Here is a 60270-nt window from a genome sequence, read left to right as displayed (position 1 = left end):
CCAGTCTAACCAAGAGGTATTGGGTTGCCCGGGTATCTGGGTTGAGGAGGTCAGATAGGCAGTCGTTCCTTGTAAAGCACTGGTACTCAGCTGCATGCGGTTAGACTGGAAGCCGACCCCAACATAGTTGGGAAAAGGCTCGGAGGATGATGTTAGTAATGTTCGCACGCAATGTGTTACTGTTTGCTACAGCGAGTACACCACGAGATACATGCGGTGTGAAAATTTTCGCCTTTTTTGGTATAAATAGGTAAACTACTAACATATGTATATTAACAATTTAAGTAATTATAATCTCCAAAGAGAAATAAAATATTAATTTTGAATACTTTGTTTTACAAATTGGATAGTATTTCGTAGACTGCTCAAAAATTTTCTGTGAGTAATTTGCATTAAAAAATTGTAGGAACAAAATGCATGAAACCTAGTGATTGAAATATTAACTTATGAGTATTATTTGATTTAAAAAATATTATTTACTTTAAAAAAATATTCTTAGCGGTTTCACCCGCGTCCCGTGAGAACTACTGCCCGCACCGGGATAAAATATAGCCTATGTACTCGGGAAGAGTGTAGCTTTCTAACAGTGAAAGATTTTTCAAATCGGTCCATTCGTTTCCCAATCTTTAGCGTACAAACAAAAACATTATATTACTAAAGATGACGATTTTAGACGTGTCAAAAAGCCTTTGATATAAGTAAAAATTTATGAATTTGAGCACTCTACGAAAAACTGTGCATACATAAGTTTATATAGCTATTAATATATCTATCGCCTAGTAGCATCGTACTGTTTAACTAGCTCGGGTATGGCGTTGGGCTCGATGGGCACTTTCTGCATGAGCTCCGCGAGGCTGCGCACGTACGATAGCTTGCGAAAGAATTTCGAACTGCGGGGTGCGAAAATTATTCAATTAGTAATTATTTGTATTTTTTTTTGTTATAAGCATTTAGTAATAATGTAGTTTTTTTTACAAATATAAGATAAAAGAAACAACTTAAATTAGTTGTAGTATAATATTTTCAATTTTATATGTGACAATAAATTATTTTTTTCTTTTTCTTAATGGGAATGCTTGAATTTGTCTATGGACTTTATTGAAAAATTTGCAAAAAATATGTCACAAAAAAATTCAATAGTAACTTTTCTGTAATAATCTAAATAGTGATTTTAGATAACATAACATAATATATTTTTTGTTATGGATTGCAATTTTTAAGATATTTAAATATTAAGTTTTGTAGTAAAAATCTAAGTGTTTCTTACCTTACAAACGGCTTGGTGAGTATGACGAAAGATTTCAGCCAAAACGTCGGGTGAACCAGGTACAAGTGTTTCAGACTCTTACGTAACCTGAAAAGGACACTTAGACCGTTAAATAAAAGTAAATCGTTTTATAAAAGCATGTTCGATATAATATTATTAGATATTTGATAAGTTGGGAGGAGGGTAGGACGATAAGTTGCTATATAAGCAGCCGAGTACCGGTGCCTCGACCATTCGTTCATCGTCCGCCGTGCGTGTAAGACGTATTTTGAGGTTATTTACCTATAGAGAGATTGTTATTTTGTTAAGAGTTAGTGCGTGATTCATATTTATTGTTGTAAATTGTGATTTATTTTAACAATTGGTTTAAGGAATTGTAATGTTAGTTTTTAGGTTATAAAGTTGTATTTTTTTTTATTAAATCCGCTTCTGATTGCTAAAAATATTATTATAATTTTAGTAATAAGCTACTGCATAACTCTCCATTCTCTTTAAGCTATGCTCTACCGGGTCCATATATGTCCACTTTATAAATTATACCACCTGTAAAACATATGTAATGCTATAGTTCGGCCGCTCAGAGAATGCGTTTCTGACACATCGCGATTGAACTGACGACGTAACTTTGTAATGGCGTTGCAGTACGATAAAAATATTTTTGCTGGTTGTTTATCGTTTTAACAATTGTTGAGCATTAAAACAACATTATTATATCAATAATAATCAGTGAATGTTGTAATTTTGTGCCAAATTGAGTGTCAAATAACTTGGTAAACAATATTTTTCTAAATCTATACTGCGCTATTACAAGGTTATGTCAGCGCTTTATATTTGTAGTGCTGTGCTAAAAATAACAGGCAAGTATCGTAATCTGTTCTGGTTGATGGTTCTTATACAGTTATACTTATAATATAAAATAATACGTTTTGTTTTTCTTTTTAAGAATTTGAAAATAATGGACTATAGGATAACTTTTATGAAATATAAAAATAAAACTATGATCAAACTGAACGCGCGAAAGAAAGTGGCATTTTTATATATAGGTTGAAAATGGTAACCCCAAATGGCATCATGGGCCGTCATTTTGTGACGCTAAATAGTCATTTGTTGTCGTTTCGTGCGCTAAGACTAAGTGCCCTGCCTCATTAGGACGCCAATGGCGACGTCGCCGGCTACGTATCCAAGCAGTTAGTATTGAAATGTATGGAACCTAACTCACTTGGCGACAGTTTGGTAACGTCGCCAAATTGGAGGCGTGGCCACGAGCTACAGTTCCCTATGTGGCTTCTGGCTACCGTGGCAACTTGGCGACGTGGCCACAGTAGCCACTATAATGTACACGGTAAAGCGCACCTCCCTCACACAGTCGCCAATGTGGTCGCCAGTCAGCTTGCAATTTCTTGAGCGACGACGTAAACAATTGACTGTCGAGACGCCATGGCCACTCGACTTGGCGACATTTGGATGCCAGAAGTAGCCAAACCTGTGCCGCTGGCGACGTCGCCATGGCGTCCCAGTGAGGTAGAGCTCTAAAAACCTGATTTTGGAAGATTTTGACTGGGATATCAGGATTGATTCTGTTATTAATAATACCTAATATACACGTAATATACACGTAGGCGAAGATGATGATGAAGACACCACCTCCTCAAGCGAATCGGAGTCTGATTAACATTCTGTACGCACATTCAATTCAATGTACTTACTTTATTGCATAGAAATACAGGTTGTAACTTTGTAACAAAGAATAAATAAAACGATTTTATTATATGAATATTACCTTTTTTTGGTTTCCACTTAAATAACTAAAATATAAATTTTAAATGATTCCGCCAATTTAAAACGAAAATAATCTTAAAATAATGCGGCGGTTTATTTTGGGGGAACGGTAACGAACTCAGTGTTATGTTGTGCCCATCACTAGTCCTGACTAACTGATAGGTGTCAGGAACGCATTCTCTGAACGGCCGAACTATAATAAATAATTGAGTTTTGACGTTAATATTAGTTCTTAATAGCAGAAATTGTATATTTCGTAGAGGACTACATAGTCCCTGATATGGAACTACTGCTTGCTTTGTATCTACACAGGACAGGATTAAGAATTCCTAACCAAGTTTAGCTTACAAAGGAGACTATAGTCTGTTTTTTAATCTCGTAGACTAAACTGATATTACGAGTGTTGTTAGTTTATTGCAAATTCTTAAATAGTGATGTGGCACGCACGACCGAAACTTAGCGTTAATAAAATCAAGTATCGTTTTTTTACAATAAGTCATCCTGAAATAATGGGCTTATTCTTGATGATTACGCATGGCTTTGCGTGGTCAGATGTCCCTGGCAGTTTGTAGCACGTTGTGCAGCCGTGTGTAACAGAACTACTAGGTCCCTGCTATAATCTTCATAATACACTCCAGAATCCCTCAACAAACGAATTTCACAGAGGACTACTTTGTACCCTTAACAGAACTACAACATACCTCCGATCTATAAGCTTATAACACTCGTGCAGCCAGTGGAAGCTGGGCAGACGTCTCCGACCCGCGCTGCCGTGCAGGTATACTAGTACGTAGTCATCTGTGACGAGGCGTTCCAGTGTCCAGATGACGTACCTGTGGAGCAAAAGTATTAATTAGAAAAAAAATATAAGTGTAAAATGGAATATCCATACAATAAAAAAAATGCATAAAACATACATTGTTTTGTCATTAAAAGGAACATGTTTTAGCATTTTCATCAAAATTGTACGTATGCATTTATTTTTATTTATCAAGGCTTACCAACTAAGATAATACAGACAATTTTAAAAATAAGAGAAACAACAGTCAGTGTATGCTCTTAAATTAAAGGAAGGCTCAACATTATTTTAGACTGTTCAAGTAAAAAGTATAATTAAAGAGAAAAAACATTAAAAGTAATTAAAAATAAAAGAAATTGTGTATGCATGTAATAATGCTATTTTTATTTGACTCTGTATAAATTCTGGTTCTTCTAACCTACAGACAGACGTTTGTTGCGCCACTTCTTCTTCCCAGCAACAACACATAGGAAGTGGCGTTTTGGGGGCTGTCTTTTTACCCACGACGGAACGGAGCAGGTATATGCGTTTAGGGTGAGAGATGTGCGTTTGTGTGTTTGTGTGTGCGTTTGTGCAAAGTAATGTTCCCTCATATCTTCTAAACTAATTATCTGATTTTGATGCGGTTTTCAATAACGTATTTGTGTTCAATGAGTTCATGTTCTTAGACCGGTGTCATGACTGTAACTCACTAGGGGGCGCCACAATATTAGGGCAAAACAGCAAAGTAATGTTCCCTCCTGTCTTCTAAACTAATGATCTGATTTTGATGCGGTTTTCAATAACGTATTTGTGTTCAATGAGTTCATGTTCTTAGACCGGTGTCATGACTGTAACTCACTAGGGGGCGCCACAATATTAGGGCAAAACAGCAAAGTAATGTTCCCTCCTGTCTTCTAAACTAATGATCTGATTTTGATGCGGTTTTCAATAACGTATTTGTGTTGGATGAGCTCATGTTCTTAGACCGGTGTCATGACTGTAACTCATTAGAGGGCGCCACAATATTGGAGCAAAACAGCAAAGTAATATTCCCACCTACTTTCTAAACTAATGATCTGATTTTGAGACAGTTTTCAATAACGGATTTGTGTTCCATGAGTTCATGTTCTTAAACAGGTGTCATGGCTGTAGCTCACTAGGGGGCGCCACAATTTTAGTGCAAAACAGTAATGTTCCCACCTACCTTCTAAACTAATGATCCGATTTTGATGCGGTATTCAATAACGGTTTTGTGTTCGATGAGTTCATGTTCTTAGATAGGTGTCATGGCTATAACTCATTAGGGGGCGCCACAATATTAGTGCCAAACAATGTTGCAATATAATGAAAACGTCTGATTACAATTCTGTTTTCATCAGCAATGTGTACGTGCTTAATGCATATTCCCAAATAGGCAAAATTACGCCAGTAACTCACTAGCGGGCGCTACAACATCTGTGCAAAATAATATTGCAGTAACATATTATGTAGACTATAATTCGTATATGCTCTCTAAAAAGTCTGAAATAAAATTAAGCAAAATTAAAAATTTTGAAAAACCCCCGACGGTAAAAATCTTATTGAAATATAATAAAATAACTCAAAACCCCCGACTTAACCCAATTATATAGGAATAACCGTCGGGGGCTGCCTTTTCTATATGAAAATTCAATAATTAATTGAGTGTATTTTATGTCATCGTTAAACATCTACAATTCTTCAATAATTGTATTCACGACACTAGGAATCCTTTAGCTGGTTTAATGGCAGCCCCCGACGGATATTCCTATATAATTGGGTTAAGTCGGGGGTTTTGAGTTATTTTATTATATTTCAATAAGATTTTTACCGTCGGGGGTTTTTCAAAATTTTTAATTTTGTGTAAATTTGGCCTTCGAAAAGTGCTGATTTTCAGCCTAATTTGAACAAATTACTTTTGATTTATACTTACAGGAACAGATTATCCATACAGTAAGTATAGTCTGGTCGTGCATTGTCGGGCAGATGACAGGCGCTGAACACTATGAGAGCCGCACCGCCACCGTCGTAGCCGCCGTGAGATATCACGCGCTTGTATGGCTCTATTACCTGTTAAATAAATATAGGAAAGTTATCGGTTATACCAAAAAATCATGGAGAACGGAAATCGAATAGAATAGATTTATTTATTTGCATAAAATGTAGGTAATTTTACAATTAGGTGTTGCAATTTTATTTGACCCGTGTACATTCTGCCTTAGATTATTTATTTATTCTGCCTAGTGGGGTCGTGGTGGCCTAGTGGGTAAAGGACCAACCTCTCAAGTATGAGGGCGCGGGTTCGATCCCAGGTCAGGCATGTACCAATGCAACTTTTCTAAGTTTGTATGTACTTAGACACCATTGACTGTGTTTCGGATGGCAAGTTAAACTGTAGGTCCCGGCTGTCATTGAACATCCTTGGCAGTCGTTACGGGTAGTCAGAAGTCAATAAGTCTGACAACCAGACAACCCAATACCCCTTGGTCTAACCAAGGGGTATTGGGTTGCCCGGGTACCTGGGTTGAGGAGATCAGATAGGGCAGTCGCTCCTTGTAAAGCACTGGTACTCAGCTGCATCCGGTTAGACTGAAAGCCGACCCCAACATAGTTTGGGAAAAGGCTCGGAGGATGATATATATTTACCTTCATGTCACAAGTAGCATGCCCTCCCCCCCTGGGCACGGATATCCAGGCTCTCTCGTTGCTGAACTCCTCGGCCGCCGAGTACTCCGGGATCGGGTCGCTCGCTTCCGATAGCGTGTTTGTTGATTTTGAACTACGGAAAAATATATTTTTTTCGTACAAATATTGTAAATGTGAAAGTTTGTTAAAAATTTAGGTATCAATAACATTTGTTTCTCAAAAAAAACCACTGAACAGGAATGGATTTTGATGAAACTTGGCAGTAAAAGTATCCTATTTCAAACTGTATCATACAAATCATACTGGGGTCATAATGCAAAAGTGTTCGAGTGTGTAGTGCATGTTTGTCAATTCTTCACGCACAAACGGCTAACGGATTTTGATGAAACTGCGCAGAATATAGCTTATACATCTGAATAACATATATTTTCTTTTTATTAACGTGCGGGAAATACATATCTTCCTCGGGACGAGGGTAAAACCTCGGGAAACAACTGTTGATCACATACAAACACTTTCTAACTTCTAATTTTTAACACTGTACTTACCAAGCAACACAAATGTAAACTATCTAGATATTATTTTATTTATTCCCTCATTTCAAGCAACAAGGGCGCAGAGAAATACAAATACACAAATATACACTAGCTTTCGCCCGCGGTTTCACCCGCGTCCCGTGGGAGCTACTGCCTGCACCGGGATAAAATATAGCCTATGTTACTCGCAGATAATATAGCTTTCTAATGGTGAAAGAATATTTAAAATCGATCGGGATTTTTGAGTTATCCATTACAACCAAACAAACAAACAAAGTTTTCCTCTTTATAATATTATTATAGATATAATACACAGTTATAAACAAGTACATAAAGTTACTCACATCTTGCTCCCCTCATCGTCACTGAGCACCAGGTGCTGGTTGACCGGCTGCGGCTCCAACTCCTGGGGAGAAGGCGGTTCCTCCTCCGACTCCATGGAGCACGCGCTCACGCTGTCTAAGCTGCATCTGTCTTCTTCGGGGGGCTGGAAGAAACAAAAAAAAATATCGAATACTAGCTTCTGCCAGCGGTTTCACCCGTACCCCTTGGGAACTACTTCCCGTACCGGGATAAAAAGTAGCCTATAGCCTTCCTCGATAAATGGGCTATCTAACACTGAAAGAAATTTTCAAATCGGACCAGTAGTTCCTGAGATTAGCGCGTTCAAACAAACAAACAAACAAACTCTTCTGCTTTATAATATTAGTATAGATAAATTCCACCATTTTGTTAAAAAACATGTCAGAAATTAAGAACCGCTCGATCGAAGCAAACTTCACATAAACCACCAACATTTGGTTTGGATAGGTAAAACCGTTCTTCACTACTTAGTATAAAACAAAGTCGCTTTTTCTGTCCCTATGACGCTATGTCCCTTTGTACGCTTAAATCTTTACTACGCAACAATTTTGATGCAGTTTTTTTTTAATAGATAGAGTGATTGAAGAGGAAGGTTTATACGAAGAAAGTGACGACGTGAAGTTTGTGACGTATAAGGAAGTTCAGGAGTTGGCGCTAGATAGGTGTAAATGGAAGGAGCTGCACCGACAAGAGCTGGGCTCTTGAATTGAAGAAATAATGGTCGTCAGATACTAATATAATAAAGAGGAAACTTTTTTTTTGTTTGTAAAACAAACAAAACCGAATTTTAAAAATTCTTTTACTGTTGGAAAGCTACACTATCTTAGGTCCCATTTGTAAATTCTTTGTTTTGGATATCCTATTCGTCCTAGGTCCTATGCGTCTCCGACAGCCTTTACCAGGATAAATTACTCTGGAAGAGTGCACGTTTCTAAAAATGAAAGTATTTTTCAAAAATTGTTTCCTATTTATTCTTTTTGTACTAAAGTATAGAGTATCTTCTGCAACTGGATAACAAATAGTTGGTTTTGGCTTGAAACACAGACAGACTCACATTACCATTTACAACATAAATAAATTATTTTATAGATCAGACATATGTGTCGAACCTTAAAAACCTACTTGTATAAGTACCACAATATCGCAATACAGCACATTTCTCACGGCTTACAAACAATGGGCCCCGCCGCGCGCACTAACTATGCTTGTTTTTTACACCTTTTTATAGTAAAGTACATACATATACTTTGTTATCTGGTACACGTGAAATGTTAGGTAACTTTCATTCAATATTCTAGTGCTGTTTTGGTATTTTTATTTTTGATGTTTTCTTGAGAAATGACAGAAGGATATTTTTGAAGTTAGGGTGAGAAGTCAGCACTTTTTGAACATCAAAAGACTAGAAAAAGTGGGGCAATAATATCGTTAGTACAATTTTATAACATACTAGCTAACTTAACTTACTCGGAAATAAAATAGCAAAAATATCCTTTCTTAGATACTAGACTGTGTACTTAATTTTATTCAAATTTTCAAAATTTACAGTTATTTTCAAAGGTTCAGTAGTTTTGAAAACGCCACAGACAGACTTTCGTATTTATAAACACGATGCCTTCGAATCGTGTGCAGGAGGTAGTTAATCTGGTTGTTCTTGGTGTATGCATTTTAGTATATTTTGAAGTTATACAATTATAGTATTGTGAAATTTTTAAACATTTTTCCAACGTAAGTAAGTTCTAAGAAATTACTATGCATAAGCAAGTTATGGAAAGGCTTTAAATTTGTAAATTTTTCATGAGTTAATTATGCCACTTACGCGAGTAAAACAAGGTGTAAAGAGTCTAAGATAATGCTTGTTACTAATATTTAGATGCCAGAAATCTATTCTAATATTATAAAGAGAAAAACGTATTTTTGTTCTTTCGTTCGTGCCTTAAACGCTCCGAAACTACATAACCAATTTCAAAAGCTAGTCTCTTCCCGAGTAACATAGGTTACATTTTATACCGGTACGGACATGTGTTCCCACGGGACGAGTGTGATACCGAGGGAAACAGCTAGATAGTAAATAGGCCTTACCAATCGTATTTTCCACCGCTGCAAGCCAAGGCCCCCTGTTAGGTGTCCCCTCAACCCAGTTACCCGGGCAACTCAGTACCTCGTTAGACTGATGTCAGACTTACTGGCTTCTGACTACTCGTAACGACTGCCAAAGCTGTTCAATGACAGCCAGGACCTACATAGAGGTATAGTATATAGGTCTTACCAGTCGTATTTTCCTCCGCTGCAGTCCAGGGCTCCTGTTAGTTGCCGGCGTGTGGCGGAGCGCCACGCTGCCGGTATAAGGGTCCAGGAGCGCCTGGTATGCTGACCTGTCCTCTTGTGTGGAGGCGGAGATCACGTCGGGGGAGTCCAGGTCCTACATCTCTACTATATAGGCCTTCATCTCCAGAGCCTTTTCTCAACTATGTTGGGGTCGGCTTCCAGTGTAACCGGATGCTGCTGAGTACCAGTGTTTCACAAGGATCGACTGCCTATCTGACCTCCTCAACCCAGTTACCCGGGCAACCCAATACCCCTTGGTTAGACTGGTGTTAGACTTACTGGCTTCTGACTACCCGTAACGACTGCCAAGGATGTTCAATGACAGCCGGGACCTACACATAGGTACAGTATATAAGGTCTTACCAGTCGTATTTTCCTCCGCTGCAAGCCAGGGCTCCGGTTAGGTGCCGGCGTGTGGCGGAGCGCCACGCTGCCGGTGTAAGGGTCCAGGAGCGCCTGGTATGCTGACCTGTCCTCTTGTGTGGAGGCGGAGATCACGTCGGGGGAACCTAGATCCTGGACCTATAGTATATAGGCCTTCATCTCTCGAGCCTTTTCCCAACTATGTTGGGGTCGGCTTCCAGTCTAACCGGATGCAGCTGAGTACCAGTGTGCCACAAGGAGCGACTGCCTATCTGACCTCCTCAACCCAGTTACCCGGGCAACCCAATACCCCTTGGTTAGACTGGTGTCAGACTTACTGGCTTCTGATTACCCGTAACGACTGCCAAGGATGTTCAATGACAGCCGGGACCTACATAGAGGTATAGTATATAAGGTCTTACCAGTCGTATCTTCCTCCGCTGCAGTCCAGGGCTCCGGTTAGGAGCTGGCGTGTGGCGGAGCGCCACGCTGCCGGTGTAAGGGTCCAGGAGCGCCTGGTATGCTGACCTGTCCTCTTGTGTGGAGGCGGAGATCACGTCAGGGGAATCAAGGTCCTAAAAAATATGTTAGTTAGTTACAGCCTTTTTACCGTCCCACTGCTACACAGGCCTCCTCTCACAAGGAAATAAATAAATAAGAAAATAAAAAAGTATCAATTAAATAAATGAGACGGTTGTATTCAAAGAGAAAGGTGGTAATTTATATGTGTTAGTTTCGGGCGTGATATAATAGGTCGCGCCAAACTTCATATCATCATCATATCATTCATATCATATCATTTATTGCAACTTTTTACTGTCATGAAATTTTGCGCGAGTTGAGTTTGAGAATGTTTTGTGCGAGCTGCGCAGAAATGAATTTTAGATACTTTTCGGGTTAAATAACCTTGCTTTTCTGAAGTTATCTCACATATTTTTTGAGTGCTGTCGATAGTAGTTTTCGTAAATTGAATAAGCGCGTACACGCAATCATAGGTACTTGATTCAGTTTTAAATTATTCTTTACTTTTTAATTCTTAATTAGACTGCTCTGTTATTAATTTTCATCAACTTCGGACAAACAAAGCTACTCGACCAAGTCCGTTCGTATCTGGGTTTTTTCTCATACCAAAAATTCCTGGTCGTGCGGAAGGAACCGCGTCATGATAAAACATCGATACTTGGAAGTTTTAATGACGTTATTTGATAAAAAAAAACTCCTATTCTAAAGTGTGGCAGAGTGTGTTGAATCATAAACAACTTTAAATATCATCAGCTAGTCAAAAACTGTAGGAAAAGGCTAGGCATATGATGACTTAAGAAACTAATTATTTATCTAAGTAACATAATAAAGAGAAAAAATTTTGCTTGTCTATTTGTACCCAAAAGGCTCCGAAACTACTGAACAGATTTGAATAATTCTTTCACTGTTGGAAAGCTACACTCTTCCCGAGTAACATAGGCTATATTTTGTCCCAGTACGGGCAGTATCCCGGTACGGGCAGTAGTTACCACGGGACGCGGGTGAAACCGCGGGATTACAGCTAGCTAGTAAGAAATACTCACGTTATGCATTCCTAAACTGCTAGACATCTCAATAGGCAGTTCGAAGTTCGGCATCGATCGAAGATGTGAGGGCGATTCGCACCATTCCGCCACCTGCATCAAACATACCGACGAAATGACGATTATAACGTGAATTTTCCGCTTAACAATCCACGCATTCTCCCTCAAATTCCCCTCAAATATACAGGTATGTTTTCCTCATTATTTATGAGGAAAATGTAAATATGTTCCCATAAAATTGTGCAATTTGGTGGAACCTCGCCACGAAGCAAACAAAAGGCATAATTCAAAATAAAATTCGTGCTAAGTTACACTTACACTTAGTTACACTTCTCGAAGTTACACTTCTTATACGTTAAAAAAAGGTGCACCGTTTGGTTGAAAATTGGTGGACATATTGCTAGACCCGAGAGAAGGACATAAGTTAACACTTTCATCCCCATACAGGTACATAAAATAGATCCCTTCAAAACGCGGCTGAAACCGCGATAACAAGCTAATAAAGAAAAAAATACTTACCGAATGAAACTCCTCATTCACAGCAATATCCACCGGCAAAGACTTAGGAGTACTTTGCTTATGAGATTCCTCTATATACTTCAACATCCCATCTTTTTGAGGAGTACCATCCCTCAATTTGGGCACAATCTTCCTCCGTTCCACCTTCTCAACTCTTGCCACATCAGGAGGAACCGTCAGGTCCAACCCTGTAAGATCCTGGCTTTCAGCAGTCACAAAGCATTCGGTAAAATAAAGATTATTTTTCGAAGTATTTCTTTGAGGACTATAGAAGCAAGTATTATCGCTCGCCCTTTCGTCTTCAATACTTGACAAACTTAGATCCTTATCATCATCTACTTTGTGCAATTTCTTCGGTATTAAATCCGGGTAGTTTTCATCTGGACTCATTAACGGATGGCTAGTAGTAAGAGTTAGGGTTGAGCTAAATTTCGGTGGGCTAATACCAAGGTTTTTAGGACGAGGGGAGTCTAAGTGAAGATTCGACATTTTCGTTATCAAACTGTCGTTGAACCGCTCAGTTTCGGATAGGCGGAGTATTTCAGGGTTTTGGAGCCTTAAGACCGGTTCAGGGTGGTCGCCCTCGAAGTCTGAGGAGAGGACAGAGTTGGGGGTGTCTTGGGAACGAAAGGATTCGGAGCCAGTGTCCATCTTTTCGTCTGAAGATGGTGATGTTAGTTCGTCGTCATTTAGTCGAAGAGTTTTGAAGTTACTGGAACAAAAATGTTGAATTAAACAACTTACACATAGGTACAGTTTCTACCTAAACAATACTCATTGTGGGATAATCCTTACTTATGTTATACCTAAATGCAAAAAGTAGGATGCGGGAATCCAGAAAGATGAGAGTGGAATCGCCGGGGTTCTAAAATATTTGAGACTGCTTTATTTAATTCTGCAATTTTGACATCCAGGCTTTGCAAGAGGTGTTACAAACTTGATTGAGGAGTTGAGATAGGCAGTCGCTTCATGTGGCATACGGACATCAATCATTTACCTACTACCTTCTCCTAAATCTGACAAAAACCGCATCAAAATCGGTTCATTCAAACGCGAGATAATCGCGCACCAACTTACACAGGCACATACATACAGGTCCAATTGAGAACCTCCTCTTTTTTAAGTCAGTTAAGAAGGTTACACTGATGACGGCATACGTCATTTTTATCTTCGAATCCGTGCCATTTAGTGGAAATATACTGGAGATTAGTAAATAAATATAATACATGAGTCAGACTGCAAGTTTAATAGCTACCTAATGACTAATGCTGAATATCTGTCTGTGTGAAAATCGTGTAAATATGAACTATTTTATTTTACTATGACTACATACAAATACGGAGTTATGAGATAATTTAATTAATTTTAGATTAAATTCTTATATGATAAGGAGGAATCATTTTTTTGGAGTTTGTTTGTACCCTAAAAGCTCCTAAACTACTGAGAGGATTTGTAATTTTTTTACTGTTGGCAAACTAAACTATCCCCGGTATCCCGGGGACAAAGGGACATTATACGGCTACAAGAATTAGTTCCCACGGGACGCGGTTGAAACTGCGGGGACAGTTAGTATATTATAATTGCAAAAGTGAGTCTGTTTGTCGCACTTTCTCACTCAAAGTACTGAAACAATTTCAATAAAATCTTATAAAGGTCGCCGTCGACGCTGGATGCAGGTCGCCTCCAACAGGTATCTGTGTAGATCTAAGAGGGAGGCCTATGTTCAGCAGTGGACGTCCTATGGCTGAGATGATGATGATGATGATGGCGAAATATAATGGAGATTAGTAAATAAATATAATACATGAGTCAGACTGCAAGTTTTATAGCGACGACTAATGACTAATGTTGAGCGGTTTTGAATATCTTTCTGTGCGAAAATCGTATGAATATGAACTATTGTTGATTGAGAGGATTTCTATTAATACGAACACATGGGTGATTTCAATTAATGTATACTTCGGTACTAATATAATAAAGAGGATTTTGTGTTGTTTGTAGGCACCCTAAAGGCTCTGAAACTGTAAATTACTTTCACTAAAATATTTTTTTATTTTATCCGAGTAAGGGCAGTAGTTTCCCCAGGATGGACGGTGAAACCCGTGGGACACAGTTAGTCTATACTAATATTATAAAGAGGAAAACTTTGTTTGTTTGTTTGTTTGGTTGTAATGGATAAACTCAAAAACTATTGGACCGATTTTAAAATATTCTTTCACCATGAGAAAGCTATATTATCTGAAGTAACATAGGCTATATTTTATCCCGGCGCGGGCAGTAGCTCCCACGGGACGCGGGTAAAACCGCGGGAAAACGGCTAGTATATAATAAATACGAAAGTAACTCTGTTTATCGCGCTTTCTCGTCAAAACTAATGCACTGATTTCAATTAAATTGGGTCACACTGAGATTGTACAGTCAAGAAACTAAGAAATGACAGGCATACTTTTTATCCATGTGCAGGAAGAAGTTCCCTCAGGACTCGGTTAAAACCACTATACACAGTTAGTATACATTGAAAAGTGATAATGACTCACTAAACATGGCATGGCATTCACCCATACATAGAGTGAAAGTGAATACTCTAAAACAATGGAACTATACCATGCTTTTTGCTATCACTTTCTAATTAGAATTTTAGTAAGGAAAGCACATTCCATGTCTTTATTGTTTGAAAATGACAGTAAATCATGAATCTGTAATATCTTCTATCTATAATATCAAGCCATTTTTCTACAGTTTCAACTGCATTCCGTGGGAACTACTGCCCGTACCGGGATAAAATATAACCTATGTTAGTTGGGAAGAGTGTAGCTTTCAAACAGTGAAAGATTTTTTTAAATGGGCTACATATATAGTTTCTATGCCTTTAGTGTGTGTACAAACAAAATAATGTTTCTCTTTATTATACTAGTGTAGATGGATTGAAAATGACAGTAAATCATGACAGGTGGTAAGATCTGCGATGAATATCTATGCTATCTTCTATCTATATTAATATAACTAGCCATTTTCCGCTGTATCACTTGCTTTCTGTGGGAACTACTGCCCGAACTGTATGCAGTTTATATAAAAAACATGAGTGACACACAGGAACATATATATAGGAAGAGCGTAGCTTTCCAAAAGTGAATGATTTTTTAAATTGGTTCAGTAGTTTTGGAGTCTTTATAACAATGTTTCCTCTTTAATGTACTAGTATAGATAGATGAATATTGCCCCATAAAATGAATGAACTCAGCTATGTTTTGTAACAAGTAGCTACAGATTTTTTTGATACATCATCAAATATATTTGACATACTTTTTAGCTTAACTTCTGATTTATATAAAACTAGCTGTTGCCCGCGACTTTGTCTGAGTGGGCAATATAGAATTTCTAATTTCGTTTATTTAATTGTTCATTACCCCCGTAGGTGATAGCGTGATAATATATAGCCTATGTGTTGAAACGGGCCCCCAGGTAATAGTCATGCAAAATGTGATTTAAATCCACGTAGTACTTTTTGAGTTTATCCGGGACTCGGGTTCAGAATCGTTTATGGATCACCCCCCAAGTATTCTTTTAAAAAAATATTCAATGTACAGTTTTGACTTTCCTATCATTTTATTATATGTATAGATATACATGTACATAGGTACACTACACTTTATGTTTCAGATATCAAAGAGCATCCTTATTATAAATTCATGGAACTCTGGGAGTTTGTCACACTTTCATATAAAAACCAATTAATATGAAACTTGATACACAAGATAGTCTAGAACCTAGAACATTATTACCTACAAAAATAACTACCTTTTACCAGGTTGTGCAGGGTGGTTCTCATGGGATGGGAAAACAGCAAATATCTAGTATAAAAATTTGGATATGCTAAAATACTATTTTCCATGTTTATCTGTCTTGTACAGTAAGCTCCTGCCTCAGTTAATCTGTACTAATATAATAAAGACGATATATTTTTTGTTTGTCCAGTGCTAGAGGGATTTGAAAAATTCTTTCACTGTTGGGAAGCTACACTATCCCCGAGTAATACAGGCTATATTTTATACGGATACGGTCAGCAGTTCCCAAGGGATGCGAGAGAAACCGCGGGATAACAGATACCTACTTTATCTATAACTTTAATATTTCACATATTTTTGCAATAAATAAATTTGAGTTTGTGTTTTTGATAAACTATGTGCTAAAATCAATTTCCTCAATTACTACATTCCATAAACTTATACGTTTGAAAACTATAAACAGAATGCAGGTAGTAAAAATAGAAAATATGACCGCTTTTCCTTAATGTTAATAATTTTTATTATAAATAAATTCACATTGTGGGTAGAACCTCTTTAAACAGCGAATTTGTATAAAAACCTGTTCTTAAACCAACTCATTTGACCTACAAATTATTATACGTATGCATGAATGCAAAAACACATGAATTTGCACAAAATGCATACGATTTCAAGGAGGATATTAATCAAAATATCGGAAAAACTACCTTCGACTTTCGAGTATCGAAAATTACAAGTAAAACAAGAGAAATTATTTAATTTTAAACACTCACCTCATTTGTAACTTCTTCAGCTTTTAAATTATGTATTATTGTGTGGAAAAATATATATTGGAATTGTAATAAAAAAATATTAAATATATCACTGGTGTCATCGGGTCGCGCTTAGTACATTAGTATTTGACAGCTGACGTTTCGTTTCACGATTTTTACGCAAGCCATAGTTGTTTATGTTACTGCTGCGTTCAAAATATTAGACAATAGTTTTGGGGTTCCTTATGAAAGTTTGTAATGGTTGAATACTTTGATATTACTACTAATTATCTCGGCTGACTTTGTTGTCCGTCTGTTACCAGGCTTTATGTAATGAACCGTGATAGTTAGAGTTGATATTTTGGTGTATTTACGTTCTCTATAATAAAATATAACAAAGAATAACATGAAGATTTTCAAATATAGCACGTTAGGTGAAAACCAACAGTAAGGGTCTTGTTCTTACTCATCATAGTTTTATACTTATGAATAAAACACTCCATTTATCTTATATTAGCCGTTTTCCCACGGTTTTACCCGCTTCCCTGAGAACTACTGCCCTTACCTACGAAGTATAAAATATAGCCTGAGTTACTCAGGAAGAGTGTAAATCGATTCAGTCGTTTCGGAGCACCTAGGGTACAAACAAACAAACATGTTTACTCTTTATTATTTTTTTCTTAGCCTGAGCTGTCCCACTGCCGGACAAAGGCCTCCTTTGTAATATTGGAATAGATTAAAGAAAAACAACACAAAAATAAATACTCACTCGTTAAACATGATTAATCACACGCCAGTGAATGAAATACACAATGGTTAAATTCTAAGAATGTAACTTATGCAACTGAAAACATCGCAAAATTGGCCTCGAACTCTGTTTTTCCTTCATTTATCGACAAAGTTGCAAACTTGTACATTGTTCCGTTCTCTGTAGGAAATTGGAAATTTTGCCTTTTAAACGTTTGCTAATGGGTAAGCTATTTACGATATAAGTATTATTTTTATATAAATCTATGGCAAGGTTTCAAATGAACATTAATTTTGTTAAATGAGTGTTTAATTATAAATAGTTCTGCGAATATTTCACTTTTAAAGCTTAAATCTAGTTGCTGTTTCTTTTAATCAACTATTAATAACTTCGAGCTAAGATAATACGTCAGTAAGCCTGGTTTTTTCTTGGTGTTATGCATAAATGAAATATGATAGGTATAATAGCAATTTTAATATTGAATCTCACGGTAATAAACTTACCAGTATTTTTATAACTGCTAATCCGTTGAGCATGTTATGAAATCAATGTCTTGAGGAAGATTAACCAAAACAAGAACGGGAACCTTGCGTTATTATGTTTGTTGAAATTTTTCGCGGAAACCAGCTGAATTGACATAATATTTTACTTCTTTTCGCCTTTCTAGACGGTGTCGTCTCGGTGATTGTTTTATAAATATTTTTCAACGGCAAGTGTATTTCTAGGCCGTGTTGGATAAAATTTGGTTAGTTCCTAATAAGAGTTTGAGCGTAGAGGGTGACCAAAAAGTGTTTTACTTCGCAGGTGAAGTCAGCACATTGAAAATGCAGCTGGGAACGCTCATTTTCTTGTTTTACTTCATATTTCCCGCCTTTTTTGCCGAAGACGTGAGCTGTAAGTGTTTTCTAGATGTTTTTTTTATTGCTCTTTCTCCAATGTTTATTTTTATGTCCATCTATTTGTTAATTGTCTAAAGCTAAGGGTAAAACGTTTCTTACACTAACTTTTCCTAGTTAGCACCACTTTGATTTGCATCTAAAATTCCAACTCATAATTATTTCTAGTAAATCAAAGTGGAAACACAGAAATACAGGCGTTGTGTTCGTTTATTAGCGATTACCGTAACTATTGTTTTAAGTTCTTGGTATTGTGTGGCCGACTGCAATCTAAACATTGCATGAAGCTAGCCTAATAGTCGCTAGTTTACAATGACTCCCTTATCTTTTACTTACTTACTACCAACTTGATACTCCTTGTAAATCTCATCTTGTAGAGGTAAAATTTTCCCTCATTCTAATGCCTCTTCATTTTTAAAGGTATACCTAATCATTAAAACTGACTTCTCTCAAAATCTCCACCTGAACTTCTCTAATTCCTTCAGTGTTCCAGGTCTGATTTTACACTTTTATACATTTAGAAGGAACGGCCCTTCAGGTACTTAGAAACAAAAATATTTATTGAACTCTTCAGAATTTTAGCTTGACATTTCAGTATCTCGTTGTAATGGCCGAATATTTCAGATCAAGCCTGCGTGGATAAGTACTCGAGGAAAGGCTACCAGCCTTGGCAGGAATGGTCAGACCATTATACGTGCCATCGATACCGTTGTGAGATCAGAGACGGGAAATACTTCATTGCCGCTGTTGGGTAAATATTTCATCATTGACGGCTACTGAAAGGTTTTGGAGCGATAGTGAAAATACATAAGTCTATCATTACATAGGAAATGTTGTCGTGGTGGCCTAGTGGGTATAGAACCAACCTCTCAAGTTCGAGTGTGTTTGTTCAATCCTACGTCGTGCCAAGGGGTATTGGGTTGACTACACTTTAAGAAAATAGTGAAAGGTTTACTGGCGCGATAGACAAAATACATAAGACTAACGTTAGGTATATAGGAAAAAGTTAGTATGAAGTACATTTTTTTATTGATACCTAGACTGGGAAGCGGCTACTTGATAGCTATTTTATCTAATCAGTGCCATACTAGGGGATATAAGTATTATGTCCGTAGGTAGGTACCCAGATGAAAGTATATACCATACCTCCGGTACTAATAGGAGATCGTTCACCTGAGTTTTAAATCTTAGACTTTAACTTCCAAACATTAATTTGCCATTGAACCTTCAGATGTAGAAAACCGAAAATACCTGAAAACGCATTGGAATGTCACGAATACATTGAAGATGAAAATGTAGGTATGTATATGTATTTCACTTTATACAACACCACCATTTTACATAATTGCAAAAATAAGTTCTTTTCTAATTGAAATTGATATTAAATTCAGAGTTCCCAACTTGCTGCGCCCGGTTAAGGTGCGTCGTTGAAGTCAATGGCGAGAGAATAGTTCAAACAAGAGGTCAACCTGGAGAACTATTCCCTGATAAGTAAGACCTTTTTTCATACATTATCACTAAGTTTCTCAAATTGAAATTATTATTTACAACATTGAAAACAAAATGACTAGCGGAGGTGCCATAACGGAAAATCCTCTAAGAAAGAAGGGGTGAGGAACGTTACTGTCTTGCCCTTATTTCCCTTTTTGGAATGTTTTTTTTTTAATACCCAAAAATAGTTGACAGTTGTCTCAAAGAACTCGAACGCAGAACTGATCTAGTATTTGAGCTAGAAGAACGCGAATGACCTACCTTCATTATGGCATCTTCGCTCATGTTTCGGTACTCTGTTTTACAAGTATTACCTCTGCTCTACAGGCCTTGGAAGGGCCAACAGAATGAGCCTAACCCAGCAGTAGTTGGCATGGGTGGCATTCAGCAGAATACAGTCGGAGGTGAGCCTCAGGGTCAGCCCGCACCTGGCATCTTCAACAGTAGAGGAGCAGGCAAGGAGAAGTTGTTATTAGCTCTTGATTAGGCCGTCCCCTGGCTTCAAATTAGAATCAATTTTAAAAAATCTCGTAATTATAATTAAATATAAAGTTTTTATTGAGCAATGCAATCATTTAGTATATATTGGGGTATTATTAGCAAATAAGTCACTTTTAATCGGTTGTAATACTTCTTAACAAAGCAGCTAATCGAGCTGTATAACGATTTGATTCCATTCTATATTTTTTACTTTTCAAAATGTAATTACCATTTTTGGTCTTGAATTGTAACAAAATAAAGTGTTTTCTCTCTATCTCCTAAGTTTTATTTATATTAGTAATAAGATGTGAAATTGCGAGTAGTTAAACGTCAATATTTTATTAATTTAGCCAACGATATTCCCGACAGCGGATGGCAACGATATTAATGGACGGCGCTACGTAGATCCGTACCCCAACCAACAGATGCAAGAGTCACCAAGAAAGAAGAGATCAACTGTCTACCCCCTGTTCGATAGAACTATCGGACGCGAACCCAGCTCATACCAACCACACCAAGTCAAAATACACGGATACTCCCCTGAAAGATACACTTCTTACTTTTCCACTAATAACAATCTTAAAAGCTTAACAAATCCCAAATTACGTCTCAATATTATGGCTTAATTGTGAATATTAATTACTATTGTTACTCTTGTACTAATTGCACTTGTTTGACCATCGTTTCTATTATTATCTTTGTGTAACACTTCTTGTTAGTAGTTAATATTTATAATTAATGCAACAATTTATTTTTAACCGTTGTTCCGTTTTTTTTTTGTTATTGTTATTATGCAGTAGCAATTTGTTAACCGCTGTATTTTGTTGAAACATCATTATTAAATGTTTAGTAAATAATTTGATTTCCTTAATTTTAAAATAATATACAGAACCCTTTTTATTATTATGAAATTAGATAATCAGAATAACAAAACGTAACATCAAAAATACAACTGTCACAGAGAAATCGTTCATGATCCGTACACATTTACAATTAAAGCAATCTAGGTATGCTATCTCTTTCACACTATGGCTAAAACATATGCATATCTCTTTCACTAAGGTCATGGATGGATGTGATGTTTCTCTAGTAAACATACTGGAACGCTTTATTAATCTCTTCAAGAATTTTGGACCGTCATATATTTAACAAAAATATGAATAAAATAAATAGGTTTTCATCAAAGAAATAACTAAAGAACTAAACCATAACAAAAAACTAACATATCCCTCGAAACTGAGCATGTGAAAAGTGAAAACTGCTACCAAAAATGAAATGAACAAAAACAGTTTTTGAAACAGGAAAAAATTACTAAAAACAATTAATTTGTTATCAATTAGTTAACCAAAATGGTTGAACCGGCGAAACCGTTTGCCTGTACGATGCCAGATTGTGGTATGACGTTTACAAATGAAGATCATTTGCATGTTCACACCAAAAAACATGATATGGTACTTTCTTTGGGTATGGAGCAAAAAGCAGCATTCGTTGGTAAGTTTTTTATTAAGAACCTTATTAGTTACAAACCTCTATCGATGAGTCATTCGAAAAAACGAGTAGTTATAAAGATCTATGAAGTTAGAAAAATGATTGCAAACTGTGCTTTGAAATTTTAATAATTCTTAAAGTACACTCAATATTACTAGCTGTTACCCCGCGGTTTCACCTACGTCCTGGGAGAACTACTGCCCGTACTGGGATAAAATATAGGTCAGTGGGTCGTCTTAGGGGCGGAGTTATAGCCTATGTTGGTATAGGAATAATTGGTTCCGAACAGTGAAATAAATTTTCAAATTGGTTTAATTTTACGGGAGCCTTTAGGGTACAATCATCATCCTCCTGTACTTATCCCAATTTTATTGGTGGTCGGCGCAGCATGTTTACGTCTTCCATACTCTTCGATCTGCCGTCATCTCACGAGTAACATTATTTTTTACCATATCTACTTAAACAAAAAAAGTTTCCTTCTCTTTGTGTTATTAGTATTAATAATTATCTAGTAATAATGTGATATGTTATACTCATTGAACTATACAAACTTATTACTACCTAATTTACCACATAGTTGGGTCCACAGTCAACATATATTTTAGTATGGAAACAAACCCACAAAAGTCCTTTTTGTCTAAACGTATTCTGATATTCTAAGTCATGTTACTGCCAGTCTAACCAAGGGGTATTGGGATGCCTGGGTAACTGGATTGTGGAGGTCAGATAGGGAGTTGCTCCTTGTGGAGCCCTGGTACTCAGCTACATCCGGTTAGACTGGAAGCAGACTCCAACATTGTTGGGAAAAAGGCTTAGAGGATGATGATGATTACTGGCAAGTTTCATCAAAATTACTGGAGATCCTAAATAAAATAAATAAACCAAATGAAAGCAGTAGTATTAGCGAGAAAGAAGAACAAACATACCATCTGTACATACCAACTTATGTATATATAATATTACATTAATAGGATGTTGATAACAAAACTATTGTATTAAGCAAAGCCTGTAACAATTGCCATAATATTTATTTATGTAAACTATTATAACAAAGAGAAAATATTTTATTTGTTTTTCTATATCTTAAGGGCACCAAAACTCTTGAACCAATTTAAAATATTCTTCTCATACTCTTGGAAAGCTATCCTTAGGCAACAGGCTATATTTTATTCCAGTAAAGGAGAGTAGTTCCCCTGGAATGTGGCTGAAATCATGGGAAAACAGCTTGTTAGCTATTTCAGTTTCATAAAAATCAATACAGGACTTGTGTACATAAAACTTTCATGTTTTTATAACAATAGTAGGATGTCAGTAACACAATTAGAAAAACCTGTAGTATTATCTATTTATTTATTTAACAGTTTATGTTCACATAAAAACAGCAAATCTCTTCCAGCAGGCCCATTATGGGAGAATAAGAATAAAAAAGAGATACAGATAGACTGTTTAAAAAGAAAGAAGATATAACCAATATATAATCACTAACATAAACTACTTAAATACATGTATATGTGTGTATATATATGAATCTATGACAGAGAGGAAAGATATTGTTTTTTCAACTTCTGTTTTACAAAGCAACAGACTGGCAGCTCCTCAGCTCAGGCGGCAACTTATTCCACAGCCGTACAGTATCGAACCTTATACTTAATTATTAACTAGTAAATAAATAATCCTTCTAGCTGACCAGACTCCTACTCCAACACGTTTCATAAGGAATTGTGAAGAGGTTGGCCTGTTCCAAGATCTGCAGAATGTCAACCCTTTTGATGAGGGCTTTAAAAGGGCCATGGAGGCTAAGTAAGTTATCCATCATCATCAATGATATATTTGTTTGAGGAATGATGTCATCTGCCTAGCTTTCTACCAACTATGTTGGGTCGGCTTCCAGTCTAACCAGATGCAGCCGAGTACTAGTGTGTGTGAACGATTGCCTGTTTGACCTCCATAACCCATACTTACCTATATATTTGTTGGTAACACTGGTTGTCAAACTTACTGGCTTCTGACTATCAGTAACAACTGCCAAAGATATTCAAATGAGGGCCATGATCCATCAATTTAAAGTGCCTTCCAAGACAAGAAACCACTTTAACGGCACGATTACGTAAGATTTGTTTCAATAATATAAAAGTTTTTTTTTCTAGTGTCTTATAAAATCCTCTCCCCTAATGCTCCTCTCGGTCTGTGCTGGGCCCTATGATCCATAGGACCTATGATTGCAATTCTAATATATCTGCTGTAATCATCACTTATATTTCTTCAGACATGGCATCCTATCCCTGGAGAGTGCCTTATCATCATCAGATGAGCTGCACACTCCTCAGATGGTGTTCCCCATTGGTGATGGAGACGCCCTCTACAGTACTACTAATAACCAAAGAAATATTACTATAAGCAGGTATACCTTTTGTTTTTAGTATATTCATGTAAAATTGAGAATTTTTGAGACTTGATAAACTTAAAAGGAATAATTTTAGTTCCATAATTGTCCAGTTTTCCACAGCTTGACTTTTGTTTTACTTAAAAAAAATCCTGAAATAGATATACAATAGTGTCCAAAACTATAAACTTAACTTTAAAATTAAATCGAAGTTTAAAGTAAAGACAGGACAACTCTTTCAAACTAGCGGATTTTCCGCCCGATAGCGCTGGTATCGTACGGGTTTATTTTAATGCTTTTATGTAAAAAATGTCTAATCGGTTTTAATACGCGCAACGCAACAAAAATCTGCTAGTGTGAAAGCGCTGTAACTTTTGAACCTTCATATATCTTCTATAAAGAGTGCTTTAAATTTTTTCTACTACTAAAAATTGATTTAGACACAACTCACAAAATCCTTAAAATCTTCAACTTCACTCTTCAGATCCTCAAGCGACGAATCAGGCGCAGTCAAAGAATTTGAACGAACAACAATTTCTAAGTTAACAAACGAAGTTACAACTATAAGTCGCATTGTAGGCAAAACAGAGGAAAAAGACGACAGAAATAAAGATATAAGAAAAGACTCAGTTTCTTATACAAATAACGTTATTAAAATAAGCAATATGGTTCGAAAAGACAGTGTAGATAAAAACCCGGTACAGACCTTAATATACGAAGATACAGTCATAAGAGATAGTAATGTATTATCAAAAGATTTTACAGAAAAAGCTCAAGAAGTGCCTCCAATTATGAGTCAGAAATCCTTAGACTTTATAGTAGATAGCCTTAATACAGATTTTGAAGACACAGCTAAGAAGAAACCTAAAAGCGACGCAGAAGATTATGAAGTGATAATAAAACTGCCAAATGGTAAACAAGTCAAAATGCGAGCAGTCGAAGAAACAAGACCAATGGAAGAAGAAAAAACTAATGCAAAAGAAGTTTTGAAAAAAGCGCTAACAGAAAAAGTAGAATCCAAGAAAACTACGCAAAGACAGACCAGTGTTAATAGTGTTAATTTAGTGCCAAGTGTTGTGGTACCAAATTTGGTACCTGGTACTTTTATACCAGTGACTTTTACGTTTCCTCACGTGAACAAAGTGCCTATTACACCTTTGAAAAGTACGGAAACTTTTAAAAGACCTGTGAAGAGAAAAGTTAAGAATGACAAAGTGGAAAGTAGTAAAGAAAGTGAGCAAAAACCTGGTGGAAGTAAAAAAACTAGTGCGGTCAATAATGGGAATAAGGATTTAGTTGGTAGATCAGCAGCTTCAAGAAGATATAGGTAAGAATATATTAAGTTTTCTTCTTCTTGCCCTCATCATCTGCCGAGCCTTTTCCCAACTATGTTGGGGTCGGCTTCCATTCTAACCAGATACAGCTGAGTACTAGTGTTTTACAAGGAGAGACTGCCAATCTGACCTCCTCAACCCAGTTAACCTGATAACCCAATACCTCTTGCTAAGAGTGGTTGTCAGACTTTTTGACTTCTGACTACCCATAAAAACTACCAAAGTGTTTCAAATGACAGCCGGCACCTTCAGTTTATTGTGAAGTTATTGGTGTCCAAGATATACTTAGAGAGTACATACTTAGAAAAGTTGCATTGGTACTTGCCTGACCTGGAATCGAACTCACACTCATACTTGAGAGGTTGATTCTTTACCCAGTAAGCCACCACGACTACCAAAAATAAGGATGCATTTTAAAAACGTGCGGGTCCAGCGACTCGCGCATGTACTAAAGCTAAACACCCACCCGCGTGCTCTTGTCACTTGCGCATGTTAACTCGCTCCAGCTACATGCACCGTGTAGACGCACCTTAAGTTACAATTTTTTTCATATTCTAGGGCAAGATTAAAAGAAACATGGATGCAACAGGCTCAAGAGAATAAGGACCTTCGAGAACTGAATGACAAACTGTTATCAGAGCGAGCAGTTCTGAAAACTATTATCACTGAACATCTGAAAAAGTGCCATGATGCTGCTGACTTGAGTGAGTATAATAGTATTAAAGGTTTTTGAAATAATTTCATCACATATGTCGGAGTCGGCTTCCAGTCTAACCGGATGCAGCTAAGTACCAGTGTGCCACATGAAGCTACTGCCTTTCTAAGATCTGGCTACCTTTCGATTCGTAGTTTAACATTTTTAAAATATAAATGATATTACTTTAAAAACCCCTTCATATTTAAATGACAATTTACACGAGCCCTAAAATTCCATCGAGCTTAGAATTATAAGGAGACGCCGTTTTAATATTGACGTATCTATAGTTATATAAATATGAAACAAACTATGCAACATAGTTCTGTCTCACTCTTTCTAAGCAGATAAGTGTATTTGAAAACAGGGACAACAATATTTTTGTGATTGCGTAAAATGGTGACATTTACTTTTGAAATCCTTCTGCGTGCCATATCTGGCCATATATGTCATGGTAGTTGTGCTGTCAAATAGGTGCTCTTCGTGACTTATTTTTGCTATTTTATAGAATATCACTCGTGTTTACTTTTAAGACTTTACTATTTCAATAGTGAAATAATCAACGAATATGCCTATGTGTTGTATTGTGAAGTGTGGTGCTAGGAAGCACCAAAATCAAGCTGGATTGTCTTTACACAGGTTAGGAACCTATTTTTGCTAGAAACTACATAAAATAATTCACATTTTATAAAAAATATGTTACGGGAACATGAATTGATGGTGAAAGTACTTATGTTTTGGTTTATTTCTGTATAAAAACCTATATTTAGAAATAAATGTTGTTTACAATAACATGTTATATTGGCATAGTGCTGTGCAGTTGTCATAATAGTATCGATATAATATCCACTTAATAAGTCTGCTTTTACAAATTTTAACATCAGAACTTACTGTCCCTAAGACACTGAGCCCTCAGAGTTGTGTATTATTTTCAACAAAACATCAGTTAAAAACATTTTGATTAAAAAGGCGTATTATAAAATTCAGGATTTTAAAGACATATTTTATTGAAAATAATATGTTTTGCCTTTTTATTTTCACATGATGCTTCTACGGCGACCACGGGCACGGCAGTGCTTCCGCACAGACGAGCAAATCGGAATGCAAGTTGCAATATTTGCTTGAGAACTTAGTTACCGAGTATAGATTTCGAATTGTATAAATATTTTTTTCTTAGCACTAAAATTGTTTTGTACAATCGATTAATACATAATTAGCTCCATTTGCATTATATAACTTTCTCATGAATAGCTTGAAAACGATTTTAAATTATTGTATTTTTTTTAAGAGAGTATCTCCTTATGGCGTTTCTTGCGGATTCTTCTTCATAGGACCGGATCTTTGGCACCCTGCAACTAGTCTGAAGTGAAAGAACTTTCATAGGGCTATTTGAAATAATAAATAATTACTTTGCCTGTTTTTTTTTTTTTTTCAAAGGTATCACCCTACTGAAATGACTCCTCCCATTTGGTTGATGTTGTTGAGGTTATTAGTATCAGTGAAGTTAATGTGATAGTTAGTTCTATGACGAAGAGATTATTTATACTCGGTTATTTTTATGCATCCAGTAAGACTCGTACATACTTCTAACTAGAATACAATATCGATATTTGTTGAATCCGGTAGCGGTACAACCCTAGTAATGGCAGCCATTTTAGTTACGACTGCAGACTGACAGTAGGTGTGCACGTTTTTTTCGTGACATTTCCTGTCCCTATAGTTATATGTCAATGTAAAATTCACAGTCAGTGACTCAAAAGCTTTCAAAGCTCTGTGGTGCCATCTATCTGCAACTTTTTACGTTTTTATGTATGTAAAAATGTTTCTTGTTTGTTACAGAAAACATTTTGGAGAGATTAAAACATGCAGAAACGACCTTATAGTGAAGGAGTTGACTGAGCTCCGAAATACAGCTAGTAATTTGGTAGAAAGAATTGATGAAATGAACTAATGAACTAGGCTCAAAATAGGTAGGGAGAAATTTCACTTATTTTGTCAGTGATTTCAAAGACCAGCCCAGTTACAGCCTTTTTATCGTCCCACTGCTGGGCTGCGGCCTCCTCTCACAGGGAGAAGGACTGAGCATTAATCACCACGCTTGCTCAATGCAGGTTGGTGATTTCAGACTTAATAGTCCAGGTTTCCTCGAGATGTTTTCCTTCACCATTTTATCAGCCATTGGTGGACTAGCCCAGACGATCAATAAAATTGTGCAATTTTTTAACCGTGCACAATATTTTAATTATAATATTGCGCAATTTAATTGATTGTCTAGGTACCGCTTTACGAATATTTATGTTTATAGATAATTTCTGTAAAATCTTTGACAACTGTGATGTGTTTGTTTACTTATTTATTATTTTTTTATTTATTACATATTGTAAATACAGATTGACATGAAATAAATTATGCTCTATTTGGGTAGGTTTACATTGACTTTGAAAAGCAATAATTATGATGTTGAAAATATTTATTTTTGTAAATATCTTTTTTATTATTGTTTGAATGTAATTTTTACGGTTTCCATTTGAATGTCTAAGTGTAAATGTGTTATTTATAAATACTTGATAAAATATATATGGAAGTGTTCACTAGGTTTCATTATAATTATTACTAGCCTTTTTTTATCGTACTGACTATATAGTCCTGGTTTCCTCATTCCACAGTATTTTTATTGGTGAATTTGTAAATAAATAATAATTTAATTGTTACTATTAAAATGAATTAGTAATCCTATTAATGTTATGCCGACAATGTCTGTTAATTCTTTAATTGACTTGAAAATAATCAATTAAATATGAATTTTATACAAACCTTCTTCTTTTATTATTTCCATCGTTGTTAACTCGGCCTTTTTTATATAGAAAAAATATTAACTTAGAAATAGACCTAGGTACATATCTTTTTACGCCTAACTCCTATTTATCTTTACAAATATAACTGTATTTTTCAAAAATACTGAACCGATTTAAATTTCACTTGATACGTACCTAGATAGTTTAAGTTATGTATGAGAAACAATATAGGCTACTTTTTATCTGCTGGGGACGTGGGTGCAACTGTGGGGAACAGCTAGTTATTATTAAATACTGCCACCAATTTGAGTCTCTTTTATTAGACACAGGCAAAAACTTCTGTCTGCAGTCTGTAGAGTAGCTGATCATCGCTCCATCTTGCTGAAAGGCATACTATTTAGAAGAAATATAGTCACAGTACCTATCATATAACTTTGCATCTCTGTCTGAAGTTAGCCATTTGATGCGCAGTAGTGTTTTGTATATACATTTTGACTTTCGTGAAGTTCGTAATAGCTATCTTCGGACAAGCAAAGCTATCTGATGAGAACTATAAGGTTCAGAAATAAAACCCCAAAAATATAACAATTTCTATAATTATGGCACTTTAATATTTGACAAGAAATTATACATATACCATAGGTTTGAAGCTATATTAACAAAAAACAAATAGTTCCGCTTATGATTTAGCCATAAGCAAGAGAGAAATATATCCATTTCCAGAATGATTCCATATTCTTTACAACATTCCATTACCATTACGAATTCCAATTCCAAAATGGAATTCCAATCGAATTACAAGATTCCATTTTTAAAACGCTTTTATACATTCTTAATTCAAACCGTAAGTTTACAATTTTCGTATTATTCTTACATTTTTTCCCTTGCTATATACAAGATTATATGTAAATATATATTTACGTATGATCCTGTATATAGCCCGTAGGTATACCATCGTGTGAAATGTGAAAAAATCTGTCAAACGGGCCACAACTCCGTGGAACTGTGAAATTAACGGCTTTTTTTCAAAATTTTGTAAGAAAAAAGGCTTAATTTAGACTAGCGGTCGCTCCCAATATGCTGTCTATCGCTCACCAGAGATAGGAATTTGATATTACTTGAAGTTAATGTCAAAATCTATCTATATTAAGCAAAATACAGATAGATATTGGATATGGCCGTTAAATGGCAACGACCGGCAGAGAAGCGTCGAGCATAGTTTTAGTGCCATATAACTTTGAACTTTATTTTCATCATTATAAGTCTTGGTACTGCCGATCAAACTTGACCGGCGATACTGTGAATTATATCAATGAAAATAAAGTTATATGACACTGCAACTGGTCGACGCTTGTCCATCCAGCCTCTGCCATCTTCATCTAAATTGAGTCTATTATTTATTTTATTTCAGAATACTTTACTTGAGCAAACATACATATTTGTTCATTGTACCTGTTATTTTCTTTAAAACAGTATCAAAATTAAAGGTAATCAAATTGGAATATTGGAACTCCAATTTCAAGTCTCCAAGCAACATCATCATTATTTTGAAATCAAGTAGTTAACTCACAGTTCACAATAATACACGGCAGTTTCTCAACATTGGCCGTTTATAAGCAACCAGCTTGTTAGTGTTTTAATTTAAAAATAAAGTGCAATAAACTCTTCGTTTGGGGTAAAACGATGTCTATGGAATACTAGCAATCTATGACTACTAGCGCCATCTAGTTTCAAGTGTTGTAACTAGCAGTGTTTCTTTTGTTCAATAGATGGCGCTAGCTGTATCAACAGGAAGGTTTCTAGCGAATTATAACATGGAATAGAACAAGAAATTAGCGCTTTTTTTTTACACAAATAGCTTAGCTTAATAAAATTACTGATTTTTCTGAAGAAATTGTTCCTAAAACATCGTCCTACCCTCGTTTTTAGTACATGCTTTTCAAATCTATGCGTTCGTTCATTTCGGGGACAATCCAAGCTCGGATATGTAAACGTTCTAATTGACAGTATTAGTTTTTTGGCTAAACAGTACTAAAGGATGCGTGATATGCATAAAATTTTGAAAAAACTGTGAAGAAAGAAGAATATTATTTCTAGGGGTACGTGGTGAGTTATATTTTTTAATTTTCTTTTGGTAATGTCGATTTAATTTGTTTTTTTCCCAAGATATACCATTGACGACTTTTTTGAAACTAAATGACTCGAATTGTATATTGAACCTTTCTTATGTCCTTTTAAAAATAAATTCTGAAATTAGTTTTTCTTTTATAAAATATTATGGAAGTTTCTCAATAAGGTTTACCTTTTAATATTTTTTTTTGTTACAGTTTTTGAAAAAATGTTGGAAAATAAGTAGGTAAGTAGATTCTGAGCCATATGTTTTGATAAATAGAGTACATTTTAAATTAAGTCAAAAAGTATTTGAAATAGTTATTATATAGGGATAGGCATAAGCCTATTTTTGTCTTCTTGAAAATTTCAAGAATTAATTTTGTATTATAACCATCATATTACCATTATCTTTTGATTTTTTTCCATTCCTTACCCTACTTAAGATATATTAAGCGTAATGATTCTAAGTAGTTCAAAACTTGCTTATAATTTACCATTTTTTTCTTCACTCATTTTAAATATGTTTTCTTTAAAAATATAACTCACCACTACATTGCATTCTTACTTCTAATTAGTTTAAATTAAAGCGATCAATTTTTAAACTTTAAATTTAATATTAACAGGTTTTTTTTAAATAAAAAAGTCTAATATTTACTTCATTTTGAGTCAGCTGTTATAATATTAATAATTGTATATATTTGATCCTGGTAAGTTAAATAACTACATTTTGACGTATTGGACGATTTTGATGCTCATTTGCATGTATACTAAAAATATACATTTTGCATACTCTACACTTTTGCATGTATGTATATGTATACAATGAAAAAAAAAACCATATTCTTATTTTCCAAAAAAGTTATTTTTAATTCTGTATAGTTCTATCCCATTTTCGAAATGATATATAAACAGTTCTAGCGTGTATTGTAAACCTATGATTATATCTTTGCGAAAATGGGACGGCGCTATACATCATGTGACATCTCTTCTCTATATCAAAAGATATATAAAAGTTGCTTTACGGCCCCTTCCAATACTCTATCTATTGTTGCTTACTTGAGATACGAATTTGACTTTGCTTGTATGGTGTCAATGTCAAAATTGTATCTCTATGCAAATCCATAGATGTATTAATGAGAACGGCTATAAGTTGGTATTTTATGAAGCTATTTTTCAATTAAAGATTTAAAATAATGTCCTTTTAAATAATAAATAACAGCTGACCCAATAAATAAACAATTTATTCTTATAAACTGCATTCCAGTGATTGGCAAGCCTGTCTACGGTGCGCCATGCTGATCCCGACAATATCTGGCGTGTGTTCCGATATATAACTCAGTATACTGACCAGCTCGTGACGTCATGAATTCGACGCCATATTGGCTTGGTGAGACAAGTCTGACGAATATACGTACACGAATACCCACAACGTAAATGTCAGTTTTGTTAAAAGAGCTATGAATTTTCACGTTCAGTTTTCAAAGTAAATGGTTATTTTAAGAATAACGGACGTTTATAGTAGTGGTGGACCTTAGGCCTAGGCTCACCCACAACATAAACTTCAGTTTTCTAAAAATAACTGTTTTACTATGAATTTTTAAAGTTAAGAAGAGTTGTTTTAAGAACAACGGGCTCTTATGTTGGCGGTAAATTGGTCCTTTAATATGTCGTCAACTCTCTGGCTAGTAGATTTCGTAACGAATTGACAGTATAGCGTCGATTTATGTCATCACGAGTATTGGTCAGTAAATTAAGTTATATCTCAGTACAGGCCTAGGATCGCTTGTTATAAAATAACATGCAATGATCGCTATGTCGTGATGATGGCGTCATTCCTTCAAACTGACAAGCAAACATTGTTTAGGATTTTTTTTTGTATATCTGTTCGTTTTTATAGTCTGTGGTTTATACAATTTGACGTTGACATTTGGGTGTATTTGACAGTGACGTTTAGGTGTATTTGACATGTCATTTAACGTTATTTTTTTAAATTTGTCTTTTTTATGTGTATGATCAAATTGTATTAACACAAACGACAGTCCTGGCGGGATGAACTATATTTTCTTAATATAATTATCATCTATGATATCATAATTTATCATTCTCTTAATATTATAATTTTATTATAACCCAAACAATATCCGCTCGCGAATACACTTATGCAAGAAATATAAAAAGGAATTACTTTTTACTTTAATTTACTAAATAATTAATAACAATTTTAGGAAGTACATATCATGACGGTCGTTATTATTATTTATATATTTGTTTTTTTATTTATTTATTATTATTATTTCTTAAATATTTTACATATTTATAACACCTATTATGCTTTGCACTCCTCTTTAGATACAGCCTAAGTTTTTTTATTGTGATTTTTACGAAGTGTAGACATTACAGGCCTTTTTCTACAAATTAAAACTACCATATCCCATTGTACGAAATATAAAACAAATTAAAATTTATTTTGTAACGAATTATGACGACCTTTTTTCTAACTATTGATAAAAGGCTAAAATTCTATTCCTATTCGGTAATGTATACGGTCAACGAATAACTTTGGCTTGTGCGTTTCAAAACTGTGGTCTCACGAACACACTATTAAATCTTGCTTATTGTTTATCATCTCACTCTTTGAAATCGTTTCAGTTTCATTTCTTCTACCACTGATATTAATAGTTATCCACGGAGTATGGAAAGATGACCGGAGATGCAATAAGGCAGGTAGGTCAAGCGTCTTACTGTCATAGGTAAAGTAACGTACGGTAGGCGTGATCAGTTGCTAGAATTAACGAGGCGTTCGGGTTCCCTGTCAAATCAAGACCAATCTGTCAAAGATTGGCTTTATATGTATTGATGATTTGGTTTCAAATAATGGGCGGGTTCCATAGAAGGCGTGCAAGGGTGGAGCTAGTAACGTTCCTCGTCCCCCGAACACTCGCATGTTGTTGCGCTACTTTCTTAGAAGATTTTGCGTTATGACATCTCTTCTAGTCATTTTGTTCTCCATGTCTAACACAATATTTAAGAATCAGTATACATCCGGCGTTTGAAAATACATGGAATACGAAACACGGTATCCGGTGATCGCACACTATATTTTTATTTATACCTATGTATTTTTTGCACCGTTGGACTAGTTTTCGCGAAACGGGACAGGTATGCTCGGGGTCTCGGGTTAAATTTCCCATTGGGCTAGCTTTGTGGGTTATTTAAGAATCTTTCACAAAGCAGCCCGGAATCTGGAAGTTGGTGATTGATACACCCGTGCATCGGAGAGCACGTAAATGTCGGTCCTGCGCCTGATCTGTCTCCGGTCGTGTCGGATTGCCGTCCCATCGGGCTATGAGAGTGAAGGAATAGTGAGTGCACCTGTGTCCAAGTAAATGTTTGTGCATCTGGCTTTGTATGTCTATGTAGCTGATCTTCCTAGGCACGAGAACAGCTGCCGTGACTGAAATTTGGACGCCTTTTTTTCTAATATTTTAAATACAACGTTGAATTTATAACGATTTTCCTTCATTCGTATCATTGTTATACAACTAACCGTCCTACTTAAACTAAAACCCCGTAAAAATCACAATAAAAGCCTTCTATTAAAATAACTAGTAACGTATTTTTATCACTAAACTTTGCTCATTTATATTGCACCCGTAACTACCTATTTTATTTATGGTTAGTTGCACCATTTAACTATAACGATAACCGAACTATTTTCAGCTGTCAAATTGCCACCATTTTTAGCTGTCACTTGTCAAATTGCCGATGTGACCAATGGGCGGCAAGTATACGGCTGGTAATGGTTTGGTTATCGTTATAGTAAAATGGTGTAAGTCACCTTCATATTCAAAATATATAAATGTAGAACTCTTTTTTAAGACAGTTTATTATTTTTGAACTGTATAAATACATGCAGGATTTTTTATTTACGTTTGAATGCCTAACAATGGAAACTAAAAATCTATGTTTTTTTTGCCAGCATTTTTCTACACATACCTAACTAAATTTTTTATTATTCTGTTAGAGCTATTGTCAAAAATGTTTTTGTATGTCTGTATATTAAAAAGAGTTCTACATTTATATATTTTCCCTATATACATATTTGTAAATATATATTCAGCCGGTATAATGACGGATATTCTTTTTGTATTACGACGTCGACGTGACTTTTGACGTTGACATCAAAATGTATACTTTTTATATGTATAATATAATAATGTATAAATTGCGTTCTCAGCGTTGGCTAGCGTGGGTTAATAAAAATGTATATTTTTAATGGCTTATATAAAATTTTATTTTATATTTATAAATCGTAGTTAGTTGGTTTTTTATGGCAGTGGTATCTTCTGTTATATAAAAATGAATCCTTATATCCCTTGATCATGCAATCAGGTGTGAACGGCTGAACCGATTAGTTAGAGGGGAGGCAGCTTAGACCCGGAAGAAGAACACAGGATAATTTTTGTCTGGTGTCGATTTTTGGCCGGCTATGCAAAGCAGTTATCTCGTGACGCGGGTGGAACCGCTGGGTAAGCTAGCTTTTTAAATAAACATTAAAATATAGGTAACCTTATTATTACGGTCGGGTGAAAATAAAATTTAATAGCTCTTGTCTTTCTGTATTTTTTGTAAATACACTTATTTTTATGTATTTACCATAATAAATCCTGTTTATTTAGTTGATTTATTATTTATTGGGATTGCGAATACTTGTTGAAAATAAATCAGTAAAATAAAAATAATATTTTCCCCATATAATCGAATATAATATACTTACCTCAGTTAATTATACAATCAGAAACAAATTCTTCTCTTTTTCAAAAATCTGTTAAAAATAGACACCACTGCAATAAAAAACCTTTACTATACATTTCGACGTCTCGCTTTTCTCCGGTTTTACTCTATGTCTAGCAAAATTATGCTGAAAAATATATTTTTGTACTAACGATATACCGCTCCTACGATATTATTAACACCCTCGATTCTTACGGATTGAGCGAAACTTTAAGCGGTAAAGATATTTATTTTAACTTTTTTATATTCAATTCTGATACGATTACAGTTCTATACGGCTATTCCAGAACGATTACCGTTTCATTCGGCAAGTCCATTACGATTACGCTGTGATTCCAATATGATTTTGTTGATTTTTTTTTAAGTTGTTTCTTTTAAATCGTCAATAATGTTTATAATTATTATTCAAAAAGCAATACCTACACATAATCTAGTTCAGTTACGATTGGAAAACTGAGGATCGCATTTATAGACGGGGCGATGGAGAAGGAAAGATAGCGGAGATGCCATAATGAAGGTAGGTCAGGCGCCTTCTTGTAGGTCAAGCAACGTACGGCAGGCGTGATCAGTTACTAGAACTAACGAGACGTTCAGGTTCGTTGTTAAATCAAAACCAATCTGTCAAAGATTGGTACTGATTGATTGGTGATTTTGTTTTGAATATAATGGGTGGGTTTCACATAAGGTATGTAAGGACGGAGTTAGTAACATTCCTCGCCCCCCTCGCCCGGGATGTTGTCGCGCTACTTTCTTAGGAGATCTTCCGTTATGACATCTCCGCTAGTCATTTTGTTCTCCATGGCTGGGATCAATGTAAAAATAGACTTTTAAATTAACCAAACCACAAAAGGTATTAAAGTTGCCTGTAAAGAAGCCTGTCTTTGTAACCTTCAATAATTACAACAATTTTCGTAAAGTCAGTAACCTTAATTGGTTGATATTTCATTTATTCCTAGTTTTCGCAAGGAACTGCTTCAAATAAATTAAATATTTTACTTATTTTTTCTCCGTGTCCTTTAAAACTAGAGGTTTTCTTATATTTTTTTATTTAATTTATATCTTTTTACCGCTTAAAAGTATCCGTAAAATATTCTGGGTAACTGACTGCTTTCGCAGTAGTGACAAGCGATTGCTTGCCACCAATAGAAGCACGTTTTTAACCTACAATTATATTATAAACTTAACATTAATGATTAAAATGTATTTGGTGTTTAATTTCATAAAATTATTTATTCTTTACACTATAATTATAAAACTTTAACCGTTTTTGCGACTAAATCTAGCATACCTTTTTACTAATTTTTGTTTTTTTTTTATTTTATAATCTATGTCACCCGCAGATTATGAAAAATAAATGTCAAAATTATAATGTAGGAACGTTAATTTTAAATTAACTGGCTTTTAAAAATATATTCTAGCTTCTGATAATTATTTTAAATTATAACTAATGTAATTAAAATCATTAGGACCTATACAAAGTATATCGATTAATTTATTTAAGTTACATCACTGTTTTAACGCATCGTTTCAACTAGTGTCGTAACAATCTCACTATCGATATCGATAATTTCAACTATATTGCGAATCATGTACTCTTCGGTAAAAAATGTGTTATCTTTAAAATTAACATACGATACACGCTAAAACAACTAAAAATTAAAACTCAATTGACAATTTAATTATCTACGTCTTTTGAGAAGACAATAAAAACACAACCGTTTGTTAAGACTAATTTAAAAAAACTGATATAATATATCACCAATCCGATGCACTTATCATATCTATTCGTCTATATTTCGGCAGTACTCGCTAGTTTCTTTCCAATTTCGATTTATTCTATCTACAGGTGCCCACTTCTAATATTAGGTGCAACTATGAGCAAATTTTATTGGTCGATAATTGGACCAATCAGAAGCGTTTGCAGGAGAAATTAGTACTCGAAAATCCCACTAGATGGCAGTGTTCACAAATCCACTGCCATTTAGATTAGCAAACTCACTCGTTCTAAGACTGTTATTATTTCTAACGCCTTTTTATACCGAGCTTTATATACATGCTTAATCAGGAAAAGTTATTAATAATTTTAGAGCAAAAATTGCTGAACATGATATTAGCTTCTGGAGTCAATTGTACTTAGTTTGAACAACACTTTTGGAAGCTTGAAGCTGTATATTCTATTTAAATGTTAATCTTTGACATTGTGTGGTATTACTTGACCTTAAAATCGACCTTAACATACACATTTACTTGTTTTAGCACTGATTAATGATTGTGGGTTTAAATTAGGTATTTACATATCTATGTAATAATTGCAAAACATGTATTTTCTTATCGTTATATTTCTATTAGAAATTGGTTTGCGATTTCTTTCAAGTTTTTTTTTTTTTATTCATTGCTTCTTTTTAAGATCAATTAGTCCACACATTTTTTTTAAATCACTATTATTTCAAAAATGTCAAGCTAAGCATATCTCGATGCAGCTTAACGGGAACATTTGAACTTTGTGCTGTAAAAACTAAGCACAACACTAAGCTACGTCTACAGTTGGACGAAAAATGTAATTAAATCTCAGCTAGGGTAGGGCCCAAAGATACAGTCGATCGATTGTCGATTCATCGATATTTACACATCACTAGTGACAGACCAGTGACAGTTCTCAATCGATGACTGACCGACGTTATAGTTTGACAGTTAATGGACAGTGTTGTTATCGATATCGGTTATCGACAATCGACCGCTCGGGGCAGTCTCTATGCCTACTTCACCTCATGCAAGCACATGCGGCCAGTGTTGCGATCAATGCGAGTGCCGCGACGGGCGCCGCCGCGGTATTACACATGTCTTCTTCGCAGAAACACATGTGGCCCGTTCCAGTACTTTCCATCATACAGACGTGGTCTACCATGAATAGATTTATTTGTAGCTGTGAGGTACATGTTCGACGGACCACCTCGTACGCTGGAAACAGAGAAAAATCAAGTCAGAGTCAAATTCAAAGGTTTTTATGGCATATAGAGCTCTCACAGGTTCTTAGGAAACGCCAAGTCTTAAAACACTCTTTTCATGGAATGGGATCGTTTACAATATCAAATAATTTGGAGAAAATTATAAAAATTGTAGCTTCTGCCAACGGTTTCAACGTAGCCCATGGGGACTACTGCTAAGTGCGCCCTGATAAATACGGCTCTGAAACTGCTAAACGTTGGGAAGCTACACTCTTCCTAAGTAACATGGGCTATATTTTATCCTCGTACGGGAAGTAGTTCCCACGGGACGTGAGTAAGTAAAACTGCGGTAAACATCTAGTGTTTTATATTTTTTTTATATATCTAGTCACACCCACCGCTCACAATAACTCAAAAATCTAGCCACACATTAGTGGTTTTTAAAAGTAAACAACATAAGTTATTCCTCACTGAATGACAGATTCTTGTCTACCATTTAAATTGTCAAATGATGACAAACAGGCGTGCTCTTCATTGCCAAAAAATTAACCCAGCATAACGCTTGGCGGCTCGCCCAATTTGAGTGCAACGTTTAAATGAAGACCCCTTGAGATGTGCCGTTTATTTCACTATTGAGTTAGTATTTTTGTATGGCTTTAGGATAGAAAAATAATTGACGGATGGGCTATAAAATGTAAAAAACTTTTTTATTGGAACTTTCGTGCCCATAGTACACTTAGATTTTAATTGTTTTTTACTTTTATATGTATTAGTTTATTATTTTTGTAACTGTAATTATTGTTTATGTATTGTATGTGCTATGGGCCTTAGTTGCCTGAATTAAAGGAATAAATAAATAAATAAAATAGGTACCTAACAGGGACTCCAAAAATCCGCCAATTTATTCAATTACTAGCTGTTCACCGCGGTTTCATCCGCGTTCTGAGGGTAGTTCCCTCAAAGTCAGAAATCGTTTATTAAAATAGGCTAATTAGATTAGCACTTTTTAACGTCAAAGCTACAAAAATGACAGCACGCCTAAAAAGCCCCCTTTCACCACTTCCTAGTGTTATGGCTGAAAAGAAGAAGTGGTGAAGAACAAACTTCCCAGCAACACGGCTGTCTATCAACAGGACACAATTTAGCCCATGGCGCTCACAAACCCTTGGCCGTTTTTTTAATATTAGTAAAGATAAAAGTTCAAAAATACTTACGACTCTTAGAATACCGGACCATCTTGACACAGCAACCGTTGCAAGTCTGCAGAGGTGGTTGATCTCGCGGCAACGCAGTGTAATTGAAGGGGTCCTTGCACCGCGGGTCAGTCCAACTGTCGCACTCGTAACAGTATATCGTTCGCGCTGGGAACAGTAAGGCCGATTAGAATTTTGGGGACTTTGCCGATTGCGTTTGAGGGGTTTGCCGATTGGGAAAAAATGGGGGCTCCCTAGACGGTCAATTAAATTGCGCAATATTAGGTACAAATTGTGTAGTTCATCGAATTAATATTGACAATTTTATCGCTTGTGTAATTCACCGTTTAGGGTGAAGATTGCGCAATGATTTTTGCGAACAATATTTTATTGTAATATTGCACAATGTTATTGTACGTCTAGGGTCCGCCTTACAGTTAGTTTTGACTGATGCACATGTTTTAGTTAAGGAAGCGTTTAGTGGTTTTTGCGATCAGCTTGTTTTTGATAAAGAGAGCGATTAGGAATTTGAAACAAGCAAAAATACTGTTACTATATTAAAGTATATGCATATAGTGTGTTGTTTATACTACGATGTAACGTTTTATTAGTATGTAGTGTTTTAATGTTGAGCTGATAAAATTATGTTTATATACATATTGCAATAATTGTGTTATTGGGGCCATTTGCGAAGTGATAAAGTTGACCTATGTTATTTATAGGTGCCTACTCAGCGTGTGATGTTAGCATGCCATCTGTTTGAACTGGTCATTTCGAAGATGTTAGTGTTGTCATTAATAAATATTTAGATTTAGACAGCACCAAACCTGATCTTCTTGGGCCTTTTGGCTTTCCAACAATGAAAGTCCTATTTTGGCATAGTTGATGGTATCATATCATATCGTTTATTGCATTCCATAATGTACATTAGGTGGGAAATATAAAATAATGGTATTCTAAATGAAAGATTCCCGCGTCCTGAGAAAATATTTAAGAGTGTTTTCACACAGACAGATTTTTAGAGACACATTCTGCGCGGCTTGAATCTGTCACGCAGTTCCGGGTGGCGTTTGTGCCGCTGAAAGCGAGCTATAGTTTCCCTTTTGGTTAAAAATACCTGCCATATACTCATAAAAAGACAGAAAAACCTAGAACAACAATAACTAGATTTCAATGCTACAATCGATCGCCCTACTAGCCTACTGGGCTAGAACTACCATAATGCGAAACCTGTTGCCATTCTACCAGCCTACCAAGGCGAAATGCGATAAAAATCTACTAATTGTCAAAGCTAGGCTACTAGGGTAGCTAGGGTATGCAAAATCGTGGCAAGGCTACGTACACACGCGATGTCAAGGAGAACAGTCCTTGTGGTATATTCCAATCGCTGGAATTGAAAAAAAGTCCGCTTAAATGCTCGTTATTGGTTTGTGGCGCCATTGTTTTTTGTTATGCTGGGTTTACATTGACGGTAGACAACGAAGATAGGTAGTAAATGCGGTAGTGTGGTCGGGAGGACGTTTGTGAACGTCGTAAAAGTGAGCTTTGAGTGAGGACGATGTATTATAAAGGGCACTGATGGTATATTGAGCCATCATCACCAGTATTTTTACTGTCCCACTGTAAGGCACAGGCTTCTGATCATAAAGAGAAGGAATGAGCGTCAATCACCGCGTGCACGAGAGGCGGATTGGCTATTTCATCATTTTGAAAGTCTAGGTTTACTCTAGATTATAATACTAGATATTCGCCTATACGATTGTATATCCATTGGTGTCTGGTGTACCTAGAAGGTACCAACATATAGGTATCTTTAGAAAATATATTGTGTAACTTATTATCTTTCTAACGTATTCCTCAAGAATCGAACTCACCCCTCATATCTGAGAGCAGGTATTTTACAAGTAGTCGCTGCGCAGAAACCAATTTTAGGCAATAGTGAATGGCCAAACATGTTCGATAGACCACATGACCACATGCCTTGCTCTTAGAATTTACGTGCAAAACCGCCATTGATTACAGCAAAAACTATGTATTAAGCTTGCCAACGCGAACACGACTCGCCCGCCAGTGTAACCCCAGCTGAAAGCCGTCGCCTGAAAGTCTAGCACAGTTCGTGAAGCGTCTGCAATGTAGGCCACTATGTCTGTCTAGGACGGCAGACTACCTGTCGCTTTGGCTAGTTCGCGGAACTCCTTTTAAGTGGCTTTAAAAGGATTGCTGGAATTTATTTTATTGACGGCATAGAGGTGCTTGTAAAGTTTTTAAGGAACCAGCAGAATTTTGCCGCTCAGGGATACTACAAAGTGGGTGGATACGAGATATTTAAATATCTAAGTTCTATTGATCGTTTTCAAACTTCTCCGCCTTAAGAACAGGTACAGAAAAGTACATAGATAATGGGCAAATTCAGTAGGGAAGAGATACAAAAGTGTAGAATCTTTTAGGTTAAATCCTTTTGCTTTTTTGGAGAATATCAAAGAGACGCAAAACAAAACTATAAACAGTCGGCTTTCGTACCTAACTTATTTAGAACTGGCAAAAGGTGACTATAGGTATCCAAAGGGTACAGAAAAATCACAACCCCTGTACTTTCAGGTACGTAGGTACAGCAAAAAGGCAAAGGTACCATATGAAAGTCTACAAGTTGCCACTTACAAGTTTCTTCTAATCGCATAAATCTGGCGTCTAGATCGCTTGCTGCTCAAGTTAATATGTAGGTCAGGTAGAACCGGGTAGAACCGTACAGGGTTAACATATAGGGTTGCCTGGTCTTCAAACCAAAAAGACAGACGAGCCACTTGAGTTGAACTTTGAAAATACCCCAATCTTTGACTTTGAGAATGCGCTCGCTTTTGATTGCAGCAAAGTTATGCCTAAAAAAAGTTTCCTACGAATTGAGAGCCTCTTTCTTTTGGGAAGTCCGTTAAAAATATTATGAACAAATACCTACCATCTGCATGAAAATTTGAATTTTATTTCAAAGAACTGAAAAACAGGATAATCAGTTAGGGAACTATTTTATGAAACTCTTGGTTATCTAGCTAGGAGGACCTACGAGATATCGAGTAATATATTATATCGAGTATAAGTCATCGAGAGGAATCGAACGATATCTTGACTGTCTTATTCCATTCAGCCACAAACATACATACATGCTTGCAGACAAGATACGCGCGAAACACAACCCTTAGTAGCATTAGGGTAAAGTTATTGTAAAATTTTACGCAATCAGGTTAAACATAACATAATTTCAAGGGACCAAGATGGTATCTAGCTGATCCGGTTGTCTAGCAACGCTAACAAAAAAAGGGTACCTACTTTTAAAAAATCTCTCGAATGACAGGGACTTAGCGACGACACTCGAGCGTTTAACAAGGATCGAGGGTAAATATGCAAAGTCGATACTTGGTATCGAGTACTTTTTCAGGTGACAAGGCTTTCGAGTGGGCTTTGATTTCTGAATAAGGCTATACGTAGAAGAGCAATTAAATTACGTAATATACTAGAGCTTCAACGATATATGCTACTTATTACCCAGGTGTGGGAAGTGGTTCCCTCGGTACACGGATAAAATAGCGCGGAACAACAATAAAAATAATGTGCAAAACAAAGAATTCACTAAAAATCTTTAATGATTTGCACAATTCGTAGGTAAATAAAATATGATAGTATTCGTAGGTAATATTGCGCAATTTAATTGATCGTCTAGGCTTGCCCTTAGGTTTTTTTTAGTGTGTGCATTATTTTGGCAAATTACAAATTACATACTACATATTACACTACGTTCTTTGATCCATTTTATTAATTATAAGTATGTCAATGTGTAATAATGTACATATTTCCTTCCGACGAAAGCTGACTATGAGATTCAGTTGACCTGTCTCAAAAGTGTAGAAAATGCGACCAATAATCAGATTATTCAATAAATATTTTCAACGAGGGTAAGATTTTCTTATAAACAAGATAGTCGATGTAACATCTATTAGACGATCGATAAAACTAATTGGTTTACGATATTTGCGGCGCAACCCTACATGTGTCATTAGCGAGATTAGTGATGTGCACATCTTGATTTCGTAACATGTCGATAAATATTTAATAGATTTTTAATCTTTTGCGAAAATTTTTATTGTCTATCATATTTTAATGATGACGAAAAATATGATAAAAATACTTATATAGGCAAATAAGACTTCTGACTCAAGTACTAAATTAGATAGTAGAAATTGACAAGAAAAGTGTCAAATATCTTTTAGATCAAGTTCATAAAAAAAAACATTATTTATTATTAATCTTTGCACATACCTAATTTTGAAAAACAACAATCAGCTTATTACACCAACCATCAAACACAATTTGACATTCACCGCGTACAAAAAAAGCCAGCCCGCCATTACTCGGTTTAACACCTTTAAAACAAACGAGATCAAACAGAATATAAATCAGTCACAAACGTTTTGCAAGATAGTCATTAACTAAAATCTAATTTTAACTATTTGATACTACGTCAGCACGTTATATCGCACCTCAGCGTCGCACGCGCTGGTTTTAGAATTCAGTATATCGGCGTTTATTTTAGATACGTCTTCTTTATAATGTTTTTTTCATATTTAATTTCGAAGAGAGATGTGATTATTAAAATAGGTTTGTTTTCGCGACGATGATTTTTTTGTTAGATAAGAATTTTTAGTTTTTTATCTGTCTGGGCTTTTCACAACTATGTTGGAGTCGGCTTCCAGTCTAACCGGATGCAGCTGAGTACCAGTGTTTTAGAAGAGACTGCCTATCTGATCTCCTCAACCCATTACCCCTTGGTTAGACTGGTTGTACAGATTGTCTGGCTTCTGTCTATGTAACGACAACCAAAGATGTTCAATGACAGGAGAAAAATTCATGATTGTGAAAGAAAACATTCTTCTCCGTTATAAGGTGGCAGGTATGTAAATGTGACAAAACTGCACTAATTTTTATTCGTGATCTATCTAGCCTAGCTTAGGATATGATAAGCATAATTAAGTTAGCTTGGCCTCAACTTCCTAGTTCATTAACTTCCAAAATTAAAGCTACGAAAATGATTAGCGAAGATCGGATTTTATGAATTGTAATCGGTATTTCGGGATATTTTGAAAGCTGTCATGGAATGAAGGTGTAGGATAGCATATATGTGCATCAGTAAAATTATACATTACCTGTTTGATATATTTACTTACCGTTATAAATCTGAGTCGTACAAACAGACAAACACACAGAAGGCTGTAGATTTAAGCTTGGCTTTTTCTAAATAAATGGCACCTCTGGAGTTCTTAAGGCTTCGACTGGTAGCGGGGAATTCAACTTTTTTTTCATGTTTGTCATAAGTTAACAGTAGATATGAGGCATGATTTTATCATTCGCGGTAATAATATGCCTCAAAATATTTTTTAATGACTTTATTAAACTTGTAAATGGTAAAAATATTTGTTCATATAAGATCATAATGTAAGAACCTTCGATTTTAGTAACAGGACATGAAAATTACTTAAGGTAAATTATCACCCCAGTGCAGCTAACCAGGGCCAAAGCCTGCCGGGGCTGTGGGATTGTACGAAAGAGTTACCGCGGCCCTGGTACATACCTGGTACATTCCTGGCACAGGGCTTAAGAAAGAACATGATGGGCTTTTAATTTACCATAGGTATTTTATCACTGCGAATGATAAAATCTGATTCTCTGATGATGAGAATATTAGATTAGATTTAAATTTCCAGCTGCCAGTCATCACATTCACCTTAAAGCATCTGACACAAAAGTTTTACAGTACACAAACTCACACAAAGATACGAAGATATGAAGTATACACGCTACGCACACATGCAAAGCATTAACGCAGAGAGCAATGAAGCTGTGACATGACGGCTTAAGCATAGTACAAAGATGTACAGTTGTGAAGCTACCTACTAAAGTTCGTAAAAATGTCACTCACACACGCATGTGTATCGACGAGCTTTTACCGGCGCTATCGGTGCTGTCAGTACTAAGTGTCGTGCATCGAGCACATGCTTGTGTGAGTGATATTGTTACGAACGTTAGTACGTAGCTTCACAAGTTTTACAAGAGAATATATTTAAACTGTGGCTTAAGGGAGTGTCATGCAGTTTGTTGTCATGGCAACCGTGAGCTTATGTGTACCAAAAGATGTTTCATATCAATATCTAACGAGCAAAATCACACATGCAAGTATGGTTTCTACACATTTTACATGGTTACCTGTAGGTTTCTATAAGCGATATATCCATAGGAGAAATTTGACATTAACTTAGCAAGTTTTATTTTTACATATGTTAAAAATAAGCACTACAGAAGAGTATTATCATGCACAAAACAACAATAGATATAGAGAAACAATAAGTAATGTATTTTTCTATTTTACTTACTAATTTAGTTGTATTTTTAGTAAATGATTAGCTAAAATGTTTACCTGCACATTGTTAGAAAACAAAAAAATAAAAATAAAACAAAAAAGCTGGAAATGACTTTTAGTGAAGAGATTTTTCTGCGTTAGCCAACCCAGTCTACGACATTTTTCAATTTTTTTCATGATTTTTTTAATAATTTTTTAACGGAATTTTCCTCGTGAATTAAAATTAATGTAAGCAAAGCACCTGGCAAGTTGAAAAAAAATGGCTTTTATTAGCTTTTTTATTTTATTTCTGTAAAAGCCTAAAAGCTCGTGAGTTTTTTTCTTTAGAAATAAAAAAGAGAAATCAGTACTTACTCTGGCATTCCGCCTGAACAAGGGGGCTGATACTTAGTGCCCATAATGCTGAAAATCCATGCTTGAATTAGTAAAAAAGAAAATAAAAACATATAAGAAAGAAAACACTACACAGTTATCTAGATAGAAAGAGTACACAGTAAAAATACGTCCTGTAAATAACTGAATATAAAAAAGTAGAAAAATAGTTTTTTTTTTGTTTTTTTTCTTATGTCCATAGACTGGTTGGCTGTATTTTAGAAGGAAGATATAACTAAGAAATGCTATTAAAAATTATTTTAAAAATATGTGTTTAGGAAAAAAATTAAAATTCTTTTCTTTATATATTTCTTACCAAATCATTTGTAAGTAATTAGAAAAAATCTGAAAACGAAGATCAGTTATTCACAGGAAGAAAAATGTTTGAGTGTTTTTTTTTTTGGAAAATTTTATTAAGTTTTTTTTAGAAAATTTTAATTTGTCTATCGTGACTAAGAATTACATGCAATTATTGCATTCCTCAATTCCAACAATTAAACACACATTCCTGTGGGCACTCAAACACAATACACTTATCGAGCTACGGAAATATCGATAATTTCACATCACTAGTATCTGTCAAGTAACTGTCAAATTATTCTTGTTGCGAAAAAAAGTAAAACAATAAAAGTTTACAAACGCTACTCTGATGGCCGGCTACTATCTAATAAAGTCTCAGATATCCTGATTATCTGACAAATAAACTGTAACTTTTGTTTTCAGTGGTCTCGGATAGCAAAATCTAGCAAAAATTATGAGCAGCTTCTATCTAGTAGATAGCATTAACTATCAGATAACTGACATTTAAAAAAATTACCACACAGAATTCCAGATGTATTTAAATACTAAATTTCATTAATAATGTAAAAGAAACTCGATCACTCGATGTGAAAACTATAAAAGCAACGATCACAGCTATCTAACGATTGTGCAGTCTCTCGCACCAGTGGATGCAGTCGCCATATTGTAAAGCTTAGACTGCACTGCGGTGAGACCAGTGAACACACTAACTGATTCAGAACTACTTATAAATGAGAGCATATTCAGGCCCGATAAAGTGACAGTTAGTTATCTGATAGTTAATGCTATCTGCCAGATAAAGGCTGCTTTAATTTCTGTCAGATATTGCTATCCGATTGAGACTTATAAAAATTAAGTATTCACAAAGAGCAATTTGTCTTTTGAGGTCTTAGGAAGTTTTTTGTTTCTTGGGTACGTATCTCCCGAGCCTTTTCCCAACTATGTTAGGGTCAACTTCTAGTCTAACCGGATGCAGCTGAGTACCAGTGTTTTATAAGAAACGACTGCCTATCTGACCTCTTCAATCCAGTTTCCCAGACAACCCGATACCACCTGGTAAGACTGGTTGTCAGACTTACTGGCTTCTGACTATCCGTAACCACTGCCAAAGATGAATTAATCTTAAATTTAATGCATCTGTAAGTTTATTAAGCTAACTACATATTTATCATTGAGTATTGCTTGAAAATTGTCTTTATAAAACCTATTTCGAAATCATAAATAGCTAAGAGATGCCTTATACCTACAAATAAACTTACCTAACAAACAACTTTAAAATAACCAATAATTAAAAAAATATATTTTTGTCATCATTAAAAAACCATAGATCCACAATAGTGATGTGACACACTCTATCGATATTCCCACAGCGAAACACAACACAACTAGCAACGAGTACTCTATGGTACAACACTGGTGACAGCACTACACTTCAGCTCATATTACCAGTCCGAATGCAGGAGTTAGATTTCACTTGATCCACCCCGAACCACGACATCAGCAGAACTGGAAAAATATTGCATTTAAATTAATATAAAAATCTTCGTAAAATGTCCTCCTAGCCGATTGTCGGCCACGGCGGCAGTTCTCATATAAGGAGATCAGCCAGCTGCGCAGGACATATAGTGCACGGGCATTTGCGCAGACACAGGTGCACTCACTATTCTTTCACTCTCTCACCTCCCCACTCAGAGACATTTAATGGTTACTTAAGCCATTCCTTAGTGAAGGATTTGTATGACATTCCGTCACTAAGGAGTGACTTAAGTAATCATTAAATGTCTCTGAGTGGGGACGTTAGTCTTATGTCTCACGGCGGCAGTTCTCATATAAGGAGATCAGCCAGCTGCGCAGGACATATTATAGTGCACAAGCATTTGCGCAGAGACAGGTGCGCTCTCTATTCCTTCACTCTCGCAGAGTTGATTTGTTTATCCGCACTTATCTCAGGAACAACTGGAGCGATATGAGAAATTCTTTCAGTGTAAGATAGCCCATTTATCGAGGAAGGGCACTGGCTAAGTTTATACGGGTGCGTGGACTAATATTCAAGGGACGCGATTTAAACCGCTGGTGACAGCTGGTCATAAGAACTATAGTCAGTGTATTTGCAATCTTATTTTCACAATATATTTTTAACTAGCTGTTTCCCGCGGTTTCTCCCGCCTTCTTCCCGTACCCGTCAAAATTAGTCGGAGAGTCTAGCTTCCCAACAATTTTTGGTATTACAGAAAATGGTCGGATCCAAAGAAGGCTCATAAAGGCGAAAACAGTGTTCGTCGTCCCCCGAACACCCGAATTTTGTCGCGCTACTTTCATCTATACCAGTGATTCCCAAACTTATTTTGTCTAATGCCCACTTTGAGAATAAATATTTTTTTAGCGCCCCCATTTTTTAGGGTTCCGTACCCAAGGGGTAAAACGGGACCCTATTAGTTTCGCTCCTCTGTCCGTCCGTGCGTCCGTCCGTCGGTCACCAGGCGGTATTTCATGAACCGTGATAGTTAGAGAGTTGAAATTTTCACAGATGATATATTCAGTGGCGGTTTTAACTCTACCAGCGCCCTGGGCAAGATTTCTATGGCAGCCTCCAACTGCAATTCAAACCCATACGAAAAACAGAGACAAATGTAGTTACCAAATGCGCGAGCGAAGCGAGCGCGAATTTTTTTTTATAGTTTACAAGTCAAAGCAAAAATTACGTAAAATCGTATGTACATAAGTTATTGCTGGTTGGTGAATGCAAAAAAATACGGGAACAAAGCTTCTGATTGCGCGAGCGAAGCGAGCGTGAAAATTTTTGTTCTACTTTAGAACTCAAAACAAAAATTAATTAAAATGTAGCCCTTTGTTGGCGTTGGCGCCTAGGTATTAAAATTTTGGGACTTAAAGTAGCACCGTAAATAAGAAAGTTCGAAAATTTTTGAGTTTTGGGACATAAAAGTAGTGTTTGTTCGAGAATTTCTCAAATTTAACGCGGAATTAAACACACATTAAAAGAAACCCTGACTGGATCGACAGTCAGCTGTATGTGTTTGTTTCTTCGGCGCTCCAACTTTCCGAGTTTGAGCAATCTTTTAATTCATATTAGTTAATGTTCACAAGTTGCTGTTAAGAGTAAATAAAATTACAAATGACCCCCCAGGCCTCTACACAACGCCCCCATTTTCTTTCTGGGTCTCTTACCGCCCCCCTTGAGATCTGCAGCGCCCACAAGGGGGCGTTATCACCCACTTTGGGAAAGACTGATCTATACTAATATTATAAAGCTGAAGAGTTTGTTTGGTTGTTTGTTTCTTTGTTTGAACGCGCTAATCTCAGGAACTACTGGTCCGATTTGAAAATTTCTTTCAGTGTTAGATAGCCCATTTATTGAGGAAGGCTATAGGCTTTTTATCCCGGTACGGGAAGTAGTTCCCACGGGATGCGGGTGAAACCGCTGGCTGAAGCTAGTAGGAGATATTGCGTTATGACATCTCCGCTAGTCATTTAGTTCTCATAGTTTTATAGAAAACTGCTTTAAAGTTATTTATAACTAATATATGTCATATATTCGTATAATAACGGCGGTTTTATACTAGTTCGCGGGTATCAGCAATATTCTATATGAAATGGCAAACAGCCAGACACAGGAAATGAGAAAAGTCTGTCATTTTAAAATAATAAACTGAAAAATTGGGTGAATCTATAGTAATATTATAAAGCTAAAGAGTTTGTTTGAACGCGCTAATATCAGGAACTACCTACTGGGTATTGTGGGTGCATACTACATAGTATTTACCATACATATTAAGATCCTAGCTTCTGGAAACAGTTTCACTCGTATCCCGTGGAAACTACTGCAGGAACCCGGACAAGAAAAAGCCTATAGCTTTCCTCGATAAATGGGCTAAGTATCTAATTCTGAAATAATTAATTTTTCAAATCGGACCAGTAGCACCCGGGTTCCTGCAGTAGTTTCCACGGGATGCGAGTGAAATTGTTGCCAGAAGCTAGGATCTTAATATGTATGTCATTGTATGTATGAAAGGGGGGCGTTTTGGGGGTGCTGTCCTTTGGAATTATTTGACGTGAAAAAGTGCTAAAAACTAGCCAAGTTTCAATAAACGACTTTGACTATGGTAAATACTATGTAGTATGCACCCACTGTTTCATATTTGGTACTTTTAGAAATAAATATAGAGAAACAGCCAGTCGATAGCTTCCACCCACGGTTTCACTTGCGTCCCAAAGAAAGTAATTGCAAAAAAACTGATCAAATCTCTTCAAATTTCTAGTAGCTTTTGCGTGAAAGAGCAACAAACGTACAAAATATCCACAAGGTAGGTAACTCTACTTTTAGGTATTCCTATTAAAACTACTCTGTAAAAAGGACATAATTTTCTTGTATAGTTTTTAACACTATTACTGTACAGTAGGTACACTATAAAAACCGGTCAGCAGTTTTTAAATTTACCTATTGCGAACAAACAGCCAGGCACAACGACTTTATTTTACAATACGTGTTTATATACACACACATAATATTATATTATATCTCCAAAATAAACCTCCTATCTATTATAAAATGTCGAGTTATTTACGTCATGGCCGGAGTATATGCGTACGCGCCGATAAATGACGATTCCATGCCAGAATATTAAAATATATAAACTTAATATCATATATTTGTTGTTTAATGTGATTTTGTGATTTTGATTTTTTTATTTACACGTAGGATTTAAACACATTTGACTTCTAAAACCCGGAAAGCGGTTCAGGAATCGAACTTCGGACCCTCGCGTACAGAAGTCGCGTTTTATGACCACTGCAACCAATGGGATATGTCCTGGGGTAAATTCTGCTAATTTAATCACTTGTCAATTGCATATCAATTGAATCTCATCATCATCTCCCGAGCCTTTTCCCAACTATAATGGGGTCGGCTTCCAGTCTAACTGGATGCAGCTGAGTACCAGTGCTTTACAAGGAGCGACTGGCTATCTGACCTCCTCAACCCAGTTACCCGGACAAGCCTTGGTAAGACTGGTGTCAGATTTATAGGCTTCTGACTACCTACCCCTTAAAAGAGATGACGGCAGATAGAAGAGTATGGAAGGAGAAAACATGCTGCGCCGACCCCAAATAAAATTGGGATAAAGGCAGGAGGATGATGAGAATTTAAATATATTTTTTTTCGTTTACATGTTATTTCAGTTATAATTAAGTTGGTAACACAATTATTCATAATTAGGTATGTATTATCGGAATGCACTTTTATCGATTAACATTTTTGCTTTTTAAACTTATTTTATTGCCTACACTATTACTACCATGTTTGAGTTTTATTTTCATGATGGAAAATCATCATCTGCCTAGCCTTTTTCCAAGTATGTGATGCTGAGTACCGGTGTTTTACAAGGAGCGACTGCTTATCTGATCTGATGGAAGCCGACCCCAACATAGTTGGGAAAAGGCTCGGAGGATGATGACGACTGCCTATCTGCCCTCCTCAACCCAGTTACCCGGGCAACCCAATACCCCTTGGTTAGACTGGCTTCTGACTACCCGTAATGACAGAGCAATTGGCAGATGAAATCCGGCGCAGGGTCTTGGGGTTCGATATTTCGATGCGGCAATCGGGGCGAATATTGGTATAAGTAGGTAGGTACTATTACAAACCACCAAGGGAGCAAAAGATATCTAAATATTAAGCAACAGTAAATTCCCAAAGACTCGCGCGTTTTAATGAATCGTAAACCGTGCACAATGATTCATTTGGCATTTGATCGTCTATTTAATATTATCTCGTAAACTTTGACGGACTGTAAACATCTGTTTTTTTGTTTTAGAAACTGTTGCAAAATACTGAACCCAAAATTGTAATCTATACTGATATTACCTACTAACATAATGTTTATAAATAAGGCTCCGAGTCTATTGAAACATCATCATCTGCCTTTTCCCAACTATGCTGGGGTCGGCTTCCAGTTTTACCGGATGCAGCTGAGGTGTCTGTCTACCAACGAGGTGGACAGACGACCTTATAAAAGTCGCCGGAAGACGCTGGATGCAGGTCGCCTCCAACAGGTATCTGTGGAGATCTAAGGGGGAGGCCTATGTTCAGCAGTGGACGTCCTATGACTGAGATGATGATAATGATGAAACCTAATTCTTCTGTCTATCTGTTACTCTTTCACGCCAGAACTATTTAATACTAATTACTTTCACGCCAGAATCGATAAAACGTTTGTTACACATTCTTATCTGGGACCTGAGAAACGACCAATAATGTCTGTACCTATGTATTTTAAAACATTAACAAAACAATTCAGTACCTACATATGTGTTACTTCGCTCACAATTACATTTTTCCTACGTTTGATGTTGTTGAGTCAACAAACATTCGTGGTATGGTACGATCCATATTTTCGTACGTTCCGAATCCTACCTACTTTTAATACCTAGTAGGTTTAGAAGATAATGGGACAACTTTATATATCTACATGAAATAAAGGGACTGGGACGCGGGTGAAACCGCGCAAGGATCAGCTGGCCAGTTTTCCTAATTAACAAGTTTGCAGTGACATAATACTTCCTTCCTACTAATCCTACTATCCTACTATATGTTTGTTATTCTTTCAAACAAAAACGGCTAAACCGATTTGGTTGAAATTTGGTATGTAGATAGGTGATACCCTGGATTAATATATAGGCTACTTTTATCAACACACCACGCGGGCGAAGCCGCGAGCGGTTAGTATTTATATGAGTCATTTCTAACAAGTACATACACCTTTGAACATACTTAGTTACCAACCAAACTTTAAAAAACCACGTTTAAAAGCCTACAAATATTACGTTTACTATGTCAACAGACAAGACACGCGTCTATTTCTGCCCGTACATTGTCCTAAGCTATTTCTGTCTCAGTTTAGCCGGAGGTCGTGGCAGGTCGGGTCAAGTTGTAGGTCTGTATTCGGATGGGGATGCATGCTTTATAGTAGTTTTTAAACCCCAAAGTTTTTAAGAGGGTGTATCTATGTATACTAACATAATAAAGATAAATACTTTTTTCCGTTGTTTGTTTGTAACTCTAAGTATATCTCTTTCTAAGTATATCTTAGACACCAATGGGTGATAAAAAAGGTGAAGGAAAACATCTTGAGGAAACCAGGACTACCTCTATATAGTCTGAAATCAGCAACCCGCATTGAGCAAGCGTGGTGATTAATGCTCAATCCTTCTCCCTGTGAGAGGAGGCCGCAGCCCAGCAGTGGGACGATAAAAAGGATGTAACTGTTGTTTGTTTGTAAATGCTCTTTAACTAATGAACTGATTTGAAAAACTCTTTACTGCTACACTCATCTCGAGTAGGTAACATACTCGTAGGCTATATTTTATCCTCGTACGGGTAGTAGTTTTCACTAGGCGGGTGAGTCCGCGGAATAATAGTCAGATATGTTTTGTCTAAATTAGTTCAGCTGTTTTAAAGTTATGAGCTATTTTATAAACAGAGTGTTGGAGATTTCTATTATCCAGCGACAAAAAAAAGGGATTTCTAATACAAATAGCGGATCGTTCCGATTTCTAGTTTAATACGACCAGTAATTCCTGAGATTTGCGAGTTCAAACAAACTCTTCTGCTTTATTAATACTTCTAATTATTCATATTAATTATAAAAATTGTGGGAAACATTTTTCCATGCCATGGCAATATTTCTATTTTTTTTTTGCTGTGACAGCAGGGGTTGCAAACCGTCGGTGTGTTTAATAATTATTAAATGGTTATTTTTTTGTAATTCGTAATACACTAAATGTTTTCTGTTAACGACAACATTTTAAGATTTTAGACAAATAAAACTTTAACTTTCTTTTCGATTTTGTAAAAATAGAACACGTATAAAATATACACTTCTATGGGAATCGAAAACGAGTTATAATGATGATATTTTGTCCGCGAAAATAGGAACTAAATATAAAATGAATATTTTTTACCTGGTACAGGGAATATCCAGCGCATTTTTTCAAAATTCTGCCTTCCTTCTTGTAACTGGTCTTCAGCTCGACTTTATTTTCATTTCCACATCGATTTTATCTTATATTTAGTTTTATTATGTTACGTTTTTATCAACTAAATGTGTTTTCAAAACAGAAAAAAATATTATTTTTGTAAGATATTTTTTGATATGCACACATTTAGGAAGAGATACAAGAAATGTAACAAAATATGAAATATCTACATAGATCAGGAATAAAAAAACAAAACGAAAATCGAGATTTTCAAAAAAATATGAATGAATATTAAAATGAAATCTTGATCATTCAATTATTTGAGTGAAAAAATAATCGTTATCTTTTACTTAATCTTACCAGTAAGAGGAAAAAGGTTGTATTTTCACGAATATGAAAAAAAACTCACAGGATTATAAAATCATTCGTCCTATTACCAGCGGATGTATATGCAAGTGCCTGTTTTTTTTTTCTTTTTTACGTTTCAAAACCGTAAGTTAAGAAAAATGAAAGATTTTATATGACAATGTATGAATGTCTAAAGCAATTTTAACCATTGCATAATTACACAACCGCCAAGAATGGTTTGTTCGATTACATTGCGGAGAAAGCTAACCTAGGCATGTTTATAAAGACGTAATTATCAAGAAATTAAACATCTATAATATAAATAAGTATGTAAATATAAGCATAAGTAGTAATATCGGAGGGAGGGAGCAATTTTTCAATAAAAAACGTATTTTTAACTACATTTTTTGTCAAAGATTGTAATGGCCAAATATAGAATAGGTAACTGACAGTTTTAACAAAAGAAATAAGAAATTTTCGTACATAATGAGGCAGACTTGAATTAAAACAAAAGACACGCAACGACAGTAAATATTACAGCGCCATCTATCGAATTTAGAAACAACTAAAACACACATTACTTTTATTTTGAAGTCTCATTGCGGATATCATAATTCATTTAAATAAATTCTAATTTTGACACTAAAATGGCGGGAACGGACCGAATTTACGATCGTTGTCCAAGCTTCCTTGATTTAATGGGACTGCAGAGTTTTAATATCACATTTACGTACACTTTCTGCGTAAATGTTTCATAAATAAATTAATAGGATTTTGTTGGGCTAATGGCGTGTTTTAGCGTGTATTTGTCGCAGTATCATAGCATAGTACTTTAGTGTGTGGAAGTAGAAAAAATCGGCCGACAGCACGCAACACAATGCGCGGACATTATTGATTTTAGTCACCGCTACATTCCACGATTATTATTTACTAAATACACTGTTTGTTCTTTCATTTTATGAACACTTAAACACAGAAAACTAAATGCATTCACTGATTTATCGAACGTTTCTTTTGTAACCACGATTTAAAAGAAATATTGATAAATAAATAAAGAAAATTTAGGTTTTTTCTATGGGAAAGTTAAGCAATGATAAAAATAATATTAAAAAATTAATTTTGCTTTTTTTACCTACCAATTAACATGGCGTTTACGTGAAAAAATAAACACTAGTCACTGTTACCTAATAAACTGATGTTATAAATATGGTTTAATCATAATTAAATGTGTGTTTTTTGTATTTTATCTATGTTTTATAACGTTATTCGCGAATGCAGCGATTTTAAGCCCATTTTACAAGGGACACGCCGATAGACAGCGCGCGGCGGACTCACTGGCGGGGCTGCCAGACTCAATTCTCAGTTACGCAATAAGATACGGGGAAAAAGTGGAGACTGAAACCGAAAATTGGTGACGATTCTTCGAAAATCTAGTTTTTCTAGCTATTCTCAAGTGTGAACCAACAGACAAACTATGTTGTCTATAGTTTTGTTGCAACATGCATTTTGTACTTTATATACCTAATATAAAAAAATACCGCGTAGTAAGTAAATAAATAAATAAAATAAATAATGTGTGTCGGTCATCTCTTGCTTTGTGTAAGTAAACGTAGGTTTTTGTATTCCATTATTAAATGCGTAATTAGGTACGAAGTGCTGGTAATTGGAGTAAGTAATTCCAATGGTAAATTAGGTGTATACATAGGTAAGTATTATGATAAAGTCAAAGTCAATTTTGTTTATTTCAGTTAGGCCTATATAAGCTCTTTCGAAACGATATAACTATTTTTTACAATTTTTTCGTGCTATAAAAAATTCTGCAGGTACCGAAATGGTTCATGGCTTTTATTCCTCTCAAAGATCCAAAGGGCGTATTTTAATGCAAAAAAGAGCTACATACTTCCAATATTGTTTAGGTGCACAAGGCATTTCCTGTAGGTACCTACTTAATATTTCCGTTAATATTAAAATAATTGTGCATAATCAATTATTTAATATTAACGGAAATATTAAGTACAAGAATAACCTTTCTCAAATGCATTGATTCTTTTCGAGGATACGTTGTAAATGAATGAATTAATAAAATATTTGTAATGTTGCTTAATTACATCTATACATAAAAAATCGCAAGTCCCATATATTATGTAACTCTCCCCAAAAATGGGTAAAATTAGATAAGCTGGCAACCCAGTCACTCCGGCATTGGGCCTGTATTACTGCTATGCGGAAAACGGGAAACACTCACATTTTGGCTTTATATGATAAAATAAAGACTCTTTACTTGAAAACAAATCTAGCTTAAAAAACTTCTAGAATTTTATCTTTTAAGAACCAAAAATATAGAATCAACTATTGGTTATATTTTTATAGAAAAAGGTACCAAGTAACATAGAAATAAATTATAGTTTAAAAACGGCTTGCAAAAGACCGATTTTGTCTTAATGATTGAAATAAACACTTAAAAAATATATTTCCTCTACACTAACATCTTATTAACCAAAATAACTTCTTAAAAATTACCTTAAAAACAAAATACTATAAAAAGCTAATTTAAATAAAATAAAACTGCCGTATTTTACCTGACTTTTCCGCAAACGCCATCTAGTGGTGAAAATTGGAAACTTTTACAGAGTAAGGTAACTGCTTCTTTACGTAAAGGACAATGCCTAAAAACGTCCCCACCCACCAACAGACTTGAAAGTAGTGTCATTGGATGCGCCTCATTTAATAGATCATTTCTTATTATGGAGACATATTACAAAAGTATGGGGTTTAGGAACTATAAGACAATTTAGTATCCTCAATAATCAATTAACTTCAAGTTTGTTAACCAATTACTCAGAGTTATGTGGACCGATTTTGATGTTTTTATTTTTATTTTAAAGAATCTATCTCAAAGTTAGTCTAATGTAATTTTCATCAAGATCTTTTAAGCAGTTTTTTAGTTATCATCGGTTAAAATAATCGGTTTGAAGAGACAGTGTAGTACTTCGTAAGGACACCTTAACCACCTCCAACAGAGTTCAACTAAGTGTCATTGGATGCGCCTCATTTGATAGATCATTTCTTATTATGGAGACATATTCCAAAAGTATGGGGTTTAGGAACTATAAGACAATTTAGTATCCTTAATAATCAATTAACTTCAAGTTTGTTAATCAATTACTCGGAATTGCGTGGACCGATTTTGAAATCTATTTTTTGTATATAGAGAAACTATCTCAAAGCTAGTCCGATTTTATTTTCATCAAGATCTTTTAAGCAGTTTTTGAGTTGAGAATAATCGGTTTGAAGAGGCAATGTAGGATGTCGTGAGGACACCTTCACCACCACCAACAGACTTGAAACTAGTGTCATCGGAAGCGCCTCCTTTGATAGATCATGACTATCATAACGATTTACGCCAAATGTATGGGGGTTTGGAAATATTCGACATTTTAGTATCCACAATTAACGTAACGTTAGGTTAGGTTAGTAGGTATACACCGTGACTTTTTAGTCGTCTTACAACGGCAGCCCACTTCATGTATCCAATGACTAGTAAACGTTCATATAAAAAAAAAATATGATATTTGAATAATTTAAAAATAATTCATTAAACCCCAAACATTTAGAGTATGTCGTCACAGTAAAAAAATATCTATCGGATAAGGCGCTTCTGATGACACTAGGTTCAACTCTGTTGGAGTAAGTAAAGGTCCATACAAAATCATTAAACCAATTATCATTCTAACATAACTCAAAAGTTGCTAAAAAGATCCCGATGAAAATTATATCGCACTAACGTTGAGACACCTTCTTTGCATTAAAACAAAAATAATCAAAATCGGTTCGCGCAACTCCGAGTAATTGGTTAACAAACTTGACGTTTATTGATTATTAAGGATATTAAAATGTCGTGTATTTCCAAAACCCCATACATTTGGAGTATATCGTTTTGATAATCATGATCTATCGAAGGATGCGCTTCCGATGACACTAGTTTCAAGTCTGTTGGTGGGTGGGGACAGGGTCCATACAAAATCCGGCATTGTCCTTTGTCAAATGTCACTCTCTATTCAAAGAAAATTCTTAGTGTGTTATATTATTTTTCCTTTAGGTGGCGCTAGTAAGTACTTTTTCTGCGTTGGACCAATAACCAAGGGGTATTGAGTTCAGCGGGGCCCAGCAGAGCCAGGGGCGTAGCTACCGCCGTATCTGCCGTATCAATTATACGGGGCCCCCGGGCCACGGGGGCCCCAAAAGTGTGTAAGGACAAAAAATAAAAACTTACTAATTTATTTTATTTTACAAATATCAAAATTCTGAAAAGCAATTCTTTTTATTTTCCGCCTTAAGCGTGCGATCAAAAGTTAACAACACTCTACATCGTTATGGCGGGCTGCGGGACTTCCCCGTTTTACTTACTTCATCTTCAACTCAGCGGGGAATCCTTCATCGATATCGCGATTTACGTGTACGTTGTTGTACTTTACATTGGATATTAAACCACGGAGTTAGTAGCAGCATAAGGGGGGGAGAGGGCGGTCCGCCACTGGTACCACGTCTCGGGGGGTGCCATCTCGGTCGACACATATCTGCACGACCAGGATGGCACGGGCAGAAGGGACAAGTCACTGAGGGTGCCATTCTAATCTGCAAAGCCTAGGTTCACTACCAGTCACTGCATGCTATTCAAAGAAGACGGATCGCAATCCATACAAAATTGCCCCACGTCCTATAACAATGTGACGAATCTCAAAAAAAAGATAAAAATGTTAAAAATAATATGGCATACTCTCTATTTTCACACCTTCATATGAA

General features: G+C 35.6%; 4 protein-coding genes across 7 annotated transcripts; 2 read left to right on the top strand and 2 right to left on the bottom strand.

Annotated features, from left to right (window-relative positions):
• Positions 1–706: 706 nt before the first annotated feature.
• On the bottom strand, positions 707–16897 carry LOC110369637 (uncharacterized). 2 transcript variants are annotated; one of them, XM_064042213.1, is made up of 10 exons: positions 16721–16897; positions 12163–12874; positions 11644–11736; positions 10079–10231; positions 7372–7514; positions 6492–6624; positions 5779–5915; positions 3748–3879; positions 1268–1354; positions 707–890 (listed from the first exon to the last, which is right to left on the bottom strand). In XM_064042213.1, the coding sequence occupies exons 1-10, from the start codon at positions 16723–16725 to the stop codon at positions 770–772; spliced, it is 1716 nt and encodes a 571-aa protein (XP_063898283.1). In that variant the 5' UTR covers positions 16726–16897; the 3' UTR covers positions 707–769. The 2 variants fall into 2 exon arrangements, with proteins under 2 accessions (XP_063898283.1, XP_063898282.1); XM_064042212.1 differs by lacking the exon at positions 10079–10231 and adding an exon at positions 10501–10653 and having other exon boundaries at positions 16721–16896.
• Positions 16898–17576: 679 nt separating this feature from the next.
• On the top strand, positions 17577–21123 carry LOC110384662 (uncharacterized). The gene is made up of 7 exons (XM_064042232.1): positions 17577–17671; positions 18252–18341; positions 18968–19094; positions 19575–19642; positions 19735–19834; positions 20162–20289; positions 20684–21123. The coding sequence occupies exons 1-7, from the start codon at positions 17668–17670 to the stop codon at positions 20938–20940; spliced, it is 774 nt and encodes a 257-aa protein (XP_063898302.1). The 5' UTR covers positions 17577–17667; the 3' UTR covers positions 20941–21123.
• A 281-nt stretch (positions 21124–21404) lies between these two features.
• On the top strand, positions 21405–28442 carry Atf-2 (Activating transcription factor-2). Its single transcript, XM_064042169.1, has 6 exons — positions 21405–21805; positions 23485–23602; positions 24069–24203; positions 24670–25512; positions 26078–26223; positions 28053–28442. The coding sequence occupies exons 1-6, from the start codon at positions 21664–21666 to the stop codon at positions 28094–28096; spliced, it is 1428 nt and encodes a 475-aa protein (XP_063898239.1). The 5' UTR covers positions 21405–21663; the 3' UTR covers positions 28097–28442.
• Positions 28443–36931: 8489 nt separating this feature from the next.
• On the bottom strand, positions 36932–56819 carry LOC110384683 (protein quiver). 3 transcript variants are annotated; one of them, XM_021346095.3, is made up of 6 exons: positions 56652–56819; positions 55105–55240; positions 48574–48633; positions 46810–46857; positions 40074–40220; positions 36932–38872 (listed from the first exon to the last, which is right to left on the bottom strand). In XM_021346095.3, the coding sequence occupies exons 2-6, from the start codon at positions 55127–55129 to the stop codon at positions 38676–38678; spliced, it is 477 nt and encodes a 158-aa protein (XP_021201770.1). In that variant the 5' UTR covers positions 55130–55240; positions 56652–56819; the 3' UTR covers positions 36932–38675. The 3 variants fall into 3 exon arrangements, with proteins under 3 accessions (XP_021201770.1, XP_021201769.1, XP_063898220.1); XM_021346094.3 differs by lacking the exon at positions 56652–56819 and adding an exon at positions 55674–55719; XM_064042150.1 differs by lacking the exons at positions 46810–46857; positions 56652–56819 and having other exon boundaries at positions 55105–55286.
• Between the last annotated feature and the right edge of the window lie 3451 nt (positions 56820–60270).

Source organism: Helicoverpa armigera, chromosome 27 (genome assembly GCF_030705265.1).
Source record: "Helicoverpa armigera isolate CAAS_96S chromosome 27, ASM3070526v1, whole genome shotgun sequence".
Lineage (NCBI taxonomy): Eukaryota > Metazoa > Arthropoda > Insecta > Lepidoptera > Noctuidae > Helicoverpa > Helicoverpa armigera.
This window is presented reverse-complemented; position numbering and strand designations above follow the sequence as displayed.

Coding starts and splice junctions, on each gene's coding strand:
- LOC110369637 (XM_064042213.1), bottom strand. Junction 1,355..3,747: donor TATAAGCTTATAGATCGGAG/GTATGTTGTAGT, acceptor TGTCCTTTTCAG/GTTACGTAAGAGTCTGAAAC. Junction 891..1,267: donor CTCACCAAGCCGTTTGTAAG/GTAAGAAACACT, acceptor CGCACCCCGCAG/TTCGAAATTCTTTCGCAAGC.
- LOC110384662 (XM_064042232.1), top strand. Junction 19,095..19,574: donor TACTTCATTGCCGCTGTTGG/GTAAATATTTCA, acceptor TTGAACCTTCAG/ATGTAGAAAACCGAAAATAC. Junction 20,290..20,683: donor CTTCAACAGTAGAGGAGCAG/GCAAGGAGAAGT, acceptor TATTCCCGACAG/CGGATGGCAACGATATTAAT.
- Atf-2 (XM_064042169.1), top strand. CDS start 21,664: ATGGTTGAACCGGCGAAACCGTTTGCCTGTACGATGCCAGATTGTGGT. Junction 21,806..23,484: donor GCAAAAAGCAGCATTCGTTG/GTAAGTTTTTTA, acceptor TAATCCTTCTAG/CTGACCAGACTCCTACTCCA. Junction 25,513..26,077: donor GCAGCTTCAAGAAGATATAG/GTAAGAATATAT, acceptor TTCATATTCTAG/GGCAAGATTAAAAGAAACAT.
- LOC110384683 (XM_021346095.3), bottom strand. CDS start 55,129: ATGCGCTGGATATTCCCTGTACCAG. Junction 46,858..48,573: donor TAACTCCTGCATTCGGACTG/GTAATATGAGCT, acceptor ATGGATTTTCAG/CATTATGGGCACTAAGTATC. Junction 40,221..46,809: donor TGTTCAGGCGGAATGCCAGA/GTAAGTACTGAT, acceptor TACTGTTCCCAG/CGCGAACGATATACTGTTAC.